This window comes from Protopterus annectens, chromosome 2.part0 (genome assembly GCF_019279795.1).
Source record: "Protopterus annectens isolate FY-2018-M chromosome 2.part0, PAN1.0, whole genome shotgun sequence".
Taxonomy (NCBI): domain Eukaryota; kingdom Metazoa; phylum Chordata; order Ceratodontiformes; family Protopteridae; genus Protopterus; species Protopterus annectens.
The window spans coordinates 939925917-939998005 of NC_056728.1; positions in this window are offsets into that span (position 1 = coordinate 939925917).

Below are 72089 nucleotides of genomic sequence, written 5' to 3' on the forward strand. Positions count from 1 at the left end.
CATCCCCTACACAACCCATCTCTCCATGGACAATAGCCAGGTACACAGCTATGACCACCTGCAGCGATGCACCCCAGTACTGACACATGTACATGTGCATTACTGTGTGTTAGTACACCTGTACTTCGGAATCCCATGAGGGCCTTCACAACCACCGCAACACCCATTCCCATAGTCAGTTGTGGCTGCTGCTGTATCAGACCTTACATGTACCCTGTTGCACTCCTCTCACTACCGGCTACATGAGCCTTGCAGTACCAGCACAACACTGTTGTAAAATGGGTCAATAGACATGGGATACCCATTGAGTTCTGGCAAGTGTGTGTATGTGTGCATGTCTATATATCTGTAGGGTACAGCATTCTGAGGCCACATACTCCTATCACAATACCCATTGCCACACAGTAGTACAGATGGTGTTTCTTGCTGCCCATAGGTGAGGCATGACAATGCAACACCCTACTATGCCTGTGGCATATGCATGAGATGCATATCCCTGTAGTACCACTGTTGGGATATACAATGGGTTGTATCGCAGTCGTGGGCAATGTGTAATGATGGGTATGTCAGAGTGTCATCATGGGTTCCAGGGAGTACAATATCCACTGGGGGATGTGGGTGCTGTGTACAGTGTCATTACACCATGGTACACCCGGTATATGTCCCATGCACTACTTTATGGTGACCACTGTCACCATCAACCATACAGGTAACTGATACCACAATCCAGCCCAGTTATGCATGTGCTGTGTGCAGCCTCCCTGTAACACATTGGATACATGGACAAGTTAGTTAGCAGCGATAGGCCCAGGTCTCTCGGATGTGTGTCTGCCTGTTATGTGTCTGTTAATGTGTATATGATGGTATGTCACACTATGTATTGTCCTTATGCAATCATTATAGCTCCCATTAGCATACTGTACATGTCTGGAGATGTTCTGCATATAACATGCAACCTGAAACACACCTCACCCTAAACGCTGTGTGGTGTGTGCAATGAAAGCCACACAGTTCAGTAGCACTACACACCTTGGTAGGGGTCTAGTCCTAGTGTTGCCAAGTAAGAGTGTGCATGTATGTGGATGGGTCTACATCAGGTTGCAGATTATACATGTCCCAGCAGGTCACCTGTCCATGTGGCACAGGCAATAACTTTTATAAAAACCTGTGACATGTGTTCAACTGTACCACTGATATGTCACAACCATGGTGTCACCACAGTGCCATACCTCTTGTGGAATATGACTGCAGACCATCCTCCTGCTGACACATGTACACCTACAACACAAATGGATAACATTATGGAGACCACAATCAAGCAGTATTACTAACAGGTATAATGCATCATTGCTGGACAGCTACACTACCTGACATGTATGCATTAAACATTACTCCCGACAACATGTTACTCTGAAATACTTTGGTACACTGTAGTACAGTCACTGTGTGCATCAGAACTATATTAGCCTGTCCCTGCATTGATGTTATGGATGACAGGGATGTGGCACAGGTATCATCATATGCACAGGGTGTGTTGTTGGTTTGACAAAGGTCGAGGGTGGACCATACATTTGATACATGTGTGTGGGTGAAGGGTGTAATGAGTTGAACTGGGCGTGGTGATGTTGTGTGTGTAGGTATGGGGTTGCCCTAGGTGTGTTGTTATAGTGTGTGGGTATGTATGCACACATTTCTGCCATGTGGCTGCTCTATACAGGTGTTTATGGACAGCTGCAGACTATACCTGGCAGGGTGTGCAGTTCACCGCCTCTGGCCATGGAAACGTGGACTGTGCCTGCCAGTGGTTCCATGGGCACGTCCGGGTACAGGCCTCAATGTGCTACTCTCTCCTGGTGAGGACAGATGTCTGCTGGAACCAGGTCCCTCCTGGGATTGGCCAGGACCACATGCTCATGGCCTGCTGTGGTGTGGACAGCACCTCCCCCTACAGTGCTGGGGCTGGTGCTGCCACTGCAGGAGCACCTTGGTGTCCTTGCATGTCCACGTTGACCACCAGCTGTTGGTGTTGCTGACCTCTGTCCATGTAGCCATTGCCACACTCCCACTACATGTTCAAGCATGGACAAACCACAGTCGATGAGGCCCATCATTTCACCAAACCATCTATCCATGAACTTGGTATAAGCATGGAGGGCACCAGACAGTTCATGGAAGTTGTCGCTTACAGATGTGAGAGCAGCCCTCTGCAGCCTCAGGCCCTGTCTGGTGTACAGTTCCATATGTGCCTGCTCCATGACAGCCTGAAACATGTATCTGGTGGTACCAATTGTGGAGCATCTGCCAGGGGCATGATGACCAGCATCCCTACCATGAGCACCCAGGAACATCTGCCTATGTGGTGTCCTGCTGGACATCCAGCTATGCCTGCTGTGACCAGACACAGTAGGCATGGATACCACACTCTCCTGTGTACTGCCACCGACCGCCAGCTGTTCCTCCACTATGACCACTGGTGATGGGGTATGTATAAGCACTGAAACTGTGTGCGGGGTTGGGGTGGCTAAGAAAGGGATGTCAAATGATGGTGCTGTTTTGGCCCCTGACAACCCCACCTGTGCCTCAACAGTACTATCATCATCTTCAGTGTCTGTATGGACACCAACATCAGATTGCATGCAGGAGGGACCCTCACCCACCTCGCCACCTGTGGGGGAAAACAAGAAACACACTTTAAGACCTGGACAGCATTGCATAACAGTACACACACACACACACACACACACACACACACACACACACACACACACACACACACACACACACCACTGTAATACTTACCTGTCCATAACTTTACAGACAGTCCCACATTTATTCCCATACATTCCCTATCCTGCATTACACTTGGTAACATACACTCATTAATACCACTCATTAACGTATCATTCCTCTAAATGCCTAGAAAACTATCACAACACAAGACCTGTTACTCCATTACCTCCTTGACCTGAGTGGAGTGGTTTTACATGGCCTCACTGCTGTCATTCAGTGTTCACCCTGTGTATGTCTGGGCATCATGAGCCTGGCCGCTATATGTGAGGGGCTTCTATGTTCACTCCATAATTTCACACACTGGAGTATCATGTGTAAGTATTGCTCAGTACATGCCAGATATGCTGCTCAATCAACCTATCATGTGACAACTGCAATATATGGATACACTCCCTGGTGTTGACTAGTATTTCCCCAATGCATCTGTAGTGCTGCATACATGGGTTGTTGGTCACCTCTCTGTGGAATGCAATATTAAGGGTATACCTGGTGTCTACTTTCCCTCCCAATGCATGTTCCATGCTACAGAACTTATATATTATCAGCTGTCCTGTGATTACATATCAGACAAATATTCCTGGTGTGTCATGTGTCAGTCCATGTCCATGTACTGCACAATCCCAAAGAGAAGTACTGCTGTATGAACAACCCCACAATCATACATGTGCATACATGGACACCCACACAAACATACACACAAGGACACACACATCCTACATGCATCAACCTCCCTCCACTTCACCAGAGTGACCCTAAAGACAAAATAACCACCCACCAACCCACACACACACACACACACACACACACACACACACACACACACACACACACACACACACACATACAGGTGAGGTTGCACAAAGATAGTCCACACAGTCCTCCTATTACCCATCTGTCAACATGCATAACATATGGTACACAACAGCATGCAGTACAGCTATAGTCAATCCATGCCAGCAACAGTATACATGTGTGTGATGCATGGTCTGTATTAGGTGATGCCCCTTCCCCTGAATATCACTGCACCCATGTACACAGTATTGCTGCACACCTGTTCTGCACCCTGCAATGTATTGTGCACCAAACCTCACAGGTGTGCAACCCATTGCTGAATGTGTAGTACTGTGTCAGTTATGTCAGCTCTAATGCTCACAGCCCCTATGTTTTTCAGCAACACATACCTGGGATGATATGTAGACAGATGCCATTTGTGAATGTCTGATGTCTGGTGTACAGATCTCAACATCAGTGGACCATGTATGACCAATCCAATACTATTACACTGACAACTGTCAGACCATACAGTGGCCATGGGGAGTGTACACACCCTTATTGATATGATGCACCCTTCCTTGATCTGCCATGGGAATAAATCACCACATATATTAACAGTACATGAGCCCGATATGTGACATATGTCCTGTACACTCACATGCAGTGTCTACAGAATGTGTTAGGTGTGCAGATGCTCACCACAATGCATGCACACTGTGTGTGCATATGTGTGCACACCCTTATCATGATGGTTTGTTGCACCTATTGTTATGTGTACTACAGCAGTCACTATTCCTGGCAGGGGTATACTAGCATGGGCCATCTGCATTTGCCAGTGTATGGTCAGTCTGCCATACACATGTCCCCCAAATCTGCATGATTGCAAGGTCTACTCATGTGCACATCCCTTGGTGTTCACACACTGACATCACTATTGCTGTGGGGGTATGGTTACTTCTGCCACAGTTCCTGAACCTGACTGTGTGCAGATACAGCCATTCTTACCATCCTTAGGATCCCTGCTGCAGTGCACTGGTGTGTCATGCTGACACCCCCTCCCCACCTTCAGCCTTTCTGCAGATGCTTGACAAGTAAGGCCTACACATGTGTGTCAGTTTGCAGTGTCCCATACACTGAACACCACATGTTACAACCTAGTCCCAGCTAATAATGTGGACCACAGTAATACATTATGTCATAGTGTACATCTGTAACAGTTGCCATTGTAATACTGGTATATACACTGTTGTTGCACTGTATACCAGTGATGTGTCACACATGTCCCTACTGGTAATCCATGTGTCCCACCATTATGTTAATCCCTATGGACACATTCCACAATGACAAGATGTTAGCTATCTTGCAGGTGTCTTACATACCCTTCCAATACCCCATCATGGTCACAACTGTGATGCAGTGCATTTAATAGCAACAATATGTTAACATGTACAGCATGCATTCTGGGTAGGTGTGTTAGATGTGTGGATGGAATATACCATAGCCATTGCATGCCCGGTGTATTGGCAAGCATCAACATAAACCATGCTCACCAGCTACAGGCTGCTGCCTTAGTGATATGCCGCAGTTACCTACATAAGAGTGAGAGAGATGTGAAGTGGCCACACCTGTGGCATTGCTACAGGGTGGGTGCAGCATTACAGAACATCAACAGTACATGTCCACAATACTAGCATGTATGCACATCTGTTTATTACTACTATGCAGCAACAAACTATATATATATATATATGACATGTCAGATATGCATGATCTACCAGTACAGATGTGGCTGCATATGCAACAGTAGTCTACTGATGTGCCCTGTGGCCTTACCTGCACACTCCTCAGCCAGTGTGTGGGTAGCACCCACCACCACAATGGTATCTGGCAGTTGTTGGCTGCACAGATGGGCAGGTGCCACGAGGCTGGCGAGGAGCTCCCTCAACACATGTCAGGGGGGGATGGATGGCATGCCCCCTCCCTGTTGCTAGGTGATCCCCTCGGACTGCAGCAGCATACCCACTGGCATTGTGAAGCAGGTCAGAACAATGATGCCGGACCTGCTCATAACTGCGATTATGCAGTCTAACATAACTGACCCTGTGGACTAGGTCATTCCACAGGGTGGTCCACTTCTGCTGCTCATGGGCAGCCTGGCCAAACAGAACAGTGTAATGCTGGATGTGATAGTTCAGCATTATGTCATTTTCAGGTGCTGATTAAGCAGAGAGGCATCCATGTGACATCTTGCCTGAAAGACATAAAGGTGGAAACAGGTCTTCACATCTCATACAGCAAGGTTACCATAGTTCTTAATACACATTTCTGTCACCCACACCATATCAGCTACAACAAACTGTACACACAAGTCAATAGGTATGGCTACAGCTTACCTACCAGTGGGACATATATTGCATTGTACCACACTTTGTGCTATGTGTTTGTAGCCATGTTCCCCATGGACACTATCATTGCTGGCCTGTTATGGACTAGTCACCTGCATGCCATTGTCAGAGCCAGTATGATTCCGTATATGCCTGTGGTATGCTTGCTATTTAATTGCTGCATATCTGACATTCTGTGTTATTGGGGATATCTATGCATGCTGCTCGACATGTTCCGGGATTGTGTAGACTATTACTACCCATATATGTTCTATAACAGTGACACAATAGCATGTTTAGGGAATATTTGCCAGCAGAACCACCTCTCCAAACTCATCTGGCCATGTTACCAGGCCTTGTCCCCCACCATTGTGCCAACTGAGGTCTTTACCCCCTAGGGATTATGTACAGAGTGTAGATAGAGGCTGCTGGACTATACATCTGCATTACTTACTGTTGATTGATTGTTATCCTGTGGCCCAGTCTGTCTTTACTGTTGTACTACTTGAAGGCCTCAGCCTGGACAGTAACATATGTAATTCTTTCCAGACTACTGTATTAATTAATCTGTTTGACAGTTGAATTAATCTGTTTATATGTATTTCAGAATCTAAACAGCTGCATGACATGGCATACACAACTGTAATAGTACACAAATAAAGCTTTCTCATGTATGCAAATCTGTGTGTGGTGTTATATCCTTTGACCTCTCAGTGGGTATATGTTGCAGGCAACAATTGTCATTTGTATGGGTGACTCATACAGGGTCCAGTTGGTAAGGTGGCAACTGTAGGCATACTGGCTGTTCCATATGGTGTGCACCCTCTACATATGTATCTTCCTATACATATCTCTGTGTATGTATGTGTAGTTACACACACACACATATATATATATATATATATATATATATATATATATATATATATATATATATATACATGTATGTGTCTGTGTATATGTATCTTAGGAATGTTTATTGCTTCCACATTGTACATTCCCTATGGTAGCCAGACTGTACTGCATGATATGTTATTGATACCAGCCTGGCATCATACAGGTGGGATGGATTACTGTTAACATCTTGTGCCCATGTTGTGTCAGGTCCTGGTTATTGGATTTGCAACAGTTGGTATTGTATTGCAGGGCAGACCTGTTTGGCTGTGGGAGGTGGTGAATATCAATACGTACAAGACTTATGTTGCTTGGGCTCCCTCACCCCCATTAACAGTGCATGTGGTCATATATGTATTTATGTTCACTTTTATATCTATAGAAATATATATCTGTATATACATATACAGATATATGTATATATATATATATATATATATATATATATATATATATATATATATGTGTGTGTGTATATATATATATATATATGTATATATATATATATATATATATATATATATATATATATATATATATATATATATATATATAGATATATATATATATATATATATATATATATATATATATATATATATATATATATATATATATATATATATATATATATATATATATATATATATATATATATATATATAAAATAGACATATATATGTAGACACACACACACACACACACACACACACACACACACACACACACACACACACATATATATATATATATATATATAGATGTAGATATGTATATATCTATTTAGATATAAATATATGTACACACATACATCTACATGTATACATATATTTTTTGTACTGTTGAATGACTGTGCTGGATGACATGTTTATGAAAACATCAGCGCTATGTATATCTGACATAGTTTAGTGGTAAATCACTTTGGCTATGGTGTGCAGGGTCCTGGGTTTGAGCCTTGCAGAGGCTGTTGATTTTGTTACTTGGCAGAACAAGGGCCATTAGATACAGAGTGATTAAGGCACTTTTAAGCAGTTGTAAGTGGGTTTGCATGGGTTTGTGTGGAAATAAGCACTGCTAACTTTCAGTTACAGTTTCTTATACTGATTTAGCTTCTCAATTGCTTAACCTGTGTAGGCATTGCTTACCCAGCGCAAACAAGCTTAAACTCGCTTACTGCTGCATAAAAGTGCCTTAATCACTCTGTATCCAACAGCCCCAGCAACAAAATAAACAGCCTCTGCAAGGCTCAACCCCCAAGACCCCACCCATCATAGCCAAAGTGATTTATCACTAAGCCATGTCAGAAATATGTAACCCTGATGTTTTCACAAACATATCATCCAGCACAGTCATTTATTCAACAGTACAGGAAATTTATGTATATTACATATATATATATATATATATATATATATATATATATATGTGTGTGTGTGTGTGTGTGTGTGTGTGTGTGTGTGGGTGTGTGTGTGTATATGTATATTTTTGTATATATTATATATATATATATATATATATATATATATATATATATATATATATATATATATATATATATATATATACATATATATATATATATATAGTTATACATATTATATATATATATATATATATATATATATATATATATATATAAATATCTACATATGCATAAACATATGCATACATCCATAGATATATATGTCTACATGTATATGTCTATACAGCAATATATATATATATATATATATATATATATATATATATATATATGTAAACATATCAAAGGGTTGATAGAAAAGTGGTGAAAAAGGGGCACAAATAGGGAAAGGCAGTAGGTAAAATAGCTAGGGATGTGCAGGAAGGGTGTAGGGAAGGGCCATAGCTGCCCATTTCTTCTACAGCAACAGCTGTGCATATACACTGACTTTGGGGGTAGATTTGGACACTCAACACCCTGAGAGATGGGTGCGGACAACAATAATATGTTGTGAAGCCAATCAGACCAGATTGCATGTTTCTAGTGGACACGTGTTTGAAATGGACAGCTATGTATGGGGCGAGATTTTTTGGGGGGTACAGATTGCCCTTTTTTTTCAGGTGAAATTGGGATGTTGGGGAGGGATAGAAGGTATATTTGAGGAGGTAGGTTTGGTAGGTTAACAGACAAGACAAACAAGACACATACAGGGGAGGTATATGACACATGTGAGGGGTAAACACCTTGATGGGAAGGGGTGTTGGGAAATCAGAAGCCCATGAGCCCCCTAGTGGAAACAGTGGGACTGAGGTCCCCACCCATGGGCAGTCACCATTGCACTGTCACAGCCCCAAAGGTGGCTGTGCTGGGTGCTGAGTCAGAGAGCCAGGCTGACCCTCTAGGTGCAACACGTGACCCTCGAGCTGGCGTAGCAGATTTCAAAACTGCTGGTTGAGCTCACTACACACCGCGACCCAGACCTGGTGACGGGTAACAGGCTCCTGTCTGCGCCCGCTCCCAGGGGGGGGTGAGCCCCATCCTCTGAGGTGGTTCCACCTGAAGGTGTTGCAGGACCAGTGGATGAGGAGGTCCCAGGTTGGGCCCCAGACGGTCTGGTGCCCGGTGCCACAACCACCTGAGGTGGGACAGGTGGGTCCACTGGGACCCGCATTCCCATATGTGCTAAGGTGTTTATGTTTTATCAACATATGTGGATTAGTAATAGTCAGCACATTCCAGGATTAGGTATAACAGCATGCATAGATATTCCCATTAACCCAGACACCAGATATGGAACAGTTGCATAGCAAGCAAAACACATGCATATATGGGACCACAGTGGTAATTACAATAACATGCAGGTACATTGATGGCACCATGCCACCAATGTAAGAGTATTTCAAGATAGCACATTCATAGAAACAGGATTAAATAATTATCAAACAATAGGACATATGTCCCAACATTACAGTTAAGTCAGCACATACCAATTGAGTTGGGTGTTTAGTTTATTGTTGCAGACATGGTGGGGGGGATGTCAATTAACAACTTGTATATTCCTGTAGTTCGCATTACTTTCCTAGTCAGTGCTGTTATCTGTACTTTACAAGTATTAGTACACTACCCTATTGCCTTACTTTAGACAGTGGTATGGCTGTCGATAACTATATACATGAACTGGTTTTACCTGCAGTATACACCTCTTACCTGGTATACCTGCGGAGGAATTGTTTGTTAACACTAACTGTTTCTACACATACCCCCAGATTCCTGGCTGATGTTATGCACATACCTATCCATCTCTTTTTGCAAAGACTCTGGGCATGTCTTGACCACATGCAGGTGAACCGGGACATATTTAGACTATTGCCCTCTTAAACCTTTAGTGACTTAAAACACTCTTATACAGGATTTCCTAGACAGTTATATTATATAGCACAGTGTGGGTGACAGTGATCAGTGATACCTTATTATTCAGAGCAACTGCAACACTCACATTGCCATACAATACCAGAGTAAATAGTACCAGTACAGGGTATCAAGCTTTTATTTCTCGGCACGGTGTTCATATCTGATGGACCTGTGGGAGCAATGTTTGTTAGCACTACCTGAATGTTGCCACACAAAGTACCAGATTTCACATTAGTATTATGCACATACATCTCACTCTGTTACTGTACACACTGTGGTCACAGCTTGACAACATGGGGGTGTAGATGGGACATACTTGGCTTATTACTCTCATAACATTTTGGGGAGTTGCTAGAGTGACAGGTTTGTTCTTATAGATGTCTGACAATCAGTTGTATTTCATGTTTGCTGCCTAAACATCTGGGATCATCCCACTGACTTCCCAGGGGGATAGGGGGACAGGCAGCAGATATGGGCCGATTTACTGGACATTCTGGACATATCTGTAGAGTTGTGGGGTATGATTCTGTATCCAGCCTACTACCACTCCCAGGATTTGAACCATGGCTTGGTGTGCAAAAAATACAACAGTTCATATCTCAGTTGCATGTGCTATTTGGATTTTGTCTTCTGTCTTTTCACTGTATTCTGTCTATGTCTCTCTCAGTTGTACTGTAAGACCTCTTGGGATTACACCAGTCATATACAGATATTCCTACACATTTTATTTATGTTGCACAGTGTGGGTAACAGTGCTTAATACAACAGTACTATTAAGTGATTGCAAATCTACATTACCATATGATACCAGAGTAAACAAATGCAGTCCAGCAGTTAGACCTTTATTGTCAGGCTATTATGCTCTTATTTACATACAACCTATATGAGACTCATCCTGCCATATTCTCCGGTGTATGCAGTGCATGCCTTAAACAATACAGGTTTTATACAGGCAATTGACTTACTAATGCTTTTAGATTTATTTCCAATGACAGTACATGCAAGAGTATTACTAACCTGCCTCACATCGCAACCGCTCCTAGCGACATCCATGGGCCTCCTGGTTCGCAGCCCACTCACTTGCCACTGTGTAGGACATAAGAGGAATATTTAGCCATACCTATCCATAATATACATGAGCTGGCAATTATTAAACAGGTAGTGGAGTGATACTTACACATGGCTGGGACCTTCCCTGTCCTCCTAGCCTCTTGGATCCACTGATCCAAGAGATCCCCCTTTCGCTGCTCCAGGCCGGCATAGTGATGCCTGACCTGCTCACCAGTTCGGGGTATGCCAGTGGCACTGGTGAGGTCACAGGCGAGATGGTCCCAGGCTTCCGCTTTATATTAGGAACCCTGATATTGGCTCTGCAGCACTCTCTGGTCATGGTCTTTCACAAGGAGTCCTGCCATGACTCTGGACTCCTGGATGCCCCAGCGATGCACCCAAAAGTGCACACTGTCCCCCATTCCAGACATTTTGCCTACAAGGAGAAGCTACAACCAGTTATGAGATGTATTCCCACCTGTTGGGTTTACATAAGGCCAATTTCCCACACTTTGCTGTGATTAGACGGTTTTGAAAAAGCTAAGCTATGGGCAAACCTGCTTACCTAAGGTTGGCATTGTTTAAAGAGGTATACCGATGGGAAAATTGAGTTAGCTGGCCTACACATTGCTTACACCTACTAAGCTGGGCTGTGCAATGCTTAGCATTGCTTAATATTTAATTTGCATTATATTTGCTTTTTGGCATTGATTTATTATTCATTACATGTTATATATGTGTTTGGTATCCATGATTTATGTGTACTTACACTGTATGGGGTCCTTGTGTTTATTAGGGGACTTCAACACTTTATTACCATGACACCTCACATCTGGGCTTACTGCAGTACTCCAGTTCACATATTTATGTTATGTAGTAGGTTATACAACATAAGACTGTATATAGATTCCTTTTACATGTTCAGATTGATTTTCCTATAGTGAGGATTTGTTTGGTGATACCTCAATCCTATGTACTGCTGTGATGGCTTAGTGGTTAACTACTGTAACTATAGTGTACAGGGCCCTGGGTTCAAGGGCTGTTTATTTTGTTTCTGGCCAGAACAGCAGCTGTTGCATACAGAGTGATTATGGCATTTTTAAGCAATTGTAAGATGGTTTGGGCAGGTTTGCGTGAAGGTAAGCAATCCTAATCTCCGGTTAAATATGCTTACATAGTGTTAGCTTCAGTATTGCTTAACCTGTGTGTGTATTGCTTACCCCCACACAAACAGGCTTAAACCCACTTACTACTGCTTAAATATGCTTACGAGTGCTTATACCTGCTTAACACCGCACTAATTTAGACAGTAATGTCTAATGGTTCTTGGGTAGGTGGTGGATTTGGAAACTGTATGGAGTTATCATTCATTACACATTTTACCCTCCATTTGTATCCCTGATTCCTGTGTACATATATTATATGGGGCACTTGTGATTATCTGTGGACTTTGCAACATTACACAATGACACCTCACATATGCATTTAATGCAGTACTCCAGTTCACAAACATATGTTATTTAGTAGGTCATGCAACTAAAAATATTGGTCATAAAGTGATTTGACATGGAAAACGGAATGTACTGGAGTGAGTCTCGAACCGGGAATGACTGCTCATAATGCGAATGCTCTGCCCATTACACTATTGCTGTACTGCTTCATTTGCATATATCTTGCTTTTTACCCTCTTTTGTCATTTAGGCTGCATTAACCGTAGCAAAGTGATGGGCAAACCCATGCACCTATGGTTAAATTTAATCTGTTTCATAAAAAAAAAAAAATCTTTATATTTGTTGTATTAACTATTGCTCTTGTACACGTGGGGGGATGTTGCTGGGGGTATGTGAACACCTGTGTGCGGTCTCTCTCTCTCATTCTTTTATTACTACTCTGCTGTTCTTCATTGCAGGGCCGTGTATATTCTGAGAGCTCTGCTCTTAGACACGCCCCCTGCACTCTTACATGCTCCATGTAAGATTAGGAGCCCAGGCAGCATACCTTCATTAATATGCATGGCGTGCAGCCGTCCTGCTCCTAAACGGACACTTCCGTGCAGGATTAAGCTAATCCTGCATGGAAGGATAGTGAATCCGGGGGATTGTGCCAGAGTTTGACTTGATGTTGCTTCCTGTCCTGTTCAGGGTGAAAAAATGATCAGAACATTTGAATCAACCTTGACTTATTGATCTTTTTTTGATAATAATGTGTTACAAACTTTGATAATTTGCATTGTCATTATTCCATATATTAAGTATACCTAATAAAAATATGAGAAACTGCAATTAGTATATTCTACCCCATTAGAATTTTTTGCAAAATTGACTAAAATGTTCAGCTAAATGCACGTAGCAGGAATCAGTAATGTTCTACAACAAAAAGTGGCATGGTGTCAAAAAAGGACAAATAAATAAATAAACATTCTAGCAGTTTCCAGTGAATTTCTGTTACTGGGTTTACATATTTAACATGCAGTTGGGCAAACTACAGGGTCCTAGAAATGTTGATCAGTTAACAAAGACTTTTCTTCTTAACCAGCTTACTGTCATGCTGAACAATACCGTATGGCTTCATAAGGTAAGCAACTGAACGTAATCAGTCAGTTATTAAAATAACTCAAAAAGTGCTAGATACAGAAACAGATACAGAGGTGGAGACAAAGAAAAGAGAGACCTCTGTATACACTTGTACTCATCCACTTTGATAGAAAAAACATCAGACTACTTATAAATAACATTAGTACAAGAATATGTGCTCTGAAAATGTGCAATGATGCTTAACAAGATAGAAAAACAGTGTCTAATAGATGATGTTTCCTACTGATTTTCATGAGGTAGAAATAAAACAGTCTTGTACTCCTTCAAATAAATATTTGCTAGTCTGATGGGGACTTATTTATTTTATTAGACTTTTCCTATTTATGCTACTCATTGTAGTCTTCTGTTTTAAATACATTTTATAATAAAATAGAAAAGCACTGAAGTCATAATCTAAGGAACACCAAAGGACCGAGTTGTAACTAGAGTGGGGTGAAGGGTGTGACTGCCCCGCTGCACAAACTGTCAGGAGGTAGTATGGGCAGGTGCTGATGGCCTGGCACTGATTTATGAAGCCACAAGAACACTGCAGTTTCATAAATGAATGCATTTACCATATTTATTGCATTGCTGAAGGGCTGATGTGCTTATTGTGAGGTTAGTGTGTGGTAGCAATTGCAGTAAGGCTGCTTGTTGTAGTTTTACAAGCAGCTTGCTACAGCTGCAGGAACTTAGAAGTGAGTGTGCACCAGTCTGGAGAGCTGCACAGGGTACCCGATGAGCTAGCATGAGTTCTGTCAAAAGGCATAACACAGATGATTAAGGCTGGTTCACTGATCATAGCAAATTGTTATACACTTGAGAAAAAGATGTCAAGAAGTTCACCTTGAGAATGAAGAGAGAAAATTCTTCATGTCCATTTTTCAAACATATAACAACTTCATTATGATCAGAGAAACCCATTCATAATTCTTTGTAGCAAATAAAACTTTACTTGCTGCATGTACTGCCAGTTACTGACCGAGAGAAAAAATGTAGGAACACTAATTTTTAATAGCTGTAAAAGCTGTAAAAGACTTACTGCTGCCATAGCTTCCATCTCCAAAATGAGGATCATAGCCTCTCATAATGTGGAATAAATGGGCAAAATGTAGAACACTTCCGCTCTTAATATGGGACAAATTGTCAAAATGTGGAAAACTGCCTCTCATGGTGTGGTACAAATGGGCAAAATCTGGAATACTGCCTCTCCTAGTGTGAACAAATGGGTAAAATGTGGAACACTGCTCACATAATGTGGAACAAATGGGAAAAATGTGGAACACTGCTCTCATAATGTGGAGCAAATGGGAAATGTGGAACGCTGCCTCTCATAATGTGGACAAATGGACAAAATGAGGAACACTGCCTCTCATAATTTCAAAATGTGGAAAACACCTATCAACAGCTTATTAACAAATCCAACTGGGAATATTGCAGGATGGTTATAATGTTTTACTGTATACTTATAAAAAAGTTCTTTTGATCAGTTAATTTGATTCAGTACTATTTATCTGGCTGAAACTCACACACCACCCAAATCTAGCTGACCTTTCTGCTGCACATAAAATGATATATATACACCTGGTAGTTGCCCAGCCCTCAAATCTGTCCTAAAACCTTACATTCCTACCAGAGCCCTCTGCTCTGAAAATAAACAATTCCTAACCATCTACATCCCAAACAAAAGAGCTGGACAGTGCCTATCCTCTCATGCTACCACCAAACTCTGGAACTCTCTGCCAACAGACATTACTACCATTCAGTGCTTTAACAACTTCAAACACATCCTAAAAATGCATTTAATTGGTAATCGGACCTGCCCCTGCTCCTTTCCTAGCAGGTGAACTACATCCACTCTCTAGGGCCTTTTCTTTCTACATCTGGAGATCCCTAGACCATGAACTTCATCCACTAACCATTACCATATTGAATTAAGAAACTTTATGCATTTCTACACCCTTAACTATTCCCATCCTACTCTACAATTCTTCTAAGAACATGCTTGCTTCTAATATTCTGACCCTCACTCTTTACCTTAATCCTACCTGATAAAAACATAAAAAAATAAAAGCTGTAGTCTACCACATTACTTTTATTTAGTATTTCCTATTTAGTACATGTTTTCTAATTGCATCTACCTCTCTGTACTTATTTAGTATTCATCACTTATTTAATGTGTGCTTTGATACTTGCTATTGTCTCGTTCATGTACAATGTCTTAACTAACATGTATCATTTGGAACTTTTCTCCCCGGGCCTCTGCTGAAAATGGGTTCCTAACCCAGTCAGACCTTCCCGGTAAACAAATGTTAAATGAATAAATAAATTATCACAGATATCCATTAAAACTTCCTAACACTGAAAGTGTGACAGACCTTTCATTGTGGAACTTTGAGGAGCATGGACTTTTAAGACTCAAAATAAGGAACATTCCTCGCAACAAAATTCACGTTAGAGGTATGATTACTGCCATTCAATTCTTTGTGGTATGTGGACCTCTAGCTGATCCAATGAAGTATAACACTGAGAGAAAAAAGAAAAAAATAAATTAACTGTGGGAGTGCAATGGGAAATACAGTTTTAAAACTAAAGTGTATCTCAACTCCTTTAACAGTTCTAAAAGCCACAATGCAGTGCACCTGCCACAAACATACAAAGATAATGATAGGAATGGCAGTATATTACAGCTTGTAAAACTGTTTCAGCTTTACAATATTGTTTTGTTGTGGCTGCCATTTATATTTTTGCTTGAAAGTATGGCATACCGGCTGTGAGAGGAGCTTAGCAAACTGTGTAGTAGTACATGGACACGCACAATTAAGCAATGAAACCGGAAAAAAAGGTAAGACAGTCATGTACTTCTCTGCCACAAGGCTCAATTATAATAGCTTTCAAATGGGCAAATCAGCTTATAGGAACATAGGAACAACACTAATCAGCAATTAGAGGGACCAGAAGAGCCCTAGCCATACTCACCTTTAAAGAGATTTGTTCATATTCATAAGCACACTTAATGACTTAAGTGCAGTGATGCACTTATATTACTTTCATTCCTTATTTATTTGAAGAATTTTTAATAAAAAAGCTTTGTAACCTTTTATTAAACCATGGTTCAAATAAATTTAGTGGATCCCGCAGTAATGTCAGTTAAGGAATAATTTGAAGTGCATCGATTGACTTTAATGGATGCATCAATGCTCATGGGAAATTATGCGTCCATCAAAGTCTATACTCCTGGTGAAAGTAGTAGTTGTAAAAATACATTATCCTAAGAGGAGCAGCAAAAAATATTTTCCACTGTAGAGGAAATGCTGTCTGGCATTTCCTACATCACAGTGGTGTAGGGTAAGGATTTTATAGTATATAGATATACATATATATTCTTGCTACCCTTAATGAGCACTTCATAGTGCCCAGAACCCAAATAAAGTATGGCTGTACAAGGCAGGGCTGTACATGGTATAAATTTATATCAACATATAAATGTATAGCTAATCATCAAGACTAGCTTTAAAGCCAGACAAAGTAGTACTTTGTTTTGTCTACATTGGTAAAGTTTTTCCATAGGTTAGAAATATATATCTTCAGTTAAGGAACTATCTCTCCAGTTAGTCTTCTTTGCTTGTTGGTGTAAATTTAGGGCTCAACAACAGGTATTTGTAGATGGAGGGCAAATAAAATTGCATCTTTCATGGCTCGAAAAGCAAGGCACAGGTTACCTTGTAGTAGTGAGTAGGCTACTGAGTCTACAGAGTTTGCTAGCCTATTGGGATAGTTGAAGGATTTACAATCTTTATTATTATTATTACTATTTTTTGTTGTTGTAAGTTATTGGGATTTTCCATTTGAGAAATATGCTTGGATTTGTACATACCAAAAGGTGTATTGCATTCAATGATGGGTCTAATAATGTAAAATTACTGTGTTAAAATTACTTATTTGGATCTTAAAGATATTTCCTTGAAAATTAACTGGAACAGATAGAAACATTTTCTGACTATTGTGGAATCATGATGAATGAATGAGAAACAGTTGTCCAGATAAGCACACAGGTCTCTTATAGCACTATATGTTTGAAGAGAAGTACCACTTACAACATATTAGGTAAGAACATTTTTTTTTGCTGAATGCTACCAAGCTGTGCTTTTTTCATTCATCTTGAGACCATTTTCAGTACACCAGGTCTTCCAGCCCATTTTTTGGAGCTGTTTCGTATCAATGGCCTAGCAGATAACAGTGCCCAGCTTACAGTCCTCAGAAAACGTGATCATTCGCACTTGAGGGATATTGGCTTGGATGCCTGCAAAGTAAATGTTGAACAGGAAAGGGTCCAACATTGATCCCTGCAGTACCCCACCAATCCAGTTTTATGCTCAGAGAGAGCACCAGCAACATTCACTACTAGGAATTTCTTGATAGCCAGTTCACTGTCCAGCACCACATAAACTGCTTTATCATTTTGACGCACATTATTTTGTCATATGTTCAGGGGGACACAATACTGTAAAAGTGTATGCTTCACTTAGCTCTTGAACCCAGGCCCCTTGAATTACACTTCCAGCTGTTCTAACCATTGAGCTGCTGAGGCTTCTAATATTACCCTGATTGGGAACCAAAAACAAGATTATCTAACACCAAACATGAAAGTTCTATCATCTCATCATACCCAGATTTGTTATTCACTTTTTAAAGCTGTTATGATCAGGTCTTAAACTGCAGGACACATGGCAATCTCCAATGAACAGTGTTAACAGTGATTTAACAGTTTTATAAACTATATTACAACCCCCCTGCTTAATTTTGGGTGAGGAGCCAAATAAATAAAGTGACAGATAATATTCTTGCAATACCTTATGCCCTGGTTGGTCTGGGCTTACCAAAATCTGAACACTGTTTGACTACAATTCCTTGTAAAGTCTTTCTTGCCCTGACGTCTAACTCATATACATCAGTTTGAAAAAGTATAACACTTTTGCATCTTGGGGGTCTTATTGGGTTGTACAGGGATTTATTACTTGAGGTATAAGCTGGTTTTGGTAGACTATTGACACTAGTTTAAGAGTCTTGGATGCATTCATACGCATAATGGGTAAGAACAATATGGGATGCTGGAAAAATCCTTGTCACATTACTAGCTAAAGTAAAGCCATGATTTAACTTACTGGATCCGACTCTGGTCAAATGGAGGAGTCATTTCATGGGACATCTTTTCTAAGGTTAAGCTAGAGAGGCATTGAGGTTACATATGCTTAAGCAAGGTCCAGATCAATATCCACAGTAAATCTCCTGGCATCCTGCTTAAGGGTGAAATAATCTATTCATTCAAAGTATTTATGCACCGCAGTCAACATTACAATAAAAAAATAGAATCATTTGGGAGAAGAAATGTACTCCCAGTGAGACTTAGTTAACAATTTGAAAGCCACCCATTATGCAACCAGACCAAGGAAGTTCATATTTTTTGGCTGGCAGTGCCAGTTTAAGATATTTTATCCTCCAATCAAGATGTTTAGGCTTTTCCTCCAAGCCAACCCATGATGCTATAGATGTAGAAGTGGTTGGAGTCATGTTTTTTGGGACTTGTAGCTCCCTTAAAAATAAGATACAAAATAAAATACATCTGTGGGGGGATCCCTACAACCCCCAGTCTTAAGTTACATATCCTGGGGTGCTGGATTATTCCAGATACTCTAAGGGAGAAGTGGTTGTTTTTAATTTGGTAATGTTGCTTGCAAATAAATATGTCACAAGGAAATGGTAAAAACTGTCCACCAGGAACACTGGATTGATTTACATTATTACACGAAATGAGGAAATCTGAACCATCACTTCATTACTTGCCTGCATGCGCTTCTTTTGTTGGGAAATAACACTTATTGTTACAATGACAAAATATGACAAGAAGATTGGTCTGTGGAAAATTAATCTGCATTGTCAACCAGGTAGCATCAAGTGCTTATCAATATAATTTGCAAGTACTCAACTGTAATGAAGTTAGGATTGTTTATGTCAAATCCATTATACAGTTGTAGTTAACTGTTTATTTAGCTTATTGTATAATTTTATTGGTTTGCTTTTCTTCTATATATTTTTCTCTCTTGTATGTTCCAATAAAGGTGCCTTAAAATGTCCCTCTGTTATTTGGGATATACTTTTCTGAGGTGCATGCCAAAACTAGTGGGCTATGGTTGACCAAGTTTTCAGATGATTGCAAGCTGGGTGTTGTCATGAATTCCCCTAGTGATGTGGACATCCTCCTGGAGGGTTTCACTCAGACAAATGACTGGTGCCAGAAACATGGTCTCAAGCTGAATACCAAAAAAATGTACCATCATCCCGTTTGGGGAGAGTGATGTCCTCACAAATTATCTCATTAATAACAATGTCCTAAGCACACAATCAGTCGTGAGGGATTTGGGCACACAGATTGATAGCAACCTGACTTTTGACCACCATGTTGCTTCTGTTATACAGAACGCCTTCTACATGGTCCACCTTATAAGTAAGGGTATCTCATCCAGATACAAGGAGGTCATAATATCCCTGTATTCTTCCCTTATAAGTCCCATTATTGAGTGCAATGCCCCTTTCGGCATGTATCTCGCAAAGCACATGCAACAGCTGGAGAGACCACAGAGGTTCCTCACCAGGAGAATCCAGGGCCTCAAACATCTACCATACACAGATTGGCTAAAAGCCCTATTCTTCTACTCAGTTTCATACTAACTCCTCAGAGTTGACCTCTGTCTGGCATACAAGGCAATCACGGACCCCCACCTTGATGGGACTGCTGCATATCTGCAAGTCAAGCTCCGCTCGAGTAACTCACATGCGCAGCCTCAACCTGGTCTGTGAGATCAACAGGACTTGTTGGCGGGACAGATTTGTGTCCCAGAGACTCCCCAATCTATGGAATAGACTCCCTCTCCATGTCAAGCAGAGTGCCTCTTTATTCCTTTTTAAGTGCAACCTGGATAACTGGATGGGAAACAGAAAATATACCCCTGGGATTCTTGGATAGGCTTATAAGGGCCTCAGGGTCAATAGCCTAGTAACCACCTATGATCCTATGATAAAAAAGCTATATTAAATTTTCTTCTGCCACACAAATGACAAGTATGGTTGAAGTCTCTAACAGCTTTATAAAGTGTTGACTGCCTGTGTGGAGACATCAGAAATGTAACATCTTTCACATCTGTAATGCATTTCATGCTCCTGCACTCATTTTCTGTAACAAGCAGCATGCTGGAGCAGATAAAACTTTATGTTTCTACAAAGAATTATGATTGTGTCTTTCCAGTCATAACTAACTTGTTAGTGCATGCAGTGGGATGGTTATGCTTTAATATCATAAAAAATCAAACCAGTTAAGTGCTTCTGTTGTGCTAGACCTAATCCTCTCAACTGTCCGGATTTTTACAGAATGTCCAGATTTTTGCCTCACATTTTTAGTCTGTTCCTCGTAAAATTTGTGGTTTTCTGGATTTTTGTGGCAAATCAGTAAGAACTGGAATCACTAAATAATGACAGACATTTGAGTTTCAGACTTCGCATCCTTCAGAAAATGCATGTTAACACAATATTTTTTATTCTAGCACCTTTCTAAATATATAAGAGCAATATTTAAAATGTGTCCCTATTTTTGCGGCTTTCTCCCACCATTATTTTTGTCTTTGTACAGATTTTTTTGTTTTAAGAGGTTGAGCACAATGATTGCTACAATTGCCATTCACCCCTGCATAAGCTGTTAAGTCTGGGTACCTTGCTAGGCAGTAAAACCTGCTATTACTGGCCAGCAGACAACAGCGGCACATTTAAAAACAACTTTTTTTCTGTCTGCTGCAAGTGCCAGTAATCTGTTCCAGACTTTCTTTCCACAATGTAATATTGTGCTGTCTTTTTGACAGCACTTGCTAAGTGTTTTATGACTTTGAAAGCCACGAAAACACTTTGCTCTTTTTTTCTGTAACTCCATGCACTACAAAGAACTGTGATCTGGTTTCCAATCTTTACTCTGCATTATGTGTTCTTGGCATGGATGCCAAGATTCACCTCTATTTCTTGGCATACATGTCTTGAACACATAATACCATGTTTACAATCAGAGCCTGATTATAATCCTTCATGTTATGTGTTCTTGGCATGCATGTCTTGAACACATAATACCATGGTTACAATCAGAGCCTGATTATAATCCTTCATGTTATGTGTTCTTGGCATGCATGTCTTGAACACATAATACCATGGTTACAATCAGAGCCTGATTATAATCCTTCATGTCATGTGGTCTTGGCATGCATGTCTTGAACACATAATACCATGGTTACAATCAGAGCCTGATTATAATCCTTCATGTCATGTGGTCTTGGCATGCATGTCTTGAACACATAATACCATGGTTACAATCAGAGCCTGATTATAATCCTTCATGTTATGTGTTCTTGGCATGCATGTCTTGAACACATAATACCATGGTTACAATCAGAGCCTGATTATAATCCTTCATGTTATGTGTTCTTGGCATGCATGTCTTGAACACATAATACCATGGTTACAATCAGAGCCTGATTATAATCCTTCATGTCATGTGGTCTTGGCATGCATGTCTTGAACACATAATACCATGGTTACAATCAGAGCCTGATTATAATCCTTCATGTCATGTGGTCTTGGCATGCATGTCTTGAAGACATAATACCATGGTTACAATCAGAGCCTGATTATAATCCTTCATGTTATGTGTTCTTGGCATGCATGTCTTGAACACATAATACCATGGTTACAATCAGAGCCTGATTATAATCCTTCATGTTATCTGTTCTTGGCATGCATGTCTTGAACACATAATACCATGGTTACAATCAGAGCCTGATTATAATCCTTCATGTCATGTGTTCTTGGCATGCATGTCTTGAACACATAATAACCCATAATAATGGGCGGCACAGTGGTGCAGTGGTTAACGTTGTCGCCTCACAGCAAGAGGTTCTCTGGTTCGATTCTCGGCTGGGGTGCCTTCTGTGTGGAGTTTGCATGTTCTCCCTGTGTTCGCGTGGGTTTCCTCCAGGTACTCCGGTTTCCTCCCACATTCCAAAAACATGCATCTGGAGGATTTCTCCCCGTGCCTCCGCTGAAAACAGGCTCTGTGGAACCTAGTCGGACATTCCTGGTCAACAAATGTTAAATTAAAAAAAAATTAAATTAAATTAAATAATACCATGTTTACAATCCGAGCCCCAATTATAAACCTTCATGTTATGTGTTTTTGGCTTGCATGCATTGAACACATAATACCATGGTTACAGTCAGAGCCTGATTATAATCCTTCATGTTATGTGGTCTTGGCATGCATGTCTTGAACACATAATACCATGGTTACAATCAGAGCCTGATTATAATCCTTCATGTTATGTGTTCTTGGCATGTATCTCTTGAACACATAATACCATGGTTACAATCAGAGCCTGATTATAATCCTTCATGTTATGTGTTCTTGGCATGTATCTCTTGAACACATAATACCATGGTTACAATCAGAGTCTGATTATAATCCTTCATGTTATGTGTTTTTGGCATGCATGTGAAGACGCACTACAATTGCTTTCTTCTCTCTGCTCTTGGGATGAGTTTCTTGACATCCATGTCTCAAACACTTAAAAGAACTTAAGGTATAAGTAATCACAAAACAAGAATATCCACTATGAAGAAGAGAAAACAGTATATATGAAGGAGCAAAAAAGTTGATATAATCTGGAAAGAAAAAAAAAACAAATTTTTATATCATTTCCTTTGATTGAAATACTTTTCATCAGTCTGTTTACCTCTGTAATGAACCTGCAGTCTGTGTGTGTGTATATTAAGCTTAGTTTGTTTACCTCTGTAATCTTCATGCAATCTATGTGTGTATATTAATCTTTGTGTAACGTATTTAGGAGCTTTTAAGAGTATATTAAGCATAGTTTGTTTACCTCTGTAATCTACATGCAATCTGTGTGTATATTAATCTTTGTGTAATATGTATTTAGGAGCTTTTCTCCCCAGGACTCCATTGAAAATGGGTTCATTAGGCCCAATGGACTATCCTGGTTAAACAACTGCAAATAAATAAATAATAAATAAAAATTGTGGCACTCCTTTTATTGCATAAGGGATTATCAATGGCCACTGATGTCAATAGTTTAGATAGCACATCAGGATGCTGCCATCAAACATCTGAACATCACCCACGCCCCATGGTTATGTTTCTTATATTTAATGTATATTTGATATTCAGATGAGTAGGCTCATCTGGGAAACCCTTTCTAGCCATGACTTGGGCTAAGGATTATCATAACTGAATAAGAAGGACTGTACACAGCCTGTGGTAGGAAGTGTATAGAGTGAGCTGTGTTCATTACACTGAATCGAAATGGAAGTTCAATGTTGGGGTAATATTTACATATATTATACATTAAATGAGGTTGGTGTAGGCAATGTCTCAGTTTTTGACTATGATCAATGGATAGCTTATTGGTAAATTTATTTAAACATAATTGAAGCTTACCTTTATTGTAGTATTCCTATAGCTGGATTTACAAGGAACATTTTGTGATTGGACATTCTGATGTCCTTCTGTGTGGCTACATTTGAGACTGAGTGTGATCTTTGGAATTTTTAAGACACAGGAAACCTTTAGTTGTGAAATAATCAGAGTTAACAGGAGTAAAGTGTTGGTTTAGAACTGGTATAATAATGTTGCTTTTATGGGGTTGATAACAGTACAGGTAAGTATGTTTAATTGCACTGCCACTACGGTTGGTAACAGTGTGGGTGTGCATTAGCTCAAATGATTGAGCTTGCAACTGAGTTTACATCAGGAAATAAATGTGGGTAGGCAAATGTAAATTTAAAACTAGAGGATAGGTAGAGGAATATATATTTTTAAATGGTTTGCTGTTTAAGACACTTCTGGAAGTCACAAATGACTGCTTTTAGGATGTGGGAGTCAGAAAAAAGAATACTCTTTGCTACCTGGATAAGTTTGCCATGGGGTTATGTAGTTTTATCAGGGACACTGATTTATGGTTCAGATAATGAAATTATATTTTCATGGAATAAAATTTTGAGAATTATACTCATGACTTTTAAATTTAATGTCTAGTCATTGCCATGACTCAATAACAATTTTCTTTTGCAGGTATGTATAATGAAAACAGATTCTAGGCACAGAATGCCCTATAAAGCAAACTGATCGTATATTAAGCAAGAAATATGACTGGAAATACAAGTTGTGGTGAATGCCTGCTCTGGCCTAAATGAGAATTTTTTTCAATACTTAACACTAATTCATGATTTACTGACAATTAACCCAGAAAAAGGAAATTAAAAATGAGTGTCACTGAGTATTACTGCACTATCATATTCTCACTTTAAGTAGTATTTGGTATTTATTTAATTTATTGTATTGGCTAATGACGAGCATGGTTTTTCATGCAGAAGTTTCCGGATATGGGTAGTTAATGAATAGAAAGGCTGATGTGAGATAGAGGTAGTTGGTGTTTTTTAAGGAAATGCAGAAGTGCTTGTATGGGTAGAAGAGGTAGAGAGTTCTAGTTTAAAGTGCTTTGAGGGGTTTTTAGTTTTTGGTAAGCCATGTGAATGTGCAGAAAACAGATGGAGACAGTATTCATGCTGAGGGGCAGATTTTTTTTTTCTGTGCAAGTATAGCATGAAGATGTTTACAGCTGTGACCTTGTAGCAGGCGTTTTGTTGTTGAATTGTTTTGTTAGCTCTACATTAATATGGTAGATGAAGGTGGGTAGAGAATTTGGGTGATACCACATAAGCATTTGGCAAAACAGCAAGAGAATAAACCGAATTTGTCTGCAAAAGATACAGTTTTATTAGGAGTGTATTTGATATGATGATAAAGGATTTGATCATTGAATGTAGTCTGTGTGATCAATAAACTGGAGAAGTATCTGAATTACCTCTTCAGCGCTGTTTTGGAAAATGCACTGTCAGAGAGGTGAATATCATCTGCATAGCAGGTTGCAAATGAAAACTTCAATCATAATTTGGTTACACTGGTTAATTTTTATTATTTTAATAAATCAAATTCCTTCTTAGCAACCTTCCATCTTTACTCTAAACAGCAAAATATCTTGATTTCTTCTTCACAACTACTGCTCCCAATATTTTTTGTGGGCATTTGTTACATTCTCACTTCCACTATCCAGCTAAACTTGTCATCTTGCTCTTTAACCATAGTAGACTGTTTTTCTTTCAGGCTGTCTTTCAGTGAAATGAGAAGGTTAAACTGATTTATCTGAGGTATTCATTCTAGTCTTTAACTTTGACTCATCAAACATTTAACTGGTGAAAGGCGCACACATTGTAGTGGAATATTTCTATATTAGTTACATGTATATCTGCTGAATGTCACATTTTACTTTATCGGCATAATATTCAAAAGAACTTAAGGTATAAGTAATCACAAAACAAGAATATCCACTATGAAGAAGAGAAAACAGTATATATGAAGGAGCAAAAAAGTTGATATAAAGGCATTCTAGACTGAAAACAAAGAAAGAAACAATTCCTTTAATATTAATTGCTGCATACGATTCTCATCACCATTCCTTTACAGGAAATCAGTGCGTTCTTTGGTTACAGCAATTTAAGATGAGTCTTTTCACAGTTATACAGGTAGTATTAAATATTAAATATCATCATTTTTATAAGGTAATCCACTGTGAAATGCGAGATTAAGCTTTATTTTTATGTGTGTGTGTGTGTGTGTGTGTGTGTGTGTGTGTGTGTGTATGAGTGTGTGCGTGTGTGTGTGTGCATATGTGTGTGTGTGTGTGTGTGTGTGTGTGTGTGTGTGTGTGTGTGTGTGTGTGTGTGTGTGTGTGTGTGTGTGTGTGTGTGCGTTTGTGTGTATGTGTGCCTATAAGTTTTAAATAAGCATATGCAATTTGCAGAATCAAAAACTTTTTCCATGTCTAAATGGATTATAGCTAATTTAGATTCATTTATATTAGCATAGTCTATAAAAGTTAGCCTTGAGTAGTGTCCTACCTTCACCAATGATGATGCCACAGTACCAGCAAAAAATAACTGATTTCAACAATTGTCTTAGGTTCTGGTGTCACAACAAGGGGATCTAATATCTGTTAACCTGGGTAGACATGATTAACAAACCATGATGCTTTGCCAGGGATGGTTTGCACTTGACACCACTTGGCCTCCGGATACTGGCAAAAACTTAATCTATTCCCATAATGCCTTTTTTTAGGCTGTGCTAAGTTGTTAAACACACCACCATAAAAAAGTCACTCACAGCCACCTAAAGATACTGCTGCTCTCAGTGCTAGTAGTTTAAATAAAAAACTGCACTCCTTGTAAGCACTCTTCATCTTGGAGAATGGAGACATACATGCAGTCATGGAAACATAGTTCAGAACAATGGAGAGCACCCTGGCATCAAAGGCTACAATGCCTTTTATACATTTCAGTCCACCTCAGCTCAGGATAAAACAAAGGGAGGAGGTGTCTCAGTATTCATAAAGGATAAGTACACTGACACACTGGCCCAACAACATGACTTGCTTGAGCTGCACCATGCCCAACTAACCATAGATACAACCCCCTACCATATCCTTGCTAGCTACATTTCCCCTAACATGAGTCTGGAAACCCATACCTCCTAGCTAAACCTACCAGAATCTCTTAATATTTAGCCTAACAACATACTTATGGGTGACTTCAACTATCCCTCTATAGACTGTGAGACTTATATGACCCAAATACACTTGCTCAGAGGTTTTTGGTCTTCATCAACCCAAATACCCTGGGGCAACTAGTTAGCTCCCCAACTAGAAGTTTAAATATCCTAGGGCTAGTACTCATAAACATGGAGGAATACTGCTCCCTCCTATGCATTAGCTCCTTCCTGGTAAGATCTGACCACAAAATGATCTCCTTTAGTATAAAAACTATGCTAGAACACCAATCAATTACCTCAGCCTAAGTGACAACTTATTAAACATCCAAGCCTCTCCAAACCCAGATGACACTGAGAACTACTTTGCACCGTATACAAAAGCACTGTACAACCACATCCATAGCTGCATAGAGGAGGCAGTATCTGTCCGAGTAAAACCTATGATTACTGGCAAAAATAAACCACCCTAGTGGACCCCTAGCATAAATAGACTATTCAACATAAGAAATAAAGTCCTCTTCAAAGCCAAGAAGAAGCAGAAAAAACAGAGCAGAAAGACACTCACTAGTTTAAACAAATAAATTAGAAAGTTGATCAAATTTGCCAAAGTAAACTATGAGGAAAAGATAGCCTCCCAGGTGAAAGATAACCTAAGGCATGTTTTAATTGCATTTGTAACCTCAGGGGAAACACTCAGCAATGTGCCAAGTTAATCATGAATGTCAGCATTTACACACATCCTAAAAGTATAGCAGAACCGCTGGCTGACACGTTCAGTTCAAACTTCTCCTCCCCATTACCTCCTACCAAACCCAAAGAAATACCTGCAACCATCCCCATACCAATCATTAAAATGGAGCAGGTCCTTACTGCACTCTAAAGCCAAAAACACAGCATTAAATAGCTTAGAGAAACTTTTCTTAACCACAGCCTCCAGAGAGGCTTTGTCCCAGAGAAATGGAAGACCACAACAGTTATCCCTCTCCATGGGGGGGGGGGTGCATCAACTGACCCAGGGGATTACAGACCCATAGGCTTGACCAGTCTTATCTGCAAGGCCATGGAGAGAATTGTTATGGACCTTATCAATAATGACATAGGAAATCTCCAAACACTGGACCAGACCCAATTTCGGTTTGTCAAAGGTAGGTCTTGCCTGCTCAGTCTGGTGGACTGCTTAGAAAAACTCACCAGGGCCATAGATGAGGGTAAAATGGTAGATACCACTTATCTGGACCTAGCCAAAACTTTTGACACAGTCCCCTACAATCATAGATAAACTTACTGAGTTAGGCATAAACCCCTACATCATCAGATGGATAGTGAACTGTCTCACTGACAGGACACATGCTATCCACATAGGTGAATCCACTTCCAATAACAAAGCTGTTACTAGAGGTGTCCCACAGAGCTCAGTGTCAGGATCCTTCCTGTTTGATATATACTTCTCTGAACTGCAGGCGAATGTTGGGGGCCTCTGACTCACCAAGTTTACCAACGACTGTAAGCTAGGATCAATCATTGAATCCCCAAATGATGTTGATACCCTACAACAGGCCTAAACATGGCAAACAACTGATGCCAAAACCATGAAATGCGACCAAATGCTAAAAAATGCAAAATCATGCCTTTCAGTAAATCAGATATTCCTGCAAATTATAATATTTATAGCACACCCCTAAAAGGAGACCCACTGGTGAGGGACCTAGGAACACAACTACATAGTAACCTAAACATTGGCCACCATTTAGCTATAGTACTGAGGAAATCTTTCTGCGTGGCTCAACTTATAAGTAAAGACATGGCATCAAGGCCTGTGACCCGGTCAAATGAAGACATAATGCCTTTGTACTCAGCCCTCATCAGGCCCATAATCGAGTACAATGCTCCCTTCTGCACATACCTAATCAGGCACTTACACCAAATGGAGCGGCTCCAGAGGTATCTCTCTAAAAATATAAAGCATAAGATACACGTCTTATGTGGACCAACTAAAGGTGCTATCCCTTTACTCCAGCAGTCCCTAACCACCAGGCCATAGATCAGTACCAGGCCATGGATCATTTTGCACTGGGCTGCACAGAAACATTTAAGCAAGGAGTGAAAACCAAAAAGTGAATGTGTGTATGTATGTGTGTGAATGTGTTTATGTTTCTGTCTGCATGTGTGAGTGAATGCATGTTAGAAAGCAGAGTTGACTGTGTGTATGAGAGATTGAAAGAGAGTGAGAAAGATCTTGTGTGAGTGAATGATCTTGTGTGAGTAAATGCATGCATGAAAGCAGAATGTACGTATGCGTGTGTATGTGTGTGTGTGTGTGTGTGTGTGTGTGTGTGTGTGTGTGTGTGTGTGTGTGTGTGTGTGTGTGTGTTTGCATATGTGTGTGTGTGTGTGTGTGTGTGTGTGTGTGTGTGTGTGTGTGTGTGTGTGTGTTTGAAAGCAGAAGAGACTGTGTATGTGTGTATGAGAGAGGAACAGTGAGAACTATGGAGCCATTATTTTACACTCACTAAGCAATGCTTTTGCTGTTTAGCGAATGTAAAATAAAAATAAATGAAACAGAAAAAAGTGTGTGTGTGTGTGTGTGTGTGTGTGTGTGTGTGTGTGTGTGTGTGTGTGTGTGCGCGCGTGTGTGCATGCATGTGTGTGTGTGTGTGCATGCATATGCTTGTGTGTGTGTGTGTGCATGTGTGCATGTGTGTGCGTGTGTGTGTGTGTGTGTGTGTGTGTGTGTGTGTGTGTGTGTGTGTGTGTGTGTGTGTGTGTGTGTGTGTGTGTGTGTGTGTGTGTGTGTGTGTGTGTGTGTGTGTGAGACAGAGAAAGACAGAGAGAGAGAGTGAAGACAGAGAGCAATCCCTGGCAACAGCAGCAGCATCAATTAAGAGGTCTGCTTACCTCTTGTCCGTACCTCTCAACCTCTCGCACAATAACTCTGGACAAAGCACTCTCAACCTCTGGGCACAAAAAAATCTGGACAAAGCCAAAAATAATAGGGAACAAAGCCCCAAAAACAGGAACAAATTTTAAATATTGCTTTTATAAACATAGAAAATGGAAAGAATGCAAGGCCTTGTGTTACCACACATTTTCTGAAGGATATGAAATCTGAAACTCAAATGCCTGTCATTATATGATAACTTCGGTTCTCACTTAATCACCACAAAAATCCAGAAAACCACATATTTAATGAGGAACAGACCAAAAATATGAGGCACAAATCTTCACATTCTGTGAAACTCTGTATAGTTAAGAGGGAAGATCAGAGCCACTTATAATAGGGACAGATTTTAAATATTGCTCTTATAAACTTAGAAAGTTGCTAGATTCAGAAAAAGGTTTAAATTAGGTTTTCTACTTCTCAGCCATACCTCATAACCTCTCGCATAATAAATTTGGACAGAGCCACAAATAATAGGGCCAAATTTTCAAGATTGTTTTTATAAACATAGAAAGTTGCTTGTTTCAGAATAAGGTTTCCATTAGGTTTGAGTACCTCTCGACCATACCTCTCAACCTCTCGCACAATACATCTGAACAGAGCCACAAATAATAAGTACATTTTAAATATTCCTTTTATAAACTTAGAAAATTGCTAGAATAAGCACTGAAAACCCTGCCTCCATTTCCAACCTCCTATCTTTGTGAAGCAGAGTTTTCTACAATGACTGCAACCAAAATGAAATTACGGAGTAGACTGGACATAAGGAACACCCTTTGGGTGTCAATGTCTCTCATCACCCCTACATGGTGCCACCTTAATTTAGAGAAACAAGCTCAGGGCTCCGATTGATTCTGCATTATGGTGAGTTGCATTTATTATGCAATTTATTATACTTTATTTTTATGCCTGAGCGATGACCAGTCTGCATAAAAATGTCCTACATGAAACTGGTCCTTGGTACAAAAAAGGTTGGAGACCACTGCTTTACTCCATCTCATATTGTTTATTGAGAGGTGATTTATGTCTGACCTACAAGGCATTCTCTCATCCAGCTCTGATGAAGATGTTACATACTCACAAGAAAAATGATACGAGGGTTATGCGTTTCATGGACTTGAACCTTATTTGTGACTCTAGCAGAACTTTTTGGAGAGACAAATTCTCAGCCCAAACGCTACATCATCTATGGAATAAACTTCCCATCTTCATAAAACAAAGCCCATCCCTCACTCTTTTCAAAAAGAATTTAGATAAATGAATGGGGACCCATAAATTCACTCCTGGGGTACTGCTCATGTACCTTGTGGACAGAGGCAGCCTGTAAAATGATTCATGGCTCCAACACCCAAAGACCCACTACCCTGATACTATCCCACCCCATATCTGGAGAATTAAGATATAATACTGTCATATCCTAGGTATTATTGACTAGGTTTGTAAAGGCTCTTGTGCCACTAGCCTAATAATCACCTATGAGCCTATAAACATATGACTCTTTCAATATTGCTTCAATATGCTGATTAATTATAAAGGCTGTTTATCTTTATGTATTACTCACGCTAGTATATTTTTTATTTTATTTGAGAAAATATATGTAAACAGTTCCTATCCACAATAAATAAACATATGAATCTATAAGAAGACACAGTTCTGGGTTGTTTTCTTGTTTTAAAGTAAGATATATCAATGAATATTTTCATGACAAGGAAATCTGTTTATTACATTCAAAGGCTATCAAGGCCTTCAGAGGTGCCGGAAGCTGTTAAAGACTGGAGGGGCAGAGGGTGACAGGAGTACTTAGTGATCTAAAAAGGGCATTTTTTAAAACTATTTACTACCACAACATAGTTTCACTTGGAGGACATTTTAAGCTTAGCCAATTTCCATTTTGGTGCTTGAATTAACATTTCCTGATTGGTCTTACCTATCCCAAGGCTGATAAGTGTATATTAGCTCTAGTGAGAATAAATGTGATCACACTGTAGATAATTTGAGGGGACCCATGTAAGAGATGCAGCATTTAGGAACTGCTTCTATCCATTAGTGGCACAAGGGCTAATCCTGGAGTACATTTTCTATTACCCATCCTTAGATCCAAGTTGCATTTGAATATGGACAGGGATGAGCTTTATTTTACTTGGATGGATAGTCTGTTCTGGATATATATCCATCTCTCCACAACATTCAGTTTACATACCTGGACTGAGTATTTCTGATGCCATTTGACTTGCTGATGTTCAGTAGGTCCATCTGTATTATGTCAGAGGATGCTTTGTATGCCAGACATGTCACCTCTAAGCACTCTGTAGGATATTGAGTATAGTAATAAATCTTTGAGATGGTCCATGCAAGACCTATTGTTTAGGACTTGTATCCTTTTAGTAAGGTATCTCTGTGGGTATTCCAATTGTTGCATGGGGCTGGACAGATACATGCCAAAGTGGGCATTATACAAAATGATTGACATAATGAAAGCTTTGTAAAGGGGGACAACAACATCTCTAGATCTAGTCACAATCAATTTGTTTATAAGCTGTGCAATATAGAAAGACTTTCTTATGACTCTGGGCACATGTTGGTCAAAAGTTAGGTCACTGTACACACAAGTTCCCAAATGCCAAACAACTGGGTCAGTTATCAGGGGACATTGTCAATTTGGCAGTTCCCTGGAGTAGATGACTTCCCAAAGGATACAATAACGTATTTCTTGGAGTTTAGTTTCAATTCATGATTTTGGCACCAGTTATTGTTTGGGACAAACATTCCTGCATGATGGTTAAGTCATTTGGGGATTCAATAACTGCTCCTAGCATGCAGTCATCTCAAACTTAGTCAGCCAAAGCCCTTTGGTATTTCCTTTTACTTTTAAGATGTATATGCCAAACAGAAAAACTCTCAGCACCAAATCCTGGGGGACACCATTGGTGACTGGTCTCTTCCCCTGTTTTGATCTCCTGCATCCTGTGAGCAAGCATACATGTATGCATTATTTGATTCACCTTCCTGATTGTATTAACCTGATTGTATTAAATTATGTTCCTTGTATAATATAGCACCACTTGTTAGAATGTGTTTTAAATTTGTAGTTTGGAACAGTCTTCTAGTGAGCAATGAAACAAAATGTATGAACCAATAATGACAAAACTACCCATTTCAGAAAATTTCAACCCTTAACGGCCATTTACACTTCTGTCATTACAATCCACCAATATCAGTAAATATGCAAAATCTCTGCAGAAGTAAGTCATCTAAATAATTCCACATTAAAGGGATCTGTAACTAATGAAGAGGTTGCTGCTAGCAAACAACTTTATTTTTCATTGTTTCATCTACAAATAAAGTGCCTGTTGCCCTTGAAGAATAAATTGCCTATGTTACATTAAAAAATTATAAGCTAGTCATTTTGCAATGGGGAATGGATGGCAAACTGATAATGTGTTCATAGTTACTAACTCTTCCAAAAGAGGACATTTATAGGGCTGTAGCATCCACTCCTATTAAAGTACAACACAGTATAGTATCAGCAATCCAGCTACATACCATGGGAGTAGTACCCACAGTCTTCTGCATCAAAAGCAAGTATATTACCTGTTGTGCTACTAACAATGAAAACAACTTAGTGTGAGAGCATTAAACTTCTCTCCCCGTGAAGCTATCAGCTCCTTGTAAAATCCACTTGAAAATCAACTAAATCTCTCAACTTCGCAGCACAAGAAATCTGAAAAAAGCCAAAATTTATTTGGGGGGACAAAGGCCCAAAACCAGGGACACATTTTAAATATTGCTTGTATAATCTTAGAAAGTTGCTAAAATAAAGTGTTTTGTGTTACCATGTGTTTCCCGAAAGATAGGAAGACTGCAACTTAAAGAGGTATCATTATTTAGTAAATTCAGTTCTCACTTATTTGCCAGAAAAACACAAATTGTAAATGGAACAGACCAAAACTATGAGCCAAATATTCTGTGAAAATCTGGACAGTGGAGAGCTATGGACTTAATTCCTTGAATCACAAGTGGTGTATGGGTAGAGAATTCAGGCTCTTGTTTGAGCCTGAGTAACACTAACCACCAGGTATACCTAACTGGGGCATTTTACACACACACCCACACATGCAGGAGCAGCATAACTCCTGCAAATAAAAGAACAAAACTCTCCTTACCGGCATGACTCTGGCTGCGCCAGTGGAACAGAGGCAGCATAACTCCTGTAACACAGAGCAATAAGAGAACAAGAACAGCTAGTTTAGTTAGTTTAACTTCACAGTGTGAATCCATGTTAAAGTGAAATCTCCACTTCATTAATTTTTCCCCGATAGGTCTTGCAGCTGTATAGGGGGGGCTCCCGTACCCCCTGGCTCTATGATTCCGGCACCCATGAAGGCTTCAATAATTGAATTGTAGGTTGTAGAAATAATATATAATTTCTAATATAATCTCATTGAAACCAAGAACTTTATTATTGCCAGTATTTTTATGGATTCTTTAATTTCACTTATGGTAAAGGGTTTACAAAGAGTTTATGATGATCCAAATTCAACTGTGTGTTTTTTTTACCATATTTCTTCAGTAATTTCCTTGTCCAGCTCTTTATTTTCCATCAGATTTGCTTCCACATAAAATGTGTAAATACCGAATGGGTCCATATTACTTCATTGAACATTTTGCAAATACCTGTTCATCGACCCCTTTACATCGAACATCCACTCATCGAATGTTAAAGTCAGCGAATGTTTTTTATAGAGAAGGAAGTTAGTTGGCCATCATTAGAAATTTGCCTTTTTCCCCTTTGTAGTGCAATCACGGTGTTGGTCTATATAACTAGGGGAATGGGGGGAGTGCAGCCCCCCACCTTGTTGGCTTTGAAATAACGTACTGTGAGTGATGATCGCTGTGGTGGACAAGTAATTCCCTTCCCTGTAAAAATCATTTGCTGATTTTAACATTCGATGAATGGATGTTCGATGTAAAGGGGGTGATGAATAGCTATTTGTGGAAATGAATGTTCAATGAAGCAATATAGATCTATACTGAACATATTTCTTCTACATCTTATGCATCCTTAAGAGGTTTGGAATTAATAATATTTTGATTGATTCTTGAAATTAATTTTGATATGGTTGCTAGTCTATGAAGACCCTTTGGAAGCATAGTATATGATTATAATTTAACTTTCTCTAATGCAATTTCAGTTTTGTGATTTAATATTTCACAGTAATATTTTGTGGTGCTTTATATAATGAATGAAAGGAATACCCAATTACTATCTTTATCACCTTTTTGAACCTTCAGTTTTGCCTTAGTTAAGTCCTCTTTTTAGTTTCCCAAACAGACTTTCAATGAAACCCACAAAACTATGTCATCCACCCCCCAGAATTATTTTGCACTGTAGTCTTTAATTTCTTTAAACATCCACTGGAAGAGTAATGGCAACAGCATAATGGACTGACAATGGGCAATTAACTCTCACATTTTATTTTATTCTTCATATTATCCTTATTTAATTTTAAATCATTTGTTAAAAAACACAGCCAGTTCTTTAGTATTCTTAGTATTGTTTTACAAACAGAAAGCACTGACATAGTTGTTAATTTTTTTCTGACATTGTCTGATAATTCTACACAACTTGATGATTTCTAAAATTAAAAGCTTTCTTGCGTATACACCAAATGTAAATCCTAGCTATTAATCTTTTATTAAAATATTGATACTTTAAACATAATACATTTATTCAGCATAAACTGCTATTTTTTATTCTATTTCTTAAAATAAAATATGTTAACTCAGTTCTTTATAAGGCACCACAGCCTCAGAGCTATGAAAACATAAGTCTTAACCTCTGTGTTTCCCATCTTTTACCCAGTGCTACAGTTATATAATTTTTTAGTTCTGAGCATAACTATGCTTCACTCAAAGCTATTTGTGTAAACAGCAATTGAATTTTGGCAGTCTGCTGGTATATTTCCCTGGGAATCATGTTGTTTTTAATGAAGGCATCATCCAGTCAGGATTATATCAGGAACATTTCCATCACTGGCACGTGTACATTACAGATGACGTAGTCTGCACTGGCACATATTACATGATAAAACAGTGAAGATCTGTTTATACGCCACTCAGTTCTACCTGTCTGGTCAGTTCTACTTATAACAGCCAGAGCAAGGTTTACAAGGGTGAGGTGAAGTATACAGCATGGATCTACAATTAAGCTATTAGTGACAAAGATCACTGAACTATATGTGAAAGCTCTTGTGAATAAGGACAGAGACCAAGCCCCATGTAAGTAGATCAGTCTATTCGTGGTATATATATTAAGTCTTAGGTCATCTGCCAAATAACTCCTCTTCTCAGGTCACACCCTTTAGATTCATCACGATATTTTTTTTACTTACAGTTGTACTACAAATATCTTAGATTGCACTATTTTCTTTGTTTTTCCCAAATTTAAAACATGGGGTCATAGGTTTATATGTAAGTACTAGACTAGCTGCCCTTATGACCCATTTAAGCATATCCAGTTTACTTCTTTTTGCTTGAATTAACCTATCCCATTTGATTATATATTCGTCTTATCCATCCCATGGTTGATATTTATGTATTACTGGTAGTGGGAATAATTGGAATCATACCATAGATAATATGAGGGGACCCATGCGTGGGATAAAGCCTTTAGGAGTGGTTTCGGTCCATTAGTAGTACAGAGGGCAGTCATGGGGTAGATCTAAGCTGCACTTATAAATGGATTGGGATGAACTGTTTTATGTGAACTGGGAGTCTATTCCACAGCAGCAGTATCTTCTGCAAAATCTACTTGTCACTCCAAACTGTCCTGTTGATGTTGCAGAATGGGTTTAGATCCCTAGACCATGTATTTCTGATGCCACTTGACTTGCTGATGTGCATTAAGTCCACTAGTAATAGGTCAGATGATGCCTTGTATATCAGACACAGGCCACCTTTTAGCAGTCTGTAGGATGCAGACTATAGTGACAGGGCTTTCAGTCAGTCCATGTAGGACGTCATGTTTTGGCCTTGTATCTTTTTAGTAAGGTATCTCCATGAGTGCTACATTTGTTGCATGTATCTGGACAGATACATGCCAAAGGGGGCATTATATTCGATGACTGGCATGATGAAGACTGAATGAAGGGAGACAATGACATCCCTAGATCTAGACACAATCCCCTTGTTTATAAGCTGTGCAATACAGGACTTTCTTACAACAATAGACACATATTAGTCAAAAGTTAGGTCACTGTCCACATAAGTTCCCAAATCCAGAAATGCATGTATGTCTCTCTCTCTCTCTCTCTCTCTCTGTCTCTCTCTAAATATAGATATATATAAAATGTATACATTAAATATATATTATATATGCTTTTACATGTGAAAAAAGGATGCATACCTATTCATGTATTGTATATTCTGTAAATATGGTATAGGTTTTGTAAATATCTATTCCTTCTGTGTCATGAGTCATGCATACATTTTACGTCTGGCCTTCACTGACTGTATATACATCAAGCATTTAACACCACGAATCTCGTGCTTGTTTCTTACTCAAAGCAAAGCAGGTGCACTTTATGTTCCCAGACCATGCCTCTCAACCTCCTAGCACAAGAAATCTGGACAAATCCTAAAATAATGGGGTACAAGTGCCCAAAAATAAGGAAAATGTTAAATATTGTTCTTACATCATGTAGGACAAGATGTGGATCACCAAACAGGCTGTTGCCTGCTTCACATCTTGGGATTGGTGCCACTGTTTTGCTTCTGGTGAGAGAAGAAGCAAATAAGCATTGCATTCCAGCAGTGTGGTGAGACCAGCACTAGTAGTAGTAGCCAGGCAGTAGCCATTCAGGTAACTCCTCTCTTTTCATTATTCTTGACAAGCTCATTCTTTCTTTTCAGTAAGTATTGATTTGCTTCTAACTTCAAAATAGCTACCTAAATACTTTATCCATAAATCATCAGACTCTACTTATTAGTTTTCCGTCAAGTGTTTGGCGGTGTACAGTATAACCACAAACACCTTCTGTTGACATTTTTCCTGTACAAGCAGCACTGAAATTTCATCAATACCTAGTTTCACACAGGACAACTAGCTTGTAGTGACAGTCACTGCCCCCAGAGTTGCAAACCAGATACTCCTTTCATTACTGTAGATTCTCACTCCAACTGTCTAATCAATACAAAATGCTCGGTTTCCGTACATATGAACTTTCCCACTATCTCTGTTACCAGCTTGGTGGATATTGGCATCCGGAAGCAATGTAGAAATTGCCTCATGTTTACTGACAACCAGTTAATTCTCAAACAAACTGATGGTATTTACACAATGTCACTGGAGGTAAAGCTCTCACATAAAACCACTCCTAATGTCAATAAGGTTGTCAGTAGTACACATGCTGTACCCATCAAATACAATTTAAAGCAAGCACGTATGCCTACATATGCTGAGGCACTTAAATGTAACCTTCCTAAACCCCAAATGCACTCTTCAAAACAACACCCACATCTCATGGAGCCTCTACTTCTAAGCCCATAAGGCAAACCACCATGAAATCCAATGCTCTAGCCACTAGAGACTCCATTGTGAGACATACTGATGTCCCTCTCACCAAGCTGAGTAAGGAAAAAGCCATAGTCAGCTGCTTATCAGGGGCCAGGATCTGCCACATTATGCACACACTCAGGTCATTGGAACACAACTACCAGTATGACTCAGTCATAGCACATGCAGGTGTAAATGTTCTGAGAAATACCTCCCTAGACTGTATGAAGAGAGGCATCACGGAGGTCTCAGAATATGTGTCCCAGGCTGCTATGAGCCTAGCATTGAGCAGCATTTTACCTTCTCCAAGGATGATGCCACATTGTGAACAAAAGATGACTGACTTTAATAATTGGCTTAGTTTCTGGTGTCATTTCAAAAGGGGAAAAATATTTGTCAGCATAAAAGAAGATGGTTAATAGACCATGCTGCTTTGTCAGGGATGGTCTGCACCGCTCCCCTCTAGGCTTTTGAACATTAGCTAAAACTTTGTACTCCCCCATTGTGCATTTTAGGCAATGCCAAATGGAAAATACTTCCAACACAGCAAATCAAAACCAAGAAAATCTAGGCATGTTATTGCTGTATGCTAGGATGCTAAACAAAAAATTGTCCAGTTACTGAAACATGGTTTAAAGCCACTGAGAGCACACTGACAGTGCAAGGTTATAATGTCTTCTACACATTTAGACCAGCTACTACACATACAGGGACTAGAGGTGGAGATGTCTCGATTTTCATCAAAAATAAGTATACCTCAAGGCTGGTCAAACAGGACAATGCACTTGAGCTTCTCCATGTTCAAATCACCATAGACAAAACCTCCTTGCAAGCTATAGGTCCCCCATCTATGATCCAGGAAACCAATACCATGTATTTAAACTTATTGTAAACACTCACCATCCAACCCAATACTATATTCATGGGTGAATTTAATGACTCCATTATTACCTGGGAATCCTATGCAACACTAACTTTGGGTGGCATGATGCCAGGGAATCTTCTTGGGCTAGGCTTATATAGGCTCCAGGGCCATTAGCCTAGTACACACCTAGGAACCTATGAACACCAAATGTACAGACAAAGAGATTCCTGGATGTTTTAAACACAAACTCTTAGATTGTCAATATACAAATAAGGGGTGCAACTAAACTGGATCTGGTCCTCACTAATATGGGAGAGTGCTGCACACCTCCTAGTGTAATGTCTTTTCTGGTAAGGTCACACCAGAAAATGGTCTCCTTTAAAATAAAAATAAAACCTGGAATATTCAAGAACTGCTGTAAGGCTAACTTCCAGCTGCCCAGTTGGACACTCCTGGTAAACAAATGTAAAATATATAAACAGAAAAAAACATAAATAAACCTGGTAAAATTTTAAGCCCCCACAAGCCCTGAGAATATTGCTGCCTATGCAGAACTGTTCACAGAAACCCTATACAAGCATGTTAGTAGCTGCATAGAGGCAGCTGTACTCATCTGGAAGAAGCGCAGAACTAACTAAAAAAAAAGCCAGTCTGGTGATAGTCTGAATAACAGAAGGAAGAAATTCATGGCAAATTTAAGAGGTAGAGCACCTGGCACGATAAAAATACTCTAATCAAACTAAACAAACAACTCAGGGGACAAATGCAGTCTAACAAAGCCAAATTTGAGGTAAATTTGGCCTCCTAGGCCAAGGACAAGCACAAGGCAGTTGGTGACCTGAAAGCAAATACACAATTATGTGCAGAGCTCATTGTGAATGGAGCCACCTATACTGCACTAGAAGATATAGCAAACCTTCTGGCCAAAAAAATTCTGCTAAAATTTACCCATCTCTCCCTATCAATTTTCCCTCAAGAAATACCATCAAATATAACTCCCCCCACTATCACTAGGGAACAGGTCTTTAATGCTCTGTCTAAGACCAAAACCACTGCATCAGTCAGCCCAGACAATATCCCAGGATGCCTTCTAAATAGCATTAAACATGATTTACCAGGGCCTCTGGAATTTTTGCTTAGCTGTAGCCTCCAAACAGTTTATGTGCCTTATGAATGGAGAGCAGCAACAGTCTTCCCTTTGCACAAAAAACTACAGACCCTGGAAACTACAGACCCATAAACCTCACTAGTCTCGTATGCAAAGCCATGGAATGAATTTTCATGTAAATGATCAGTCATGGTATTGGAAAGCTCAAGACACTGAACCCTACCCAATTTGGTTTTATCAAGGGCAGGTCCTGCCTATTCAACCTGGTGGACTTCTTTGAGAAGTCACCAAAGCAATGGATGATGGCAAAATGGTTCACACTTCCTACCTTGACCTGGTCAAGGTATTTGACACAATCCTCCACTTAGGCATTGTTGACAAACTTAATAGGTTAAGTACAAACCCCTAAGTTACCCAGTGAATAGTCAGCTGGTTCACAGACAGGACTGAGGAAGTTAGAATTAAGGCATCCACCTCTACAGAGAGGCCATTCACAAGTGGAATCCTTCAGGGATTGGTCTTGGGACTGCTTCTTTTTGGCATTTACTTCTTTAAAGTCAAGGCCAATGTCAGTGGCCTCTGGCTGATTAAATTTCCATGTGATTGCAAATTCGGAGCCATCATTGAATCACCCACTGACACAAATGTTCTCCAGGAAGGGTTGACACAGACAAATAACTGGTGCCAGAACCATTGAATAAAACAAAATGCCAAGAAATGCATAATAGTATCCCTTGGGAAGTCATCCTCCCATGATGACTATCATATTGATAACACACTCCTAAGAGTTGGCCCAGAAGTCAGGGACTTCAGGACACACATAGACAATAATCTGGCTTTTGACCATCACGTGTCTACAGCAGTGAGGAAATAATTCGATGTTGCGCAACTTCTAAACAAAGGTATGGCATCTAGGTCCAAGGAAGTTATTGTTTCACTGTATTCAGGAATCATCAGCTCTATCGAATACAATGCCCCCTTTGGTATGTACCTAACAAGGCATATTCAGCAATTGGAATGTTCACAGAGGTTCCTCACTGAAAGAATATAAGGAATAAACAACATGTCCTATGCAGGCCACCTAAAGGCCCTATCCCTGTATTTTGTCTCCTGCATACTGTTTTGGGGAGATCTATGATTGGTACCCAAGGCATTGTTAGACTCCTCTCTGATGGATATATTGCATATCCACAAAACAAACAGCACTAGAATTACCCACTCTAAAGACTTAAATCTTACCTGTAATATAAATAGTGCTTGCTTTAGAGACAAGTATGTATTTCCAGAGACTATCCTTCTCTGAACCAAGCTCCCCATCCATGTGAAGCAGAGTTACTCCCTAACCTAATTCAAGTGCAACTTTGACAATTGGATGGGGAACAGAAAATTCTTCCCTGATTTGGCCAGGCAACCTGTAAATGGTTCATCTCACATGCCCCTGCTTGAGAATGTTTCACATCCTGAACCCCTGCTACACTTCTCATAGGTTCTCAGGTTCATAGGTGTGTACTAGGTTAATGGTCCTGGAGCCTTTACAAGCCTAGCCCATAGAAGTGCCCTGGCATTGTGTCACCCGACGTTAGTTCCAAGTGCCTCTATCAAGTAGAGCCACCGGAGTGATCCCCAGGGTGAACTTTCTATTTCCCATCCACTCATCAAGATTTCTCTTGAAGAGGGCCAGTGAGGTGCTCTGCTTGACATGTATGGGAAGTTTATTCCAGAGCATAGGCAGTCTCTGGGTTATGAACCTGTCCCTCCAGCATATTCTGTTGATTGCAGTAATGAGGTTGAGGTCTCTGGAGAATGTGGTGCGGAGGATTTGGGATTTCTTTAGATGTAACATTTCTAACAGAGCTGGGTCAGACATGGCTTTGTAAGTCAAGCAGAGATTGCCTCTTAGTAAACGATATGAGACAGAGAATTAAGGCCTGGGATCCTCTTCTTGAGGTACGTCTGTGGGCGTTCCAGCTGTTGCAGGTGTCTAATGAGGTACATGCCATGACACAGAAGAATGCTCTTTTGATTTTAAAGGAACTTCCTTCAGGGGTACAAGAACTTGTCAGATTCAGGATGCATGGCTAGGCTGAAAAAGGCCCTTGTGGTCATTAGCCTAGTAAACATCCATGAACCTACAATCCTGATAAGTTGCTAGAATAATAGGATTTGTGTTAGCATACAGGTCCTGAAGGAAATTAACTCTGAAAGTCAAATGTATATCATTATTTAGTGACTTTGGTCTTCAGTAATTTGCCAGAAAAACACAAATTTTACAAGGTACAGACAAAAAATATGAGGTAAAATCTTGGACATTCTGTGAAAATCTGGACATTTTGAAGGTATGTCCCAGACTGACCACAAAGACACAATGCTAAATACTGTACTCTTTTTAATATTTCATTGTGAACAAGGAAGTTCCTTTACAATTAAACTAACATTCTTCTGCATCATGAATAAGAGGCCTACTGTATCAGTAATATTCTGTAAAAAGGAAACCAAACAGAATGCTGAACCTTTTTGTTTCATGCAAACATAACTTATAATGAATGTAATCTTATATAAAAAAACATCGACAGCAGGTAGCAATACCCTACAACTATAAAAAAAATGTCTAAGCTTGTTTCCTGCCTTTCCCGTAAGTCGTCTAGTCCAGATACAGATTTGTCGTATCCAGGACTGTTTGTAAGCTTCGGAGCCACCAAGCCTTTCTGTGTTGGAGAGAAGCCTTCTAGCTTAATTTGGTTTCTTAGAACTAGCCAGTTTTTTAGTTTCAGCACTCAAATCTGTTTCTTTGAGCTGAGCACTTGTTCAGAACTCATTGTAAGCACTAAATAAGCTACAAATTACTAAAGCACTAAACTTTCCTCACTTGTCTAGAGAAAAACAGTTTTTAGTACTTAATAAATAAGCACCTATCCAGACATGTCTAAGGGTCAGCTCCCGGTGTTTTTTCCTGTCTACCTGATGATTCTGGGCATCTTGGGGCAATACAGCAATTGCCTCATGTACACAGACATCCCTCTCCTCCTATCACCCAACACCACAACCTGTGAGAGATGCACTTATATAGCCAAACTGGAAGCAAAGCTGTCTTCACCCAAGACTGGATTAGACAGTCAAGAGGAGAAGGTAAACACTTGCACCACACCACACTCATCACATAGTCCCTCAAAACCTACACCAACAAAACACACACATAGAAACACAAAACGCACATCTACATTCATGGAGGCTCTCAATAAAAATCTACCCAAGCAACAGGGACCTCCAAAGCAGAAACACAACCAACCTCTACCCCCAACACAACCCAAATAACACATAGCCCACAAAACTCAGTGTGCCACTCAACCACAGCCCATAAGGCATAACAACGTACCCAGCATTCTAGTCATAGCACACTGATGTTCCACTCACCAGGCTAAACAAGGAGAAAGTTACTGTCGGCTGCCTGTCGGGTGCCAGGATCTGCCACATAACTCACACACTAAGGTTATGCCACAACAAGTACAAATATGCCTCTGTCATTGTCCATGTTGGTGTGAATGAACTGAGAGGTACCTCCCTGGACTACATGAAAAGAGACATGGAGGAGCTGTCTGATCTTGTAGCCCAGGCAGGCATGACCCTAGCCCTGAGTAGCATCCTGTCATCACCCAGAATGATACCACAGTACAAGGACAAAATGACTGACTTCAACAATTGGCTAAGTTTCTAGTGTCATTCTAAGGGGATGTAGTATCTGTCTTCCTGGGATGACATGATTGACAAACCATGATGCTTTGCCAGAGATGGCCTGCACCTGTCACCTTTGGGATTCCATATACTGGCTAAGGCTTTTGACACCCCTATAGTGCCTTTTTTAGGCAAGGTACAAATGACAAATTCACCACCATAACAGGTACAAGCCAGCAAAATCTGAGGGTAATGCTACTCAATGCTAGAAGTTTAAACCTCAAAATGCACTTACTTGAGGCACTCCTTAAAATGGAAAACATCGACATCTGTGTAGTGACAGAGACAAGGTTCAAGGCTCCAGAGAGCACCCCTGCATTACCAGTCTATAATTCATACTACACTTTCAGCCACCTAACCTGGACCAAAGCACTAAAGATGGAGGTGTGCCCATATTCATTAAGGGGATTTGTTCTTGTGTAGCAGTGCTGTTTTTTTTTTTGCAGCATAGCATGAGATGAGGAGCGGCATAAGGAGAGAGCGATGTTGACTGGGAAACTAGCCACTGGTGCTAAAGGTTCCATGGAACTCCCTGTCAGAGGCAGATTGACTGCATCTTCAAACCAGAAGGACAGCAAAACTGCAAAAAAGGCAGCTTCCAAAAGGTTGCTTGCATTGTCTTCTACCTCCCTAACAGAAAATTCAGAGTGATGTTCCTGTGTAAGATTACAGGTTTGACAAAACATGGGATAGTTGATGTGAAAAGTAAGCCCTACAACCAAAAGGACACTTGTTATCCCTGCCTAACCTCTCCCTCAATGGGCTGAACTACATAACTAAGCAGTTGGGCTCACTACAGCTTCTGTGGGTGACCAGAACAGCTGAATCTCCACTGTTGCACCAAACACTATTAAGCCCTGCAACCAAAATGGCACTTGCTATCCCTGCCTAACCTCTCCCTTGACAGGCTGAACTACATAACTAAGTGGTTGGGCTCACTACAGCTTCTGTGGGTGACCAGAACAGCTGAATCTCTATTGTTGCACCAAACACTATGTATGTCTGGCTCTCTATTAATAATAATATACTGTCCAATGTTTAAATACTTATTTCACTCTAAGAGACTTCGCTGCAGAGTGGCCTCCGTATACCTCACTCTCTCTTGTTAGGTCCATCTTTTTCCTTCCCAACCACTGTGTTTCCCTCAGGCTTTTTTTACTTATCTAGCTCTCCTGTTAGGACCATCTATATCTACCCTACCATTTGTGCTCCTGATACTGTAATTATATCTAGCTGCCTCTCCTGCAACTGTCTTTAGCCCAGTACCTGTACTGCTCCCCCTCTTGACCCATACTGCAAACATCTCCCCCCTCCCCTCTTATTGCTGCATATTCCTTCAGTAATACATTCTCACATATTTTGTCTAAAGAGGGACTTTAGCTCAGATAGACTATGCACTTTAAAATGCATGTGAAGCTTTAATGTCTTTCTCAACTGCAGTGCTTCTTTAACTTTTTGGAGATTGTTTTCTTTGCTGCCTTTTGTCTGCTGCTTGGCTCTTTTCAAGCCCAGGCTCTGCAGAGCCCGGTCACCCATTTTTCCTGCACTTTTACCCCTCCCTTTTCCTTCCCTCTCCCCATTAACCAATTGCCGACAGGCCGAGATTACTAAATCTCCACCCCCCCCCCCAGTAGCACCATCTTTGAATCTCTCTCCCTCGTGCTTTGCTTTGGAACGCCAGCTCTGCAGCGTATCTCCCTGTAAGTGATTATCTCTTCATTTTGATACAGAATAGCACCTTTTTCTGCTGTTGTTTGATTAATACTCTTGATTAGACTTATCAGTCGTACTGTTATTTAATGCCTATGGTCTATGTTGATTGCTGAATGCTTTTTGAGTTATCAGTCACGTTGCTATTCATACCAATCATGTAAGGTTTGTAAATACACAGCTTTGATTATCTGTAGAGCTTGGCTCACTAAGTGATAATTAAGATATCTAGCCTGGTTTTTTGTTTATACTGTGATATTTGTAACACAGCATACCTAATCATGTTAATGCAATTATTAGAGCTGTCGTTATAGTATGATGCCTTAAAAGTACCAGGTATTTATAAAACGGATAGAGGCTTAACGCGCTGGTCATTGATACATTGGTTACAGGCACTAACTTAAATTAACTGCCTTTGCACAGCTGCATTGCTGTGTATTACAGATAAAATAAGGAACACAGTTAATACTTTGTATAGATCGGATTCTTCCCATAACTCCTTAATCATCAGGGCCCCTCCCTCCCACAATTATCATCACTTATTTAGTATTATTGCCTGTATACTCCACATCCTCACACTTGTCCTACTAATACAAACCACATCCTTACATGCAACCATATATCCCCACCAACCAGTAGCAACAAACAATCACTTCCCATACAACTTAACAAACTTAGTTACTCAGACATCTCCCACTCTCTACTAGCAAATAATATCATTACCACAGACAGAATAAAACTACTACCGCCTACCTCCAAATGTAATCTTTGTCTAGTACTACATTATATGTCCTCTCCAGATAAAAAACAGTCTCACAGCATACTCCATCAACTCCACACATTAATACAATGTGGAGATATACATCCAAATCCAGGCCCTATCGATATTTACCCATCCACTGACAACCAAGCTAACCAAATGTTACCCCACACCCATTCATCTATCACTAGGCTAGCTAATGCAACATCTCAACACACACTTCACCTAATTAATATAAACATTCACTGCATTTGCTATAAAACTACTGAGTTCCATGCCTGACTAGCTGCCCATACCCCAAATATTATTGCAGTTACAGAAACATGGCTGAAACTACACATTGCTGACACCAAAGTTGTCCCTCCAGGATATAACATAATCCACTCAGACAGACTTCATAAAAAGGGAGGTGGTGTAGCATTAATCTATCAAAACTCACTACAAATAACAACCTATACAAAATCTGTCCCATCTTTTGGTAACATAGAGCTACTACTCATATCCTTTCACATAAATAGGAACAACCAAATATGCATAGCAGTTATTTATATTCCCCCAGGACACAATATCCACATACATGAAAACGCATTATCTTGGCTAACTCAGAATATACTGCATGAAACTATAATACTAGGAGACACCAATATTAATTGGCTAAACTTAGACTCCCCCTCTCCAGTAAACAGCATAAACCCTCACAGTTTTACCCAACTCATCACTACCCCCATTCATGGTCTAACAACAAACTCAGAAGTAAATATTGTGGGAAGAAATATCCAGGGAATTGTTATGGCTAGGCTTGCATAGGCCTTAGAGCCAATAGCTTAGTACCAACCCATGAACCTATGAACCTATGAATCAACCCTAGACTGGATACTCGTAACACATCCCCAAAATTACTCCAACTCAGGAACCCTACCAAACACGTTAAGTAACCACCTTCCAACATTTACCCATATAACTCACCCTAATGCAATCAAAAGGCACTCCTACAAAACCTCCAGGAACCTTGCCCACTTTAACCAGGATAACTTTATAAATATTTTAAACTCCCAAAACTGGAACCCACTAAAAACACTCCCCTTGGATGAAGCTGTTGACTATTTTAACAAACTCTTTTTAAATACTTTAAATAGCCTAGCTCCTATGTGTACCAAATGAACCAAAACTAACCATGTCCCTGGTTAATGAGACAAACCAAACAAACTATGTCTCTTAGAAACAAAGCTTGGAAAACTTGGCTGAGAGACAGAACACAACAAAATGAACTCCACTACAAACAACTTCCAAACAAATCAAAAAAGCTAGTAATACAAGATAAAAAAGCTTATTTCTCTGATAAACTGTCGACCTCATATAACAATCCCAAACATTTTTGGAAGTCTGTCTCCTCTCTATTTAACCCAGGCACCATCCAAAACCCATTGCCTGCACAAGAAAAAAGCCCACAAGAAATCTCCCAAGCCTTTAATACCCACTTCATCTCTACCATCCAAAAGCTACTCAAAGACTGTCCATTCACCACAAACATACACATCCCAACCCCAGCAGAACACGTCCCCACTATACAACCAGACAACTTCATCACTATTCAACCTGTACCCAACTCTCTGATTCTGAAATTCCTAAAACAACTCAAACCTTGCTTTCTATCTCTGTAGATAACCTTCCCCCAGAATATCTGCAAATAGCAGCTAGTGCAATAGCATTTCCAGTTACCATTTTCATAAATTGCTCTCTCACTGAATCTTATGTTCCTCTTCTATGGAAAAGATCCATCATTACCCCATTACACAAAGGGAGAAACTCTCATGATCTTTCCAACTACCGTCCTATCTCTATACTCTCTCCTCTATCTAAAATCTTGGAAAAATGTGTTCACTCACAACTACTTAAACACCTCTCAAATAATGCTCTTCTATCCCCTACCCAACATGGTTTCCAGCCAGGCCATAGCACCATTACTGCCCTATTATCTTTCACAGAATCTATCAACAAAGCCTTGGATGCAGGCCATCCTACCTCAGTAATCCTATTAGACCTATCTAAGGCCTTTGATACAGTGTCGCACACTAAGCTAGTAAACCAACTATCAACACTAAGTTGCTCCCCAAAATCCCTCAGCTGGTTTACCTTCTACCTACAAAACAGGGAACAATCTGTAAAAATGGTTAAATATACAATCCCGGTGCCAACCTAACAATATAGGAGTACCACAGGGATCCATTTTAGGACCAATACTGTTCAATGTCTTCATCAACCACCTGCATAAAGCCCCCCTAATCCAGAATATCATCCAATACGCCAATGATTCAACACTTATATCCACCTCTAAATCTTTCTCAGACCTACTCACACTTACACAACAGGCATTTACTTCTGTCGAATCATGGCTTATTAATGCACAATTGATGCTAAACCCCCCAAAAAATAAACTTTGACTTTTCTCAACAAAACCACCCAACATTGACTTTAAAATCCTGGCTAAGGATGGAACAGAAATTGAGCTAGTGAAAACAGCCAAATTGCTAGGTATAACAATAGATGATAAGCTCACATACGAGCAACACATCCTAACCGCAATCAAGAAAACCCATTTCAAACTGGGTAAACTATACCGCCACAAACTCTACCTGGATAAATATACCAAAGTAAAACTAGGCAATACCCTACTCATCCCCTCTCTTTTATATGGTAGTGCCATTTTCACTAACCTGCACACAGCCCTTAGTAATAAATTACAATCATGTTATAACAAAATAGCCAAATTTGCCTCCGGAAAACCTTACCGCTCTCATCACTGCCATGCCATCACTGAACTAAGATGGCTGGAGTTTTCCCCCCTTCTACAATACACCCAACTAAGCTTAGCCCACAAACTAATTTCTAAATCAAATGACTGCCCTTAGCTCAGTCCTACAAACATACACCCCCACTAGAACACTAAGATCCTCCTGTAAACTGATGCTCACAGTAACCAAAGCCAACAAAAGAGCAGGACAATGTCTGTTCTCTCATACCATAGCTAAGCTATGGAATAATCTTCCATCTGAAATAACCCAGACTGATCACCCAATAAATTTTAAGACAGCCCTAAAAACACATTATCTAGACAATCCATCCTGCACCTGCCTTAAAAGCAAAAACAAACCTCATTAAACCTACTTCACCAAATACTACAATGACAAAATCTTAGCAAAAACCCAGTATTCACATTTATTAGCATATTCTTACTATATAGGAGTCTGGACTCTCACCAAAGATTGAAATGATATAACACTGCTATTCAATTGTAAACTTTTTATTTTATTGTTTCACCTGTCAAATCTTCAATGTTGTATATATATTCTATGTTTTTTCCTGTCCCATCAGTAACATTGTATCTTTGTGTTTAATTATTGTTTCGTTTCTATTTTGCTTGTGGAGCTTTTCTCACAAGTCCTACACTGAAAATGGGTCTCTGACCCAGTGGACGTTCCCGGTCAACAAATGTTAATAAATAATAAAGAAATAAAGAAATATCCACACCTCCAGGCTAGTTGCTCAGCATAATGCATCCAAGATTATCCAAGAGCAACTAACTCTGGGCAAGACTACAGTCCAAACTGTAGCTTGCTACAGATCCCCACCATGCCCCAGGATTCCCACTCCTCATTTCTTGATACACTGGAAAATATTAGGGTACAACCTAACACCCCAACAATGGGCAATTTAAACTACCCCACCATTAACTGGGAAAACTCATCTACAAACTCTTGTGCTCGTTTTCTGGAATTCATAAATTCCAATGCCTTGGATCAACTTATCCACACCCCCACCAGAGGCAGCAATATCCTAGACCTGGTCATTACCAACATGGACAACCAGTGTGCCACACCAGAGGTCAATTCCTTGTTGGTCAGATCTGACCACAAGCTAATCACCCTAGACATCCACATCCCACCCCCCACCCCCCATTAGGGAAACCACGGTAAAAAAATTCTCCAAAGCCAACTTCACGCTTCTTAAGACAGAAGTGTCAAACTTCATGACACCCGTGCTGGCAGACAATAGAGGTACGACTGCTGAATCCTACACAAATGCACTTTATAAGCACTTACATGAGTGCATGGATTGTGCAATCCCTAACAGAACCAAGATGCTATCCTGCATAAAAAGGAAGCCAATCTGGTGGTCCCCTGCCATAAACAAACTCTAAAACAGAAGAAAGAAACTGTTGCAAAAAAGAGTAAAATCCCATGATTGGAGGAACTCCCTGGTCAGCCTCAGTAAGAAGCTGAGATCCCTCATACAATCCTCCAAAGCTAGTTACAAAAACAATATCGCCACTGATTCTAAAGACAACCACAAAGCATTCTTTAGCTATGTCAAGAATCTCAATGGCAACACTCAGATCTGCTCTGAGTTACAGCACAATGGCACTAAATATATAGAATCAACTGATATTGCCAACATCCTAGCAGAAAGGTTCAGTGCTAACTTTGCCCCCCTCTCATCTCCTAAAGAGCCCATCTTTGTACTGGAAGAATGCAAAGTTCATGTAATCACAGCTGCACAGATAAAAAACACACTCTCTAAAGCCAAGAACACAACATCCATGGGACCAGACAACATCCCAGGCTGCATTCTACACAAACTACAGAATGAGCTGGCACCCCACCTAAGTACCATGTTCAGTCATAGCCTCACCTCAGGCTTTGTGCCCGCTGAATGGTGCACAGCAATGGTTATCCTACTCCACAAAGGGGGAGCCACCACGGACCCTGGGAACTACTGCCCCATTAGCCTGACGAGCTTGGTCTGCAAGACTATGGAATGTATCATCATGGAACTAATAAACAATGACATTGGTAATCTCCAAACTCTGGACCCTAACCAGTTCGGATTTGTAAAAGGAAGATCATGTCTCCTAAACCTGATAGACTTCTTTGAAGTGGTCACCAAAGCTGTAGATGAGGGTAAGGTGGTTCACACAGCCTATCTAGATCTTGCCAAGGCTTTCAACACCATCCCCCACTCTGGAATTATAGATAAACTCACTTTATTTTAGGTATAAATCCCTATGTCACAAGATGGGTTGCCACCTGGCTCACTGACAGAACCCACACTGTGAAAATAGCAGACTCTAAATCCAACTTCAGACCAGTGACAAGTGGAGTACCACAGGGTTCAGTCCTGGGTCCTCTCCTGTTTGGTATCTACTTCTCTAAAGTACAGGCTAACACAGAAGGTCTTTGGCTAATGAAGTTCGCAGATGACTGCAAACTAGGACCCATAATCAAAACTTCTAACAATTTGGACATCCTACAAAAGGGCCTCACAGAGACCAGATGACTGGTGTCAAAGCCATGGTCTCAAGCTCAATGCCAAAAAGTGCATTGTCATCCCTTTGGTAAAAACTCTGTACCCATGAACTAAGACATAGGCGGTAGTCTACTTAACACCGAAAGTGTGATAAGAGACCTTGGGACACAGGTGAACAGTAGTCTCTCCTTTGATAATCACATTGCCACAGTAGTCAGGAAACCCTTCTATGTGGCACACCCCATCACAAAATGTTTCTCATCCAGGAAAAAAAAAGGTCATTGTTCACCTTTACTTGTCACTCATTAGACCCATTTTAGAGTACAACACCCCTTTTGGTATGTACCTCACAAGACATCTACAACAACTGGAAAGGCCCCAGAAATTCCTCACAAAGAGGATTACCAGCCTCAAACAGATGCCCTATGCAGACCGTCACAAAAAACTCCAGCTTTACTCCGTCGCATATTGCCTACTCAGAGGTGATCTCTGCCTAACATACAAAGCTATGTCAAACACAGAGCTGTTGGACATGCTCCACTTAAAGAAATCCCAATACCTCAGAGCTACACACTCTAGGGACCTAAACCTTGTCACCACAATAAACAGAACATGCTGGAGGGATAGATTCCTGTCCCAGACACTTCCCATACTCTGGAACAAACTATTTATCTATATCAAACAAAGCTCCTCATTAGCACTCTTCAAGAAAAATCTTGATGATTGAATGGGTGATAGGAAATTCACCCCGGGGATCACTTCTGTGGCTCTGCTCAACAGGGGCACAGGAAAATAATTTTCTCGGATGGCGAAAGCCAGGTTACCATTTGGCTGGGCTTATATAGGCCCTAGGGCCAATAGCCTAGTACCTACCTATGAACCTATGAACCTATATTTGATAAGTTAAAAAAATGAATTGCACAAAAATGATATCAACCTCTTTATGTATATGTTATTCATTATCATTAACACACGTTCACTTGAATTACTTGTCTGTTTATAAAAATGAACCAATGAACTGTATCATCCTGTCCATGAAACTGTTGTCTTAAATATTAACATTTGGAATGGGTTTCTATAAATGATAATTCATAAACCAAATCATGTCCAAAGCTTATTGTCTTTCAAAATGTGGTTCTTTATATTTTGTGGCTTTGATCATTTTAAGAAAGAAGGAAAGAAAGAAATAAGTGCCCACCTTCTGTTATTATCTAGTTTCTAGGATTAAAAAATTACAGTAACATACTTTTTTTAAAGCCTTCATTAAATGCAACACTAATTTTGATCTTTTCCCCATTTCTGCTTCATTTCTCTGAAAGATGTGAATTGCCTGTTTCAAGCCATGACTAGTGTCAAAGGAGAAAACTTCAAAGACCAATACACGTAAGGTTCAGTTAAGGCACTTTAATTTACTTGCAGCAAGGAGACAAAATCATGCAAATACAAGGATTTCTCTAACTACTAACAGGAAGTATGTTCATTCTTATACTATTTTACAAGACATGGCCTTCTAAGCTAATGTAATCAAACACAACTTTTAGCATTGTTCTACAGCAGCTGTTACTTCAGATTTTCTGCTGACATTTGTGAGAAACTTTTCAGAAAAACAACCTGGCCTTGGTGACCATTAATCCGTTTACAAGCGTCTGTTGTACAGTGTTACTTTTCAAGGTGCTTTTCTAATACAGATACAAGCAAATGCTGATTGCGGTTCATATTTTCAAGCAGGCTTTGTACTAATTTATCTGTAACTTCTACAGCTGTGTATTTTCTCATGGCACAGCGGAACTTCTTGTCTAAGTTTCATACAAGTAGTATTGTTCTATTCGTCATTTTCCTTACGCAAGCAGAAATCACCTGCTTCTCAGTAAATTTCCAAGGCACAAGCAAGATTTTAGCTAACAGTACAAGGTCAGAAAGCAACTGCAGTTTGTACAGATTTATGCAGTATGAAATAGAATAAATGTGTTAACTCTTTTCAAGCTTCTAAATGCACTAAGCATATTGCTAATACACACATTAATACATATTTTTCTAACAACTAGGTTTCCCTCAACACTCCAAAGGCTTGAGTTTCTTACAACAGCTCATACATTATAAACTGTGAATGTTTTACTATGTGGCTCAATCTGATAATTAAAACTACAACTACACTTTTGTTTACTGCTTAAAATTTGTTTGAACGTATATGGCAAAGGAGATAAAAATGTGGAAATGACCATAAATGAATATTACATTTCTTATAGAAACATATATTAATACATTCACCACCTGTTGGTTTTCCTAAAACTTTCCTGAACTTTTAAAATAAACATTTAATAAAATGTATTACTTAATATTTTTATTATTTTTTGTAGCTTTTGTCCCCAGTCATCAGCCCCCTTCACAGTCAATTAGCTCATTCATTACCTATAACCAAAGTGAAGGTTAACCAGGAGAGGCCATCATTCAGGCAGCCACCAAGGCTCAGGGACTTTCTTGTTTTCTCCTAGCCCTAAGATGCACATATCCAATGAAGTGAAAAGGATGTCTTTGGAGAGTGCCCCCTCACTTCTACAACAGATATACTGTGCAAGCAATCCTGCCCCTTCTTGCATGGAACAAGTTGTGATATCCCCAGCCTCCACCAGGAAAATTACACTATCAGTGTACCCCTGAGTGCATGTATACCCTTCTAACCCATACCCTGGGAAATGCAAGTTGGCCATTCCCTCACTCCTCCCTCTCCTTGCCAGGCACTTCTAGTGCCAGGCCTGTTAATTGATGCCTGGTCACCTGTGTTGCAATCAGGGCTCCATCCTTTTGCGTCCCAGAGCCAGGATTATTATGATATTATTATTATTATTATTATTATTATTATTATTATTATTATTAGTTGTACTAGTAGTCGTAGTAATGCCCTCTGTTACTCATTTATTTCCCTTTTTCTTTTTTGTCTCTAGCTCCTTTTTTTTCCTTTTTATAACAGTAAATCTCATTGTTACTTGCATTTTTTAGAAGGCAGCTCAAACACATGCACACGTGTGTGTGTGTGTGTGTGTGTGTGTGTGTGTGTGTGTGTGTGTGTGTGTGTGTGTGTGTGTGTGTGTCTATATATACAGAGAAAGAGAGGGAGCACACAGCAAACCACCAAGTTGCATGAAAAAAGTAAACGCAGCAGATGACTGGCTGGAAAAAGGAAACTGTTTATATATATATATATATATATATATATATATATATATATATATATATATATATATATATAGATCCCCTTCAAAACATTGAATAATGGGGGCGGAGCCTAGATGGCCAACTGAGAGCAGTGAATTTTGAGAGCTCCATAAACTAATATAATAATATAGGAAAATGTTATTATTTTCAAGTTTAAAACATCAGAAATCTATAGATAAACTACTAACTGCATAAATATCAATTTTGGTGGAGATATACAAAAATTTCCCTGTCAAATAACTTGGAGATATATTATTGAGTCACTGAATATGAACAACTCAAGGAATTCTCATCCAGATGCTGCTTTAAAAAAGAAAAGCAATTGATGACTTATATCTTACAGGAACTATCTTTGATGATGGATGGTTTTAAAAATTGCTTAGAAAACCTCAAATGAAATTCTCAGAAACAGGCTGATACTCTTAAGGAACTATTAAATCAGCACCATACAAAAATAACACATATAGAGACTTCTCTAAATGACATTGAAGGGAGACTCAAAGAGAAAGAATTCCAAAAAGAATTTCTGCTTAAACAGAATACATGGCTGGTTAACAAAATAGATGACTTAGAAAACAGGGAAAGGAGAAACAACATAAGGATCTTTGTTCTCTATGAAAACACTGAAGGAGAAGACATTGTTTCATTCTTAACAACATGGATTCCTGAATTTTTAGACTTGAAAGAGGGACTTTCATTTGGAATTGAAAGAGCGCTTAGAGCAGTCTATCTCAACAAATACTCCACCTAGATCCAGTTATAACATTTCTTTCATTTCTGGACAAGGAACTAATATTAAAATCTGCTTGGAGAAAATCATCCTTAAAATACAATCAAACCCTGATAAAGTTTGAAAATGATTATTTGTCCAGAATACTAGAACAAAGGAAAAAATTCTGGCCAATAATAAAACTGTTGAAACAAAACAACATTAAATCACAGCTGGCCTTAACAGCCAAGATAAAAATGCATTTTGCCAATGAGATGAGAACCTTTAATGACTTAGAAGAAGCTACTATATTTATCAAAAATAACAACATGGTGTCTATCCCAGAAGAAATGGAATGGCTGGACTCTACTCTTAAAAGAATAAAAGAAACAAATCCTTCGACTGATACTAGAAAGAAGAAACAAAAAACTGATTGCAAGATAGCTGTCCCAAAAAAATAACTCTTACAACTACATCTCTCAAAGTATCAACTGATATGGTACATCACTTTTCATCTGCTTTTATTAAAAAAATTAGGGTTTCTTAAACAACTGAGAAACAGTAATGATTTATTCAGAATGTTCAGAGAGTCCAATAATTCTTCACAAACAAAGGTAGGTCAGGATGGGTTACTATTTACATTATATATAAGCCAAACAAAGCAACATATAATACAAACATAAAAGTTTCTCTTCCCCTACTTGAACTCAATGAATACTTATCGTGTTCATTTTTCATTGTTTTTACTTATAATAACTTAAGCAATTAATTAACTAATTCAACAAGGTATCATTCGTCAGAGTTCAGACTCAAATGTAACAAATTAACATCATATATAATAGCAGTAACAGTGTTTTGAAAAAAATGCTGTCATGGAGACTAATGCCTTCTTCAGTTAAAGTATGATTTAGAAATGTCATGTATATCCTGGTTAAATAATAGTAGCAAGCTCTTAGTACAAATGTCATCATTATTCTGTCTAAATATAGTTAATATTAATTATGGCAGGTATCACAGCTACGAGTGCTGTTTGATCAATCCTGATATGGTGTGAGTGGATGCAGCTGTGTCTGGCAGCTAGTACAAATGTCATTATTATTCTGTCTAAACATAGTTAATATCAATTATGGCAGTTATCACAGCTTCCAGTGCTGTTTGATTAAGCCTGACAGGGTGTGTGTGGATGTAGCTGTGTCTGGCAGCTGTTACCATTTTAGTCTCCGGGAGGCTGTGGGTTGATGCTTGTGATCGAGGTTTACTGATGTTTGTATATTAGGAGGAGACATTTGGTGTTTTAGCCTGGATCCAGGGGAAGGGGGTGGATGGAACTGTGATTTGGGATATTTTGGCAGAAAATAGTTTGTTTACACATCTGCTGAGTGAGAGGTGGGAAGGCTGAAAGAGTGTGTTGTCTCTTGTAGTGGCTTGTTGGGAGGTTTTTTTTGTTTTTTGTTTTTTTTTTTTGTTTGTTTTTTTTATCTGTTTGCTCTCCGTTCTTTTCTTGGCTGCTGCCTCACTGAAAGGGAGGGAATTTAGGCTTGAAGTTGCAGTGAAGTGAAGCTTTGCTTCAGGTGCATCACGTGTCTTCGGTATGCAGTACACAGACACACTAACAGAAACACATGCTCCCAGGTTGCTATAGTAACAGAGACAGAGTGAGCATAATGCTTAACAGCTCTGAGGAGCCTCCAAGATGATTCTCGGTAATGAAGTTTTGGTTTTGAAAAAATATATATATAATTAAAGGGCTGTTGTAAATCACATGTACACATATTGATGGTTTCTCAACACAAAAGTAAATGAATAAATAATAAGCGCAATTTTATATTTAAAATGCATTTTTGTCCAAACACCTTAAGGACTTACATAAGAGTGGAAGTCTGAGTTATTGTGAAAGACTAAGAGCACTTGGTCTTGTGCAGTACCCTTTGCAGTGGTCTGGGAGGTCAGCTTGCTCAGACATGTTGGGCATATGGGGATAGCTGATTCTAGGAGTGTTTAGGGTTGCCAGGAAGTGCTAGAGAGTCATCAAATTTCCTTCGTGGAAATATCTGTGGGAATGGAAGGTGTGTTGAGTGGTTCAGTGGCAGAGTGGCCACTGCATGGAACAGGCTGGTAAAATGGAACAGGACAAATATTGGCTTGGATATTTTAAGAACAGCCTGGAAACACACCACATGAACTAGCAAATGGTATTCTGGCAAAATTGGATGGGCATTGTTGCCTGTGCTTGAAGTATTGATATGTGTGTATGTAAGGATGGAAATATAACAAATACGAAACTAGAAGGGTCTCATAATTTAAAGTCTATGGACTGAATAAACATGCTTGGAAGGAGCTAATAATAAGAATAAGCATTATAGCTTGTGGTCTCTCAAATAACTAAGCAACAGCCAAAAAAAAAAAAAAACACACGCACACACAATAGTTATGTAATGCATGATTTTATTAAATCTAGACATAAAATATAAAATTGTCATATAAGATGAAGCAATCTGCTGAATTTAGATATTACAGACAGATTTAATAACATGGACGTGTGTATAATAACACTACTGTCTTAACTTGTCATGAATGACATACACTACATTGAACATCAAGGGGAAGCATGATGATTTTCTTATATAAGTAAATTTGCATAACAAGTCATGTAATTCCTTTAACTTGAATTGTAGTTTTTGTAACCCATCTTGACCATATATAATACTTAAGTGATTACTTCGGTAACTAATGTTTATACTTGACATCAAACTGACAAAGTTGGTCAAGACAAACAATAGAAGCCTGAACCTGAAATGTCACAGAATGTAGCACTCATATTCTGAACAAATAGTATTAAATTGACAATTGACACTCAGTTTAATAACATGGGGTTGTGTATAATAACACTACTGTTTTAACTTGTCATAAATGAGATACACTGTACTGAACATCAAGGGGATGCATGATGATTTTATTATATAAGTAAATGTGCATAACAAGTCATATAATTGCTTTAACTTGAATTATGGTTTTGTAACCCATCTTGACCATACATAATACTTAAGCTGTTACCAAAGTAACTAATGTTTTATACATGACATTAAACTGACAAAGTTGTTCAAGGGAAACAACAGAAGCCTGAACTAGAAATGTCACAGAATCTAACAATCACATTCTGAACAAATAGTATTAAATTGACAATAATCACACAGTTTAACCTTTGCTGATTATACAAAATAGAATGTTGCCATTTAAATCTAAAAACTTTCAGTATATGCCCTAAAATGGCAATTTTGAATATGGAAAGGGCACTTGTAATCATTAATCACAATAAGTGAATTTGTTGTTTTTAACCTATAATTTCACTCATTTTGTAATAAAAAATGACAGATATGAAAATCCTTATGTGTAGGAAATAGGGGAAAGAGGGATGCACTGATAATTAAAATGCACTAAATTCATCAACGTTCACATAAAACAAACTTGATGCTTTAAGTAAGCTAGCAACAAACAAAGTGATTACTTAAATGCTGGCAAACAATGAAATATAACTTCTGATATATCTAGTAAAATACATCGTTTTATAAACATTAGGTATAAATATTATTACCATCTATTTATATTAAGTAATAAGTTTTGAAATACTTCATCAATAAGGGTGAATATGATAAATAACTGTGTGCTATAATGTTTTACTGAGGTTTTATATATGATACATCCTACTTTACTTTGATTGAATTGTTTGTCATCTATCTTTCATGTAAATATTAATTGCTTATACAATAAGTAGACATTTATATTGTATTAGAATTCTGTCTAATTTACAATAGTACTATATCTGTTCAAAATAATATAAATATTGCTTATTCCTATTACAAATAGTCTCCATATGATAATTCAATTTATGGACCTCAGATGTTCTGGATTGTCAACGTATGAGTGATAATCTGATGGACTTTTCATTCAACGGCTAGTGCAGATCTTAGTTTTGTTAACATTTATTAATTTAAATTTGTTATTTCACAAAAACACTTTTAGTATGCCTGACCAAAACATTACTTTACTGATAAACACTCAAAGTAAAAAACTGATAATTTCCTTTAAAAGCTCAAACATATACTTTATAGTTATCAGCGGAAAATATTTAATAGTCACAATAAAATAAAAAATACATAGTCTAAATAACCTAAGATGGATTTAACTTTATTATCTTTAAATACCAATGGCTTAAACAATCCTAGCAAGAGATCAAATCTACTGAAATATTTAAAACTGAACAAAGCACAAATTGTCTTCCTTCAAGAAACTCATTTCAAAACAAATGACAATTACAAATGGAATCCTAAGGAATATATGATATTGGTGCAATCCACTTATAAGACAAAAAAAAGGGGTAACAATTTTATGGAAAACAAATGTGATTAACCCAGAAATCATTTATAAGTATGAAGATAAAGAAGGCCTTATGGCATTAGTAATAGTTAAATATAATAACAGAATATGGACCCTAGCCAATCTATACTGGTTCCCAGGCATTGGAATAGGAAATGTTAAAAAACACTTGGATTTAATTTCCAATAATTATAAAGGCAACTTAATATTAGGAAGAGATTTTAACTGTATATTTGATATTTCTGAAACTACATATAAAAGACTGCTGCATACATCTGCTGTATCAAAAGCTTTAAACAAGTAGGTAGAATAATTTCATCTTGTAGATACTTTCAAGAAGATAAATCTTTGTTGTTTTCCCATCAAGATCACAGATTTGGTACCCAAACTAGAATAGATAAAATATTTGCTGCCCATGACTTACACTCTAAAATCATTAATTTCTCAATCACTCTCTGCCCCTTTACAGACCACAATTCATTGATACGTGTTGCGTCTTTCAGCTTTTCCGTGTTAGCGGTCACCACAGTGGAACTCTGGTCCGCTAATGATTGGCAGTAGATTTTTTTATGTGCCGAGTTTCCAGTCCTGACGCACAACCTTCAACAAAGGTACGCCCATGCAAACGTGTCTCCACACAGAAGACGCTCTAGCTGAGAATCAAATAGGACAACATCTTACTGTGAGGTGACAATGCTACCATAGCACCACCACCACAGTACTAGCACAATTCATTGATACTAAAACTTCAAAATCGGTATAAACCATTAATCTTTAACTCCAGAATTCCAACATATATAACTAAATTTAGAGTTCAAACCCTGGTTATTATCTGAATTACAGTTCTTCTTAGATATTAATTACACCACAGAGATAAACAAAATAATTATATGAGACTCATTAAAAGCTTACATATATGGTAAAACCCTAACCTGGTATAAAAAAAAATCAGAGAATGGGACTCTGAATTATTAGATCTACAATCCAAACTTTTGTCAGTAAAAGCTGAAAAAAAATCAAAATCATTTGGAGATGAAAAAGAAAGCAGAAGTATTAAATAATAAATACAATGAAATTCTAACACATAAAACTAGTTTAGCTTTAGAAAATCTAAACATTAATACCTTGGCCACTTCTCCCAAATATCTACATAATGTATCCACAAGAATCAAAATACAATCAAAAGCTAATAACATTAATAGTATCTTCCATGAAAAGAAAGGGAAAAATATCTCGGATATAGGTGACATTCTTGATGCCTATAGAAATCATTATATAGAACATTTTCAAAAAGAAAACATACATATCGATCAATTACATCTAAATGAAAAATGTTCTAATATAAAAAAAAACAGAAAAATTTAAACTAGATCTGCAAGCACCCATATCCTACAAAGAAATTACAGATATAATAAAATAGGGTAAAATAATAAAGCTCCAGGTATAGATGGCATAATTATGGAAATATATACACTTTTTCCTTCAAAGATACTATCCCTCTTCCATAAAACACTATTAGAAATTCAGTCACAAGCTTTAATACCACCCTCTTGGGGATATTCCTTAATCACACCAATCCTAAAGGAAAACAAATCCCCAAACCTCTGTACCTCATATAGACCTATATCATTATTAAATAATGACTATAAGATATATATGAGAATATTAAATAAAAGAATGAAAATATCACTATCCAAAACAATAAATAATGATTAAACTGGGTTTATATATCATAGATACACACACAACAATATTAAAAGGATAATTTCTCTTATAGATTGTGTTAATAAAGAAAATAAAGAAACACTTGTGATTGGCTTAGATATAAAGAAAGCCTTTGATTCCCTAAATTGAGACTATTTATTCAAAATCCTAATCCTATATGAATTTCCTGCACCCTTTGTTCATCTCCTAAAGAATATATATACAAAACAATTTAGCGTATGTCAAGTTAGGTCCTTTTACTTCTGAATCTATACATATAACAAAAGGCACTAAACAAGGATATCCCATGTCACCGGTTCTATTTGCTTTGGCTATTGAAATATTGGCAGATTCAATTTGTAACAATATAAAAATCAAAGAAATAGATGTTTATGAACAATACAGTTCTAATGTAATACTATGTGCTGATGACATATTACTAACATTCTCTAATACAAAAGAGACATTAGAAGAATTAGATATATTAATTTACAAATTTCACATGACTTCAGGACTCCATTTCAATAAATTAAAATCACAATTTTTATTTTTAAATAAAAAAAGAACTGCAGACTAAGGAGGATAACATCATTAGGAAACAATAATCTACCTTAAAATATCTAAGAATTGAGTTATGCAAGGATAATAATGAATTAGTCAGAAAAAACTACAATGATATCAATACAATTAAAATCTTTGTGGAAAAATGGAACAAAATAATATTAACATTTGAAGCTAGACTACAGTTAATAAAAATGGTTTTACTGTCCAAGATCCTATGTATAACCCTGGCAATACAACTGTTACCAGAAAGGAATATACTTAAAGAAATAAATTCATGCCTAATAAACTTTTTTGTGGTTTCCAAAAAGAAACAAAATAGCTTTAATACATCATATCAGACCATGGAAACAGGGAGGATTAAACTTACCTGATACAGAAACATATATAAAAGCATCAATATCTAAAACAATCTCAGATCGGATAAGTCCAAATTACTCTGCAAATTGGAAAGAATTACTAACTGTAATATCAATAAATGATTTTAATTTACAAAATAAATTTCAAATAACAGATAAAAACAATTTGCCATGGCACATATTTCCCCAGATTCACTAATCTTCCATGCAGGACTAATCTACTCTGGCATGGAAGCAGCAGTTTAAGAGGAGGACGACAGCGTGCCATGCATATTAATGAAGGCACACTGCCTGAACTCCAATGCTACACGGAGTGTGGACAAGTGCAGGGGGCGTGTCTAAGAGCAGAGCTCTCAGAATAAACATGCCCCTACAAAGTAGAACAGAAGAATGTGTAAATAAATGAGCGAGACTGCTCATAAGTGTCCACATATCCCCACCAACAGTCTGCATGTGTTCAACAGCAACAGTACACTTAAATAAAACGAAGAAACCCTTGTAGTAATTTTTTTTAAAACCCCGGTACAGCTAACCGTAGGTGCATGGGTTTGCCCATCGCTTAGCTACGGGTAAAGCAGCTGAAAAGGCTGAAGAGTAAAACAAGGAATATATATGAAAATGAAGCAGCACAGCAATAGTGTAGTGTTTAGAGCATCCACCTAATGAACAGGCATTCCTGGTTCGAGTCCTACTGTAGGACATATCATTTTCCATGTGAAATCTGTATATGAACATATTTTCACATCTTTTTGCCGTATAACCTACATAATAACATTTAAATGTGAACTGGAGTACTGCATTAAATGCACGTGAAGTGTCACTGTCATAATGAATAAGACACTAGTAAGCAGGTTTAAGAAAAATAAGCAGTAGTAAGCATGTTTAAGTGTGTATGCATGGAGGTAAGCATCACCTACACAGATTAAGCAAAGTAGAGGCTAAGTGAGTGTAAGAAACTGTAACCAGAGGTTAGCATTGCTTACCGTCACGCAAACCCGAGCAAACCCACTTACAACTGCATTAAAGTGCCTTAATCACTCTGTATCCAACGGCCCATGTTCTGCCCAGCAACAAAATAAACTGCCTCTGCAAGGCTCAAACTCAGGACCCTGTACACTATGGTCACAGTAGTTAACCACTAAGTCATCATAGAAATTGATATGAATGAGGTATCAGAAAACTAATCCTCACCACAGGAAAACCAAGCCAAACATGTGAACTGAATCTATGTACAATGTGAAGTGGTATAACCTTCTACATAAGATAAATATGTGAACTGGAGTACTGCAGTAAGCATAGATCTGAGGTGTGATTGTAATAAAGTGTAGAAGTCCCCAGGTCCCCTTACAGTGTATGTACACATGAATCGCGGAAACCAGACACATATATAACCTGTAATGAAGAATAAATCATTGCCAAATGGCAAATATAGTGATAATTAACTATTAAGCAATGCTAACGGTAGCACAGCTCAACTTAGTAAGTGTAAGCAATGTGCAGGGCAGCCAATTCAATCTGCCTAGTGGTATACCCCTTTAAGCAGTACCAATCTTATGTAAGCAGGTGTGCCCATAGCTTAGCCTTTCTAAAACTGGCCAATCACAGGAAAGTGTGGGAAATGGCTGTATTTAAACCCCACAGGTGGGAATACTTCTCATAACTGGTTGTAGCTTCCTACTGCAGGCAGAATGGCTGGTGTGGGTGAAGGCACTCGATTTAGAGCACAGCGCTGGGGCATCCAGGAGAAAAAAAATCATGGTACGGCTCCTGGTAAAACACTATGATCAGAGACTACTGCAGGGCCAGTACCAGGGCTCACAGTATAAAATGGAGGCCTCGGACAGTCTCACCCGTGACCTCACCAGTGTCACAGGTATCCCACGGACTGGTGAGCAGGTCAGGCACCACCCATGCTGTCCTGAAAGTGGTGGAGAGGGGATGTACTGGAACACTGGATCCAGGAGTCTTGGCAGATGCCCAATGCCCCAGTACTTAGTACTCATTCTACTAAGTAGCAAATAATTGCCTAGCTTGTGTATACTATGGATAGGTATGGCTAAATATCACTGCATTTCTCTGACAGCTGCAGATGAGTAGGCTGCGAACCAGCAAGCCCATCATGCTATGCTGCAAAGGCTGTGTCGGGAGGCAGGTTAGTAATCAGTCTGCATGTACTGTCATAACAAAAAATATAAGAGCCTTAGAAAGTGTTGTAGCAGTAGAAATAAATGTGTAATAGTCTGTGAATAAAGGTATAACCCCTGGAGTGCTTCTGTTTACTCTTCTCTCATATGTTGGCGATCTGTTCCATAGTACACATAGAACTGTTGTATCTTAAGCAGTGTCACCCACACTGTGGTATGCAGATAAAATGGGTATGAAGTCCTGCATAACAATGTTGGAAGTGTCAAGAGGTCAGTCATAGTGTACAAGTTAGGGAGACTTAGATAGAAAACAGTCAAAAGCTTTTCATTATTTCCCTGATAGCACAGTGCACTGTGATGTTAACTATAATTTTTTGTCACACACAACAGGGGTTTGAATCCTGGGAGTGCTACTAAGTTGTATGCATAATCATACCCCACAGCTGTACAGATTTTGATACAATGTTCGGATAGAAAGCTGTATGCATAATTACACCCAACTGTACAGAATTTGCTAGAATGTTTAAATTGTAAGTTGTATGCATATTCATACCCCTGCAACTGTTCCAATCTGTTCAGGATGTCCAGATAAATGGCCCATATCACCAGCTTGATACCCTGTTCCCCTGAAAATTCAGTGTGATGATCCAAGAAATGTAGGCAGTTGTCAATGACATATAACTGATAGTCAAACGTGTACATAGTCAGAGAATGTATATGAAAACAAACCTGTCATTCTAGCACCTCACCCAAAGTGTATGACAGCAATCCTCAATATATGTTGCATTAACACCTGCAGCCTGTCATGCCTGTATGTAAGACACAGATCACGTATATAATAATCTGTAAACATATCAGTGTACAATATAAGGCTATTGTATAGTTTAATAATACATGTAAGGGAAAGATCACTGCAGTGACTAAGCATGTTGTGAAAACTACAAGGATATATTAGTTGTTAATTGAACCCTCTCTCTCACCCCTACCATATGTGCATAATAACCCAAAGACATTCCTCAACTGGTATGTGTACACTCCAAACTTTTGTTGGGACATATGTCCTAATGGTTTACAAATATTCACATTTGTTTCTATACATGTGCCATGTTAAAATACACCCATATTGGTGTCCTGTTGCCGTCAATGAAACCTGTAATGGCCACTGTTGTTCCATATATGCATGTGTTCTGCTTGCTCTGCAACTGTGTTAAATCTGCTATGTCGGGTTAATGGGAATACCTATGCATACTGTTATAACTAATCCTGAATGTTGTTGACTGTTACTAACCCATATCTGTCATAAACCTGCTACAACGCAGCTCGTAAGGGAAGGCCGGTCCCAGCGGACCCACCTGTCCCACCTCAGCTGGCCATGGCACCGGGCACCAGCACATCTGGGGCCCAGCCTGGGACCTCCTCCTCCGTGGGCCCTGTGCCACCTTCAGGAGGAACCACTGCAGGGAATGGGGCTCGCCCCCCCCCCTCGGAGTGGATGCGCTGGGGAACCTGTCACCCATCAACAGGTCCTGGCCGTGGTGCATAGGGAGCTCGATCTGGAGTATCAAGAGTGGCTACGCCAGCTTGAGGGCTGAGTGGCACTATTAGAGGGTGAGCCTGCCCCTCCTACACAGCCCCCAGCATAGCCACCTTCGGGGCTGTGAAGGTGCAGTGGTGACTGTCCATGGGTGGGGACCTCAGTCCCACTGTTTCCAGTTGGGGGCTCATGGGCTTGTGACTTCCAAACACCCCTCCCTGTCCAAGGTGTTTACCACCCACATGTGTCATATACCGGCCCTGTATTTGTCTTGTGTGTCTTGTCTTTCCTACCTTCCCAAATATACCTACTACCCATCCCCAACATCCCACTCTCACCTGAAAAAAAAAAGGGCAATCTGTGCCCACAAAAAAATCCTTGCCCCATACATAGCTGTCCATTTTGCACACATGTCCACTGGACACATGTAATCTGGTCTAATTGGCATCACAATGAATTTATGTTATCCTCACCCCTCTCCCAGGGATTTGAGGGTCCAAATCTACCTCCAAACTCAGTGTATATGCACAGCTGTTGCTGTAGAAGAAATGGGCAGCTATGGACCTTTCCTACACCCTTCCAGCACATGCTTAGCTATTTTCCCTACTGTCTTACCCTCTTTGTGCCCCTTTTTCACCACTTTCCTATCAACCCTTTTTTTTCTTTTAAAGAGGTTAGCATGGGGGTAAGCGAGAGTAGGCACTTTAAAGCAGTTGTAAGCAGGTTTGCACGGGTATGAGCAGAGCTAAGCACTGCCTACACAGGTTAAGCAGTTTAGAAGCTGAGTATAAGAAACTGTAACCAAGATTTAGCAGTGCTTACCTCTGCGCAAACCCACCCAAACCCGCTTACCACTGCTTTAAAGTGCTTTAATCACTCTGTATGCAACAGGCTATGTTTTGGCTGGCAAAAAAATAATATGCCTCTGCAAGGCTCAAACCGAGGATCCTGCACACCATACACAAAGTGATTTACCACTAAACCATGGAAGATATACATAACTCTGATGTTTTCACTAACATATCATCCAGCTCAGTCATTCAACAGTACAGAGAATGTATTTCAACATATAGATGTATGTGTGTGAGTAAATATATTAATGTCTAAACAGGTACAACATATTGATATATGTAGATATATGTATATATATATATATATATATATATATATATATATATATATATAAACATATATACATGCAAATGCCTACATCTATGGATATATATGTCTACATCTACACGTGTAAATATATACAGCAGGTCATATATATGTCAGCAGATATATACATATAGATATATAGGTGTATACGGACAGACATCTGGAGATAAAAATGGGGAAATAACAAAAACATATACGTCCTCATGCAATGTTAATGGGGTTGACAGGCCCCACACAATATACGTCTGGTATGAATAGGTATACCCCCCCCCCAGCCAAATGTTGCAGATCCCATAACCAGGACCACACGACATGGCCATCCCTAGGATACATATACACAGACACATATATGCAGATACAGGCATATATATATATATATATATATATATATATATATATATATATATATATATATATATATATATAAACATATATATATATATATATATATGTAACTACACATACACACACACAGATATGTACAGTAAGATTCATATGTAGTACATGCACACAATATTGAGCAGCCAGTATTCCTACAGTCACCATCTTACCAACTGGAGACTGTATGAGCCACCCATACGAATGACATTCATAGCCTGCAACATATATCCACAGAGATATCAAAGTTGTATATGCCATGTCATATAGCCGTTTAGACACTGACATCCATATGAACATTGTAATGCAACTGTGAAACATTTATACTGAGACAGTAGTCTGGAAAGGTTGACATATGTTGCTGTCCAGGCTGAGGCCTTCAAGTAGTACAATAGTAATGACAGACTGGCCCACAGCATACCTGACATTCAACAGTACGTAATGCAGATGTATAGGTCAGCAGCCTCTATCTACATTCTGTACACAATCCCTAGGGAGTACAGACCCCAGTTGACACAATGGGATGTATCTGTTACATAACAAGGCATAACTGACACCATCACAATCACACTGACAAACAGAACATTCCATATGGCAGGAGGCAGTAGGCCTGCATTTACCCACGGTGGATTGTATGGTAATATACATCCAGATACCTTAAGGCAGCTTACCCCAGATACCCACACATGTTGTAACAGCCTAGGTTAGTCATGGTGCAACCCCCCAACACTCACTACTACTGGCCATATACCACGGTTATGTACACTGACCTCTGCAGTGCATTAGGGCACACATGTATTGTGTAGGTGAAGCCCACACATATATGGCCCCAACCCCCCAGTATGTATAGGGGACACAACAGCAGTGGAGGGATGGCATGAATGACAGCATGACATACATACAGCCCACTACATAACAACCCCTGACAGCAAGTCACATGTGCAAAGCCTGGCATGTAGGTTGAGGACAGAGGCTGGAACACAGGCATATATGTGTAAAACTGTTGTCATACAGTAGGCAAGATATGTATATGTGTATATGTCTATATGGATATATGTATAATTATATATACATATATGTTCTCCATATGTCCTGCACATGGAGTGGAGCCCTCCCTCAGCCCCAATAGTCCCAACCTCTCAGTGCAAGGGGATGTCATGTATGTACTGCAGGTGTATTTGTAGACCATTGCTACTGTAATAGGGATTGTCGTCACAGAAATGGTGTGTGTGGGAGGCCACATCTGCTGTTAACATGTGCGCCATTGGCTACTGACAGACCTTCTAAGGTCATCATAGTACAGTACCACTGCTAGCACAGTAACACCCCTGTGGACTACAGCTGCGATATGGCCAATATATGTGGACAGTCTGACACATGCTGGTCAGTCAGAACCCCTTCATGCAAGACATGTGGACCAGGCCTGTCAATGTGGATGTTAACAGCCATATAGATTGGTATAACACGTAAATACTGGTATACATTTGCCCCCATAGGTTATGCATTCATACACCCCTGTCTGTCCTGACACATAATAACCGCTGGTACAGAGGTTCCATGGCCATATACTACCCACTAGTTAGTGACATACATCTGAACAGCATCCCAATGCTTTGTCTGACATACATGACTGTCATGGTGGCCCAGCAGAAGTATATCTGGCAAGTATCTGGACATGACATCTCACTGGATAAGTACAGTAAGCTACTAAGCACGTACCAAAGCACAGTGCAAGCTACAGGCAGACTGACTCAACACTGGGCTACATCTCCCATGTGGGAATACACATGTACCTGCATAGATAGCAGGCTCTACAGACATGTCACATCACAGAGTAACAGACACCTGTGTGAAAGTTCATAACCACAACCAATGTGAACACAGCCACAGCCACATATGGTAAGCTAGCGGTACTATTACAGTATATGGAGTATCTGATCTACACCATCCTCATATAAGCCACTCACACAACAGCCCTACATATACTGGGTCACTAGACAGTGTGGTCCAATGCCTGTCTGTGGTATGGGATATGTGTGTGTTTGCCCCTACAAACATATAAGCTGATAGGGTGAAATACATTGGAGCAGCATGTAACATCAGATAGAACAGGACCAAGAACAATGACATCTACCACAGTCTCTACACAGGCCAAGGTACATATTCACTATACACACACTGTCGACAATTACCAGACTTACACATACCTCAGTACTGTACACACAACCACAGAATGTCCAGGTTATGTCCTCAAATACAACCTCTTCTATACATTCCATGTGTAGCAGTCTGATATCTCACTGGCTTGTTTTCAGATATGCAGTCAATGAATATGGTGTGCATATGTACAAAGGTTGACAGAGTTGTGGCTGGAGGCACAAACACTGGACCAATATTGACATGTCGCTGTGATACCCGCATACATTTACTGTCATAACAGGGTTTGTTGCACCATATGTCCTATGAGGGATATGATGTCAGTAACTCTCCTGGCTGTCACCATCTACTGACTGCAATCCTGACACTACCTTCTGCAGTTGAGAGATAGGTGCTCTGTGGGTAACACAAGGAACACAAGGCACTGCACACTGCCCAGTCTGCAGATGACCCTACAGATGGGGATTCCCCATAAACATAGCATTGACATGACAAGTATTAAAACATGTAGGACAGCCATATCCACACACACCCTGTTAAAATAATATTACCCCAACTGCAGTATAGCAGCACTTACAGTCTGTAGTCAAGACAAGCCCATCCCCCTCCTGTGTGTGTTGGCCTTTTTCCACAGTGTATGTTGTCAGAGGTAAGTCCCCAATCCATCTTTGATGCTGTTTGCCAAACAACAGATCTAGTTCCTGCTCACAGTCAATGAAATGGCCCAACACCAACATGATGTTCCTAGAAATTGGGGTGTGTTTCCATGCAATTGGTTATGGGAATGTTATCACAGCTGTTCCACATGCAATCAGGTAGAGGATGACTGTAATTCATGCAGAGGCCATCAGCTGATTATGAGCATCACTGACAATACACATGCCGCGGCCTAAGCAAAACAGGTGTAAGTCTCCACATCCACAAGAGAGGAAGTGAGAGAGGCAAACAGAGGCAAAGATAAGTCAGGGTGGGTTGAGAGAGTAAAAGGTAAGCATGTTTGTGTCACACACTTACCAGTCCAGGGTATCAAACCCCTGACTGACTATGTACTAATATCACATCTGTCATCCCTGCACAGTGGATATTGTCATATATACCAGGGGCACCATATAAGAGATTTGCAAACCCACTCAACATTGAGTCCAGTTGTTAGACACTCACAAACATCCTCCACATAGGACACGAATGATAAACATCAACACATTAAGACACACACACACACACACACACACACCTGTCACTATACCTCCTACCTAACTAGTTATTACACTACAGCACTAC